The 60948-nt window shown below is 42.3% G+C and overlaps 2 protein-coding genes across 2 annotated transcripts; both read right to left on the bottom strand.

Moving 5' to 3' along the window:
• Positions 1-7812: 7812 nt before the first annotated feature.
• On the bottom strand, positions 7813-32278 carry SMC3 (structural maintenance of chromosomes 3). The gene is made up of 29 exons (XM_005520730.3): positions 32094-32278; positions 28148-28223; positions 26967-27005; positions 26083-26150; positions 25646-25717; positions 25381-25460; positions 24755-24833; positions 23293-23410; positions 22548-22723; positions 21844-21924; positions 21416-21580; positions 21137-21258; positions 20581-20794; positions 18868-18971; positions 18552-18651; positions 17935-18095; positions 15806-15947; positions 15352-15502; positions 14195-14347; positions 13149-13300; positions 12781-12939; positions 11973-12080; positions 11471-11579; positions 10718-10965; positions 10384-10596; positions 9515-9706; positions 9175-9352; positions 8615-8721; positions 7813-8303 (listed from the first exon to the last, which is right to left on the bottom strand). The coding sequence occupies exons 1-29, from the start codon at positions 32106-32108 to the stop codon at positions 8232-8234; spliced, it is 3654 nt and encodes a 1217-aa protein (XP_005520787.1). The 5' UTR covers positions 32109-32278; the 3' UTR covers positions 7813-8231.
• A 12662-nt stretch (positions 32279-44940) lies between these two features.
• On the bottom strand, positions 44941-54852 carry DUSP5 (dual specificity phosphatase 5). The gene is made up of 4 exons (XM_005520729.3): positions 54320-54852; positions 50038-50180; positions 48382-48601; positions 44941-46562 (listed from the first exon to the last, which is right to left on the bottom strand). Exons 1-4 carry the CDS (start codon positions 54711-54713, stop codon positions 46162-46164), a joined length of 1158 nt encoding a protein of 385 aa, XP_005520786.2. The 5' UTR covers positions 54714-54852; the 3' UTR covers positions 44941-46161.
• Between the last annotated feature and the right edge of the window lie 6096 nt (positions 54853-60948).

Raw genomic sequence — 60948 nt, 5'->3', positions numbered from 1 at the left:
CCCTAGTGGAAAAACAATATGCAGAAGCTAGGAACTGATGTGATATTACAGGTTATTTATAAACAATGCACTTATGTAATGTATAAGTTGTCCATGGATGGGATACAATGTATTTTATACCTAATAAGTGTCTTTCAATAATATTTTTTTTTCTATTTTGCTCTTAATAGTTTCCCAATTGGAGCTACTTGATGGCGTGTCCTGCTAAATAAAGTTCTCTTGTCACCAAGCAGAGTACCTCATAGGAACTGGCAAGGCTGGTGATGCCGCTTTGGGAGGATGGAATGCAAACCAGAGCTTTTCCCAGACCATGTATTTTGGTTTCTCTGTAGAAAGAGCAACAGAGCATCCTGGATGCTGCCTTTCAATTTTTGGCATCTAGAAATCCACAGAGAGAAGGAAACAGAGTAATTTTAATGTGTTTGTTGCACAGGCCGAGTGCTCAAAGTGGTTATGTGAGCACAGCTTCCCTACAAAGACAACAGCAGCCATTGAATTACTGAATGTCACAAAGCAAGTGCCAGAGAGCTCGAGCATGGCTTTCATCCAGCTCTTTAGCTCTTTATACACAGGCCAACATCTATGCTCTACACAACAGAGAGTTATTAATACAACCTCCACAATCAGCCAGTGTAAAAACCCACACATAGAACCAAGGGCTCCATTCAGGGGTTCCTTAGGAACACATGGTATGGATAACTCTGCAAATTCTTATCACTAATCTGAAACTGCAACCCACGGAGCAGCCTTTCCTTTTGCTGCCAGGTGACCTTGGAGGGATCAGACAGGAGAAGGAACTCCTTTCTCTAAAAGTAGGTTCAACAAGCAAACACTTTAATTCAAGTATACCTATCTGACTGCCAGTCTCCAAGTTTGTGGCTCTGGATTAGTCTCCTCGAAGCTGGTGCTGGGTAAAAGAACCAGCACAACACACGCCCCTCTACCTCAGAGCCACCACGGACACTTCTGAACTGTTACACAGAGAAAATAAAAACCACCCTGAAAACCTGGCTGTCTCCTTTTATCACATGTGCTGTATGCATCCAAGCTTTTCCCTTGTCTCACTGCACTTTCCAGAAACAAGCCCAAACTGCATCACTCAGCAACTCAAACAGAGGAATTGGACAATGAAGCCTAAGTGTACTGTGCTGAATATCACCAGCTGATTCTGACAAGGGGACATTTTACTCACTGAAGAACTGCTCTACATCCATGAAGTACCCCAGCCTCCTGAGGAAGAGGGAGGAGGAACTACAAAACAGAAAGCAGAAATATTCTCCAGTTTTCCCTCTCACTCCAGCTATCCACCAGATTATTTCATGAAAACAAATCCTCCTCCTCCATTCAGCTTGTGGTCTCTGCTTTATCCTTACACTGGATACTGAAGGAATATTTACATGATCAATCTCGACATCTAATCTAGGAACAGTTCTCTTATGGCTTGGACCCTTCATGTCTTACATAGCAGATGGAGATGTCTTCCCAGGCGATAACACCAAATGGGTCATTTTGGATTCAGGTGCCTCACACTAATACAACCCCAGCTGTTTTATTTCCCCTTCCTCTTTTGAAGGAGCACAATTGTAGGAGTTCTTTTTCACCCTCACATTTGCAAGAGACCTTTTACTAGATTACTTCTACTAGATTTGCAAGACACCTTTCATCTAGATATACAGACCATTGTGCTTGAAAGCTTTGAGATATATTCTGAAAGTACAGTTGAGAACACACCTTTTAGAGTGTCCCTTTTTAAACAAGGGATTTAAATGTTGCCATACTTCCAAGTTGTTCATGCATCTGCCCAGGTGCCCATATGAATATTTTTTTAGCATCAGAGCCATCTTACAAGCTTCAGCATAAATATCTCTGAAAGGGAAGAGAGAATTCATGAAGGCAACAAGACTGAATAATTTAAAACTTGGGCTCACAAGCACTGCCTGGTCCTGCAGAGTATTTTTCTGTTGGAAATTCGTTCTCTGACTGAACTAGAAGACAAATCCAACAATGCTCAGGATCCAGCACCAATCAAAGAAGATCAGCTTGAACCTCAGCCTGTGTCTATGGTTCATGCAAAATTACTAGGGATCAAAAATCCTGGAGCACTGACTGAAAGGTGGTCAAAGAATTGTCATGCATAAAAGAAAGAGGCTTGGCAAAAGACTGTTTGAAAGGGGCTTTAGCCATAATAATGATGAGTTTCTTGGTATCCTTTCAAGATAAATAATCCACACTATAACTCATCAAATATCCCCGAAGTTGTTATATCCAGGGGCAAATATACATGACAGTAATGTAGGCAAGGACAACTGGGAAAGAAATGTTCAAATCCAGAACTGACATGGCACATGCCTTTCTGAGCCTTCTTAAATAAAAAGTGTTTTTTAAAGTAGGTCATAGATACCACCACTGCGCATTGCAAGAACTGTGTGAATGCCTCTTCTACATTACAGTGCTTTTACCATCTAAGCAAGCAAACCCTATGCTGTTCAGTCCCAATTCATACAAAATTTTGGATATAGCTGAAGGTTACTTAAGACTATTTCATTAATTTGTCTTTATATAGTCTAGATGGTTTTATATGTGTTATATATATTTATACCTTTTAATATTACATATTTTATAATATATATATTCTAAAATTTAGAAATCCCTTTTAGCTGTCATGGAAGCAACACAGAGTAACCCCAGCATAGTTTTGGTATCTGTACTGTCAGATTGAATGTAATTACAAAGAAGTGGGAATGCAATTTATTCCCAAGTAACCAGTGCTGCAAACTACAGCTGTACTTGAGATATCCCAACTACTCAATATTTACAAGTGTGAATTCAAAAACTGGCCAGAAGATCATTCACAAGCTGACTTCCCCCAGTTTAAGCAAGGGGGTGTTTTCCTCTGCACTATGAGGGCCTGCATCCAGCTGGCCAGATGCTGTTAGAGTGATCTGAACATTGAAGGTCACGGATGCATTTTTATCCTTCAAAATGTAAGCAGAAAAACCTGTGAAGGAACAGAGGCAGATTTTCATTGTGCTCAAAGCTCCAGCAGCATCTGCCTACAACCTTTAATGATATCAACAGCAATTAGATGTACTTCTGACTCAAACACATGCTCTGTCTGGAATGCCTCCTATTTAAAGCCCAGTACACGTAGATTCTATATCATTGACATCCCGTAACCCAACAAACATCTAATAGACATAGCTGCACAAGTGAGGTCTAAATGCTCATCCCACCCGATGTAAATCTCATCTCTAGAATGGTGGGAACTGTCAGGCATCAGAACCTGAGAACCTGCATGTCATTTCTCATCATTACATTTCCCCACAGAGGAATTAAGCCATCCCAAATGCAAGCCATGACTACAGTAAGAAATTACAAGTTCTTATCTGCATTAACAAACAGAAGTTTGAGGTACTTAATAAACAAATAAATAAATAAATAAAAATAATGTCAAAGACGACTGAACAATTATTTTTGTCCATCACTATTGCTCTATTATGTAAGAAACATTTGCCTGAGACAAAATACATAGGCAGAAAACTAAAAGCAAAAAGCTGAACTCAAGGCAGTCAAGGTGACCAAACCCAAGAACTGTCCTCTTGTGGCGGCAGACAAAAGATGGGGAACTAAAGAGACGGAGAAGAGTAAAAATTACACTAAAGGAGGAAACAAACAGAGTAACTAGAAATAAGGCTCTCAGCCTAACTGGCTTCCCTCTACACACTGCAGCTGACCGTAAGAGGGAGAAGAGGGATGCAATGCCAGGACTGAGGTGAGAAATACCTTCAACTAAAATAGTCCCCAAATACATTTATAATTGCACAAGAAGGAAGTGGCTACATATTTACTTTTCTATAAAACCGAATTCCCTCTTACATAACCCTCCTAGAAGTTAAAATGCTATCACTGGTGAAGTGAACTTTAGCACACACGTGAGATTTTTCATTTTGTTACTGGGGTGCTTTTATTGGCTATTAGGGAGACTGTAAAAGCGTCCATTGTGTCCAAGGAAGAAAGCAAGCAGATGCTAGAAATAAAGAGCAATGTCTGAAGACTCTCAGCTTACAAAATCAGCAGCTTTTTCCCCCCAAATGAAGAACTGTTATCCACCAGAACCTGGTGCTCCAAGAACAGAGCAGCTGTTCTTTGGCAGTGCTCTTGTCTGCCTATGGAAAAATACACTCAAATAGGAGCAGCTGAGAGGATCTCAGCAGTTACTAACTTCAACAGTCAGGGTAACTCACTTCATACCATCAATTTGATGGAAGAACTTTAACAGGAGTAGCCCACCCCCTCTGATCATCACTGCCTTGGGAATCATCACCTCCCACACCCACGAGTTCATCTGCACAAAGAGAACAAGGATCTCATTCACTAGAAAGAGTTATTAGTAATTTCTCATAGAGGAACCAGAATCATATTTTTTTGTGATATTTTTTTCAATTTTTTACTTTACTTGACCAATGTTTATTTTTACATAAATTTATTTATACATTTTTCTAGACTGGCAAAGTTCTATTCAATAAGAACATTTTAGCAAATTATTAAATTCTTAAAGGCTTTTTATAAATTTCTAAAGCAAAAAAACGTGAATTATTTCCATTTATTTACATTCACATTTGTGTAAAACTATCTATAACCAGCATTTCTCCATTTGTTCAGGATACTCATAACTAAGAGTCTCTGGAACTCCAAAAAATCTCACAGAAAAGCTTTGATTTAACCCTCAACTTTAGCAATAAAGCAAACTTCCATTTTGCATTTAGTCCAGTTTGGCTCCATCTCCTGCTCAAAGTTACAAACTACATATTGTAACATTTAGATAAGCTTAAAAATATGAACCTCAAAGGTGTTAATCTTACAAAGTACTTGAAGAATGTTTGCTAGAGATGAAAACTATCCTAAGATATTAGAAGTGATCAGTGCCTCAGATGTTAAGCTTTGCATATCGATAATTAAGAAAGAGAACAACTGAATGCCTATATTGGTGAAACCAGTGGCACTCCAGATATCTTCAGTTTCTGGGTTGTCCTACATTTCGAAGCAAGTGTGTAGTTTCACTGAATTCTGCCTTAAAAATTACAGGTGGAAAAAACGGAGACTGAAGAAACTCATGGATGCAGTTAACTCTCAACAAACCTTATTTTTAAAACTCTAGGAAGAATTTAAAGCACTAACAGACTGTAAAGGCAGTTTGTAAATTTTGATGTTGTATGGAGCAGTTATGAACCATCACAAAGAGAACACAAGACCATCCACCTTGGAAATACTACTCCAATCACTGCATTCCGTAGCAATCTGAAACAAACAGCAAGGAAAACTCTGCTACTCCTGACCTTAACAGGCTAAGGAAAAAAAACCTCCTTTAGGTTATGAGTACTCATACTTTTTTTCATAACAATACTTTCATCTTCATATAAGGACTTTCCTTGAAGAAATTCAGCAACAAATAAGGTTCTTCTTTTCCTACTTTCATCCAGTTCTCCCCCATGCAATTAATTTTTCAAGACAGTGGGTTGGTATAGATTTTGCTACATAATCTGCCTAACTTCATCCCTGTTTGAGGCCCTCTTTTAATTCTAACCATAGTTTCTAACTTAGCAACCCCAGCTCACTACAGGGCATTCACAGCACTTCAGAGGCTGTACTTTGACATCTGAAAGAGTGCTGTTATTTCAGCCTTTCCCATTCCAGTCCCATGTGTACCAACGTTACTGCAACACACTCAGTACACCAGATGCAACAACTGGTGCCATTACGTTTTTTTATACTGGCTATACAACAGAGAGGCAGCACAGCATTAGGAAGGAGCATGTGTGAAGGAGTATGCTCACAGGGCAACAGTGTCAACTTAGAAAGTAGCCTCTCTAAAAATGCCTTTTCAAGGACAGAATGAAGTTCAGCATCAATTAAAACAAAAAACTATCACCCCCCTCCAAACTCACCTTGAAGAGAGATTCTGAAAATCCTGAGAAATCTCCCAACTTTTGTGCAAGTAGTTCTAAACCTTATTCTTTAGCAGATAAGAAACTGAATGATAGCTAAAGTTCTGCTTACTCTTCCTCTGTGCTGTTACCAAGAGTGTTCAGCTGTTCAGTGTCCACCAGATTGCTGGCTACCCATTTTCCTATTGTGCTTGTTAACCCAACTTAATGCTACACTCAACCCAGAGATTTCCTAATACAGCTGAAGTTGTTCAAGTTATTCAGCTGTATTTAGGCTTCACTATGCTGAGCATCGTAGGAAAAAAATCACCAAAACAAAACCCCTGGCTCTAATCTACTTCTACTTTAATGAGACGATGTGATAGAATTCATGATCAGTCTTTAGACGGATTTAGTATGACACTTCTGAATAAGCACAGTAATTAGCTTCATGGCCTGTGAACTACTTCTCTCTTCCAAAATTCAAAATAACAACTGTCATGCTGATATCCTAGCACTAGCAAGCCTAATGAGTTAGCTGAGAGCAGAGCCTGCTACTACCACAGCAAGTTATGTATCTGGTGGTCATGGATTACAAACACCTCAAGTGTATCCTTACACACACTGGACCAAATGCCACCAAATCAGTAACCTGAGGCGTTAACCTGTGGCCACATTCTTTGGGTCCTTCTCTGAACTCACTGGCTTCACCTGTAATTCAGGAACACTCTGGTCTGCAGCAGCCACCCTAAGTGCATACTGAGAGCTCTGTATGAAGACAAATTTCAAATTCTTCAAGGTTCTCAAACATAGTCTATTCCCACGCTAGAAAGTTTGAGGGCATTTATGACACTTTGTTTCACATTTTGTACTTCTCTCTTCACTCAGAGAAGTCTTTTCTGCAGCTAGTGAGTTCCTGGAATTATAGAAAGCTTTAGGTCACAATATCCTTCTCATCCTAGCTTAAGACTTACTGCAGGTAGTCATTTCCCACATGTCTATCACTACCTGAGGAAGTTGCTCCATATCAGCTCCAGTACTCTTCTCTCGCCCTGCCTTGTGATGCATGGATAAGCACTTCTGAGCCCAGCCATCAGCTGATGCTCTTCTTTACCACACTTCCTGAAGTTCTCAGTGGGGAGCAAGGGTGTGTGCAGATCAAAACCTATCAGGTTATTCTTCTGCTTTGTTGAGCACGCCCTACACAGAATAAATGCAACATACAAATCCACTGTTTCTCACTGTACTACTGGAAGTCACATAAGGTATTCTTTAAGGTTATTATGTTTTTATAAATGTACTATTTTAACATATATGGATTCTCTTTTTACAATTGCTTTGCTACCTATGAAATCTGTGATTTGTGGTAAATCCTTAATGTGTTCCAGGAGAACCCATCTGTCCTGGGGTGACTTTATGATACCGGTATCCCCAATCGTCATCAAACTATACCATATCCCATTGCCAAAACCCTGGGCAGCAGGAAAAGATTTCACTGACTGGGGACTATCACTTGGCTCAAGTTGTGCTGAAGTTAGTCTGAAAGACTGAAGGGATGTAATGGAGGAGTTGTAACACAGAACAATGTGCAGGAAAAAGAAGGGGATGTGATTCATTTTGACGCAGTTCTAGGGTCTTCTCAGACTTCTCAGGATTCTCTGATACTTGCCTTTTTTCAGTTCAATAACCAGAACAATAAGGATTTGGACAACCATAGAATTGGGGCAGTTTTCTTCTGGGACTGGCAATGTGCAGAAGAGGGAAAAAAGAATAGTGGTTTGGGAGAATTGCTTTGTCTCATATTCCGAAATATGCCACTCCAATATGACTCAAGTGTTTACTCCATCTCAGTGGATTCCTCTTTAAAAAGACAATATAACCCAAAAACTTAATATATACAAGTTACAGCCATAAAACCAACCATTTTAATTGAAGCCATTAAAAAAAAAGCATGTGAGGCAATATAAATGATAAAACTATACTTAAGAAGAAATAGCTAGCACTTTCTGAAAAGCTTTAAAACAGCAACAAACACTTTACAAAAGATTTAAAGGAAGAGAATAAAATTTCCAAACTACAGGTATTGTATAAAGGTAACATTAACAATTATCTTATAAAATACAGCAACAGAGACAAAATGGATACTCAAGCTCATTTGAAACTAAGTCTTCTGGGGTCTTGGTTAAAACATGTGTTCAAAAACTATTTTAAACAAGGACTAAATACTTCATATTTTAAATGTACAGGTCCCTGACATAAACATAGCACTATACACATCTTCCAAATAAGCAGTAATTACAAGTTCCTTTAACCATGCGTAGTGTCATCTTCTACAAAGTCTTTGGCCATTTCTGCTGTGATCACATCAATATGACTGACCTGGTGGAACAAAGAAGCATTCAGTTATTACAGTACCTCCTGCAGAATAAGGCAGACATTTCTGAAGGCTTCAGGACACAGCAACAAGTCTATGATCAATTTATAATTCCCCTGAAAGAATGTGACACAGGACTTCTGAAGGTATTTTAAATTCTCTTTCAAGAACAAGATAACTTTTTATAGAAGACTGTGACATAACTAGAAATTTATCAGCTGAAGTGAGTCTGATTCACTCTGAACTCTTGCTAAGTCTCAAATGCACAACTTATTTTAATTATGGTGTTCGACAAGAAGCCTATCATACTACTTACCTTGTTTCTGAATTTTACACCATAGAACTTGTCAGCTGATTCAAGCAGTTCTGGCCTGAAAGTTGTTGTAATAAACTGAGCATGTTCAGCTAGTTCCATAATCATATCTAAAAAAGAAGACAAAAATTCTTTATTAATGTAATATTTTCAATAAAGTGAGAGGAACAAGAATAGCGAACTCTATGCCTTATTCAAAATGAGGTTTTGGTTAACGAAGCAAAAACCCCACAAATCAAGAAAGTATCTATACCAGTTTTATTTCCTACATTATATATATATATGAAAAACAGCGTACGTGCTTTTCCATTAATTTTTAAAATCAAACTAGACTTCAAAACAGGACTGCTTTTCAACACACTTAAGTGCAGTAAGGAGACTCCTTAGAAGCAGTAACAGAATAGAATTTTTACATAAAAACAAGTTCATGAAAACTTCCCCAGATACATACTGGGCTTCTCAAAAATGTGCTTTTAGGATTAAAAGCTTTATTCTTAAACATCAGGGATGAGAAAAACTATTACCTTCAACCACAATGAAGACTATAAAAGGCAGACAAGTACCTGACACAGCTTTTCTATGCTGGGCATCCAAGGCTTGGTCAATTTCATCAAACAAGTAAAACGGAGCTGGATCACATTTCTGGATGGCAAATATTAGGGCCAGGGCCACTAAAGATTTCTGTCCACCTGAAAGTTGCTGCATTTCTCTCATTTCACCCTGCTTCCCTGTGAATGATACCTAAGAAAATAATGCAACAGCAAGATTATGTCAAAATACTAAACCATAGCATCAGTTGCTATTAAACAAACAGGATCAACCAAGTGCTGCCTTTTAAAAATATAGTTAAAAGACAACCTAAACAAACATTCAAAAGACTAAAAACCAAATATTTTTCTTTACCCTTATGCCAACTCCAGTGAACTGATCTACAGATGGAACACTGCTCTGAGATCCAGATCCCCTTTCACTCTCGGTGCTGCCTTCACCTTCATCCTGGGACTGACTGCCCTCCACATCTCCTTTCTTCATCACTAATGTGGCCTTGCCACCAGGTACTAACTTTTGGAATACTTCACTGAAATTTTTTGACACCTGAAAAAGAAACGGTCAATAAACCTACTCATTTGTACAGAGTGAAATCAAATGCAAACAACTGATTTTTTGCATGAACATAAAAAGTATCTGCTTCAAAGAAGAGATCCAGGTTCTTACGCGGAAGCGAGAAATGTATGCTGTACAAAGCTTGGCTTCAAAGAAGAACCAAAACAATTGTTTTTGTAGTATGAGCATTTTCAAAATTTTTTTCCAAGAAAATGGTACAATTAAAACATAGAACTGTAGCAAAAAAAAAAAATTATTTAGTAACATTCAGTTGAGCAAAAAACCTTTAAAGAGAACAATTCTCACATTTTGCAGTTAAGATTCTTTGTTAACATTAGAATTACTTTCACTAAATCTGGAGAAGGGATTTGGTGCAGTTTTTTCACAGTTCCCAGAAAGGATTGCACATAGTACATAGGAGCTCACTTGACAGGAGTATTTAAGAAGTTTAAAGCAAAGCTAGAGTTGCCTTGAAGTTGGGCACATATTGAACATGGTAGCCTTATTTATTTTTCAGTATTTAAAAAGCCAACAAGCCTCAAGTTACATGACACTGCCTTCTATTAGTATAATTTATTTAGTATCCTCTTCTCATATTGCGGCTATACCATGGGACAACTTGATTGATTTGAGTACCAGGGTCTTTACAACTGTTCCCATTTTGTTACCTGTTTGAAAGTCAGCTGAATAGCCTCGTATTTCCTGAGCTCCAGGACATTCATCAGCTCCATGATGGATTTGTAGCCCCTGTCCAGTTCCTCTTGTCTTTTTATCAATTTTTCCTTCTGCTCTGAGAAATTCACAAACTGATCTAAAGCTTTTTTATTAACGTGACTGTATTTCTTCAGCTCAGTATTGCACTGCTCCAGCTTGCGGAATAACTGTAAAGGGAAAACATTAATACATCAAAGCGACTTGCAATTCGAGCCACATTTGACACTCAAGGTGCAGGTGACACTAATGTTTCAGGTCGTAAAACATGAACCCAAGTACACTATTTACCTGCTTTAAACTTAAAGTCTGATACTTTTCAAAAGCCTCCTGTGGAAGTGAACCCAACTCTCGTATTTTCTTCATGCATTCCTCTTTCTTCTTGAGAAGCATGCCTTGCCTGTTTGTCATTTTTTCAAGTTCTTTTGTATCATGGTTAATGGCATCCATATGCTCCTTTTCCATGTTCTTCCAGCGTTCCATGCTCTTCTGAAGTTCTTTAATTCCTGCTTCTGTTTTGTCAATAGAGTTATCCAGATCTACAATATTGAACAAGAGTACAAAACCCAAAGCTGTAAGTTTTACACGCCTGCAGAAGATCAGAAATTATCCAATAAAGTATTTATGAAACCAAAAGATTGACTAAAGAAGATCTACTAGGGAAGGTTAAATTTCAGGCAAAAGGCTGACAATCCCTCTCTTTTCTCCATGAGTATACAGCTTAAGAAAATCCCAAACAAATAAATGTACTACAGTCATATTGTTCAAGTCTAGATAGAAAAGCAAAAGAAGTTTCAAGCCATACAGATGTGATAGCCTGTTGACAGCAGCTGAGTTTTAAATGGGTCAGACAAAATTCAGAAACAATGGTACATGATTTTGCTTGTAAGGACAGTTGCCTCACAAGTACTACACCCTCAAGATGAAAGCCCATTACCACCAACACAAGTTAATTACATTATGGTCTATTTCTAAATTAAATACGGTATGTGTGAATTTTCAAAACGCTGGAGAGTTTTCTTTCCAAAGCATGATGTTACCAACCATCTGACCGTGCCAGTGTATCCTTCACTCGTTTGTTGATAGCCTCAAGTTCTGATGTTGTGGCAGTAAGAACTGTGCCACCTTCTGTTTCTCGAAGCTCATTCAGTTCCTATGGGATAAATAAATGCCACTGAGCTTCAGCATGAATGGGAACATAAGCCAGACAAACAAGCTATCTTCTGCTACTCTACACATAACTTCATATAACTACATATAACTATTATATACATATACTAGTCAATATTTTCATAAAGTTCTAGAGAATAGTTAGATTTTCAAAAATATCTGTCATTATGATAGTCCTATTGATACGCAGGCCATGTATTCACAGTTGTTTAGGTCAAAACTTACTGTGCTGAAATTCAAATGAACATTTAATTCAGTTTATATATACAGGGAAGCAAATGCCACCACAGATAATGAGCATTTATGATTTAATATGTTAGCCCTATAAATAAACCAAACCCAGAATGCAAAAGTACATTTAAAAAATAATCCTTACTTGTTCCACTTGGTCTAAGCGTTTTCTCAGATTCTCATTGAGATATGTTTCAACTCTTGTGATAATGCCTTCTAATTTAATCCTCTCATTCAAAAGCTGTCTGTTTTCCTGAAGAAAGTAGAAAAGTATATTAGCTGCCTTACCTCACTAGAACTAGTTTTCCCTTGGTATAAAAAAGAAAATTAATACAACAATAACAACAACAAGAAATAAACCCTCTTCACACAATTCTGTGCATTAAAATATCACAATTCTCTGGACTGTTCCTCTAATTTTAACTGACAGAAAAAACAAAAGGTGTCTAGTGCAAAACTAGACAGATCAGTGAGATTTTTAATCTCTATTTGTATCTGAACCCAAATCTTAAACTAGAAATGCTTTAGAGAGTATATTTAAGAAGCAGTATTTTTCCAGCAACATGTGTATCAACCAACAGCTTAGTTTTGTCTCACCTATCATGCACTTAAAGGGATTGTCTTCCTTTCTAATACTGTGCATTCTCCCTTCAGATATTATCTATTTGTAGGTATTGTTGGAAAGTCAATAGCAAGAGCAAGAAAATTGTGATGATTCCAACACAGATAGCCTTAATTCTCACACAATCAACTGGCAAAAAATTCACCTAGTGTTTGAATAAAATTTGCAAATACACTTTGCAAATGAGAGAACTTTAAACACACCAACCTACTACTGATGAAGCACTAATTTAATCACACTATATCCGTAAGTGACTCTTCATACAAAAGGACAAAAGTTTATTGCTAAGAAAGGAATCACATTTAATGGCAAGATATTTTAATTTCCTTACCTGCTGTAGTTGTCGAATTTCATCATTTAGAGCATCCACACGTTTCTGATCTTCAAGACTGAGCTGAGACAACAAATCTGTCCCTAGTTCTGCTTTTAATGATTCTCTAGTTGATTCCATAGCATGTAAACTTGCCTCTAGGCTCTGCAAGCTACGTTGCTGTGGGACAGATATTAGAGAGAATCACTCCTCAAAGCAATCTGTAGATTATATACATTTAACCTGTTCATATCATCATATTTATGTGACATGTCTCTAGTTATCTCTTCATATTTCATATTAACCAGAAAGGAATGAAAGTTTTTCACTAACATTAATGAAACAATTAAAATAAACTAAGTAACAGCTTTCAATATCCCCATACCAACCTTAGGCATAAATGTCTTTTCAGACTGCTGCCTTTTCTCCTTCAGCATTTTCATCTCTGACAAAATACTGTCTCGAGAGGCTTTAAACTTTCTCTGCTGTGTTTCAATTTGCTGCATTTGGTTCATTAGCTGGTCAATCTCATTATTAATCCATACTGTGGGCTAAGGAAAATTCTGTCCTTGTTTTAAAAACCATTTTATTCCTACTAGTACCTTCATTTTTTCTATCTGACATATTCATCTTTCATCAAAATAGGAAATAAGCCAAAACTCCACCAAATCATAATACTGACAGAGGAAAAATCAAGAATCATCAACAAAAGTAACTTGAGCAGCTTATCAACTTATCAAGTAACTTATCAATACCAGGAACTAAGCCAAATGAAGCTTTCCTTGCTTCTTTCACAACATGACATTCAGAAGAACACAGGACTACATTTAAAAATGCAGGTCTTACAAAATATGGAATAGATGTCTCTAATGCACTGATGCAAGGCAAAAGCAAAGGAGTTCAGTTTGAAGGACAGAATGATGTGGGTGATGTGTAAGAAAAATGTATAAACCTCCCTTACCCCTAAATTGTAGATACTGGAGCTCAAAAGGACACTGTGCAAAAAGACTGGAAAGACCAAACTGTCAAGCAACTCAGAGCTTATTAAAACACAATGCTCTCCCACCTCCTCCCCATAGCGTAAGTGGACTGTGTAACACATCAATTCAGGACATGTGTACTAAAAATATAGCCTGAGTCAGGAGAAGCAGTGAAGATTATCACAGATAACAAGAATATCTGGTTATGACAGTTACCACAACAGACTCTAAAAGGAATAGAAAGCCTCATAATTTAGAATTTAACTTTCCCTCCAAGGTTTAAAGATCAATATCAAATACAGTAACACAGAGAACCAGGCTGCACACAAAACAGTCAAAAGAAATGCTACAGATAATATGTAACAAGTCAGTCTCCTGTTTTCCATCTCTTACTGTAACCACAAACCAAAAGCTTTGTCATCAGACAACCTTCCCCATTAACAACAAAAGGATATTTTCAATGTTTCTACGTAAGTTTTCATTGAGCTTTGCTTCGAGTTCACCAAGTTCTTCTTCTGCTTTTCTAACATCTTTTTGCAATTCAAGCCGAGACTTCCTGGTGTCATAATAACCTCCAGTCAAAGCACCCCGATGGCTGACTTGATCACCTAAGAGCACAACAGAATGAGATACCAACTGCACGCTACATTCTTGCCATAAGGTCCAGCACAGTTTCTACAGCACAACTTAGCAGCTTAACCAGAACATTTTGACTAAGCTACAAAAGCACTGAATGTATCAGCAATCATTTATGTTTACAGTAATTAAGGAAATGTTTATTTCTGTATTCAATTTAAGTGCTATTCCCTTTCTCAAGATCATCACAGACTGCTAGGATCTCCTTCAAGCATTGTCTTACTTTTGTTTGTTTTTAATCAACTTCTAAAATCATGCAGCTTGAAGGAAAAAAATACTTATATTAAGGAAAAAATGCAAATGCCTAGCACTACCAGTTTGAAAAAAAAAATCTCAAGTCTTCTATGAGGAAATAAAGAGATGAAGTAGCTAGCAGCATCTGTGGCTTGTAGAGTATACTGATACTGAAAAATTAGTAATTTCCTCCTGAGACACCCTTAGGAATATTTTCTGATTGACTTTAAGACACAAAAAGACTATAATCCTGCAGGGAATCTACCCTCTTTAAAACAGGCAATTAACAAGAGATATAGATTATTTCAGAGAACGTAAGATGTAAACATATCTGCTGCACAAAATAATTCACATTGCCTTTTTAAGGAAATAAGACCATTGATTCACACCCTGAACACTGGTCTGAGCTTGGGGGAAACACCATAAACACTCCAGGAAAACAAACGCCTGTTAAATTGGATAAAAAACCTGTGTGAATGCAAACCTAACGTGCTTTGTAATTCTCAGGATGGAGATACATTGCTACTAACATTTAGATCACAAGAAAATTCCATACCTTGTCATGAAATCCTGTATTTTTAAGTACTTAACCAAGTGCAACCTTGTACATACATCTCAGTAAAGTATACTATTATTTTAATAATCTTATTTCAACAGCACTGAACAGATCATGTTTAATGAGCCCCATGTTCCCAGGAAACCTATTTTTACAATAAATAACTTATAAAATTGCAGTATTTACCTTCCAGAGTGATACAATCCATTGTGAAAGCTCTGGCCAGCTGGGTAGACACTTCCATGCTACGACAAATTAAAGTCTTCCCAAAAACATGTTTGAAAGCTTTATCAAATCTTGGATTGTATCTCAGTTTACTGATCATAGGAATAGCATCCTGAAGTGATAGAATTACAATTCAGCAATTAAAATAATTCTTGACTATTGCATTACAGTAAAACTCTACTTATTAGTATTGCCTTTTTATTTGTAAAGTGCAATTAATAAAGAACAGATACCCTGTAGGAAAGTGCTTTTCTATAACATAGGTTTTTTTATGTTCAGAAGTATACATCAGAAGTAGTATTTAACCGCAGACAAACAGTAAAGCAAGTGGTGGGCAATAAGCAATGTACACAGTTCAAAAGTGAGGCTTAATACTTATGAAGCAGAGGTAGGTTCAAAAGTAATTCTAACTCACATTAGTCTCAGGATAAGCAGTGTCTCTAACATCCAGCTTGTTTAGAGGGAGGAAAGTAACTTCTCCAGGAAGGTTCATTTTGTTAAATTCCATTAGGATCTTTGTACTGACCTCATCAGAATCCACAATGTGATAAAACAACCTGTTTAACAAGCCAAACAAGAGGCAAAACATTACCATGCTAAAAGGTCAAACATATTTGTATACAGACAGTAATTCATGCACATACCATTAAATAACACGTCACTATAAAGCTGCATTACGTTTCCAATTCCATGCCTTAGAAAAGGCAAGTGGATACGTTTTCACTTTGATTAAAATACAATTAGCCAACAACTTTACATTCTACCATCCAGCCAGGAGCAGCTCAATATGTGTACAGTGCCACTGTGTACACACCCCTGTCCTTCCTTTCCATTACACAACATTCAGCCCCCTGTTTCTACATGGATGTCCAGACTTTGCCTCTGCTGCCTCTTTACACCATACACAAAGACCACACCCACCCTCTTCCCTGTGCACCAAGAGGACTGCCACCAGGAGGACTGAAATAAGTGATTTTTCCTTTGCAAGTGGAACTATAGCTTGCTTGTTACAGCTTTATCCAAACTATGGGGATTCAGAGAGAACTGCGTAGTGCTTCAAAGAGACACCCTTGTTCACACTTAGACAAGTTTCAGAAGAGACTGCATTTCCAATCGTAATAGCATCAACATTTCTATGTGACACTTTGCAAGATCATGTCATTTCTGTCCTCTTTCCTGCTCTTACGCTACTATCTACCCTTCATTAGAACAATAACTTTTATGACTACTTGTTGGAATCCAAAATAAAAGCCTCTCTGAGCTCCTCAGAGAGAGAAAATAATTAAAATATATTAAACCATAGATATAGAGTAAAAGCGTAAGTTTTAGTTCTAAGTAAGTAAAAAATATAGCTTAAGTGCCCTATGAGTCTGTGTTAGCTAGTGAAAAGCCTTATTACCCAGTTTAAACTTGAGTGATAACACCCTTCACGGATTCAACTTAGCTCTAGACATAATGAAAATATAGTTTGCATTCTTAGGTAAGAACAGATAGGATTATTCACGTAAACAGATAATACCTTATATGTAAAATTTAGGTAAAAAGAACATTTCTTTCGCATGTTAGAATTAAATTCAGACTGGTGTAGAAAGTATTGTTTTAGAAGGGTGTTTTTAGCTGATTGGATGATTTATGAATTTAATCCCATGTACTGGGGGTGAAAAAAACACATCCGAACAAGAACAGCAGCACCATCATCATCATCAACTGCTTTTGTGGCCCAGGACAACAGAACTCCACACCTTATACCAGAGAGCTGCTGCTCTAAACTCGGGACTTTATGCCAAAAGCTTTTAGCAAAGACTTTAACTCTCTGAATTCTTTGCCTTTGAGACTGATGCCTTTATACAATAAATACCTTTCTAGCAACCATCAACTGATCATATCTCTTTGAGACCTAGAAATATTTCCGTAATCCCCACTGAAGCTGAAAGAACTACTCAAAAGTTGGAACAGTGACTGATCACACAGAAAGATTATTTTAGTTAATTTGAAGTTAGATATTATAGCAAGTGGTGGATTGCCCAACAGGCACTTCTTCTAGAAAACATTTTACACAGACTCATTAACACTCAACATCTTTTCAGACAATTTTTAAACAGCAGTTTTTGACAATTTAGAGAATATTCTCAACCATGAGATTTTCTAGTGCAAGTGAAATAATTCTTGCAATTATTGAAACATCAGCCTTTCTTACTGTTGAATTCTCCACACTGGAAGGTGCTGTCCATTTTATTCAATATAATTCTGTCTCACCACCAATCCCCCTGGCAAGTGTCAGGAGGGTGGGTCTGGGGCCTTTTTTGTTGTTTTTTTCTTTCTGGTTTTGTTTTAGGTTCTTTTAGACAAAGTCAGGAGCAGCTAGGATTAATATTTAAATAGGCAGAAATCTTCTTCGTTCCTTCACAAAGGAACAGTTTGATCACGCTATATAGAAGGCACTTGGACAAAAAAAGCAAGATATTAAGTTCAAAAAAACAGAATTACAGCAGCAGTCTGCAACAACTAAATTATGACACTGCACTAAATAGCACATAACATTACCTGTTCCCTGCAGTGACTTCAACACAGGTGTAGAATGCTGGTTCACATTCAAAGTTATTCATCACAATTCCATGATAGCCATTTAGAACATGCTGGTTTATGCCTTTTCGACGGAAGTGCTCCAAAACTTTGTTTATGCTGTCTATACCATTCAATATGGCCTGTTAAAATACAGCTAATTACTGTATTGCAGTTAAAATGTGTGGGCATAACATTCATTCTAGCTTTAACTTTGTGACAGGTGTAACCTTCCTTTTTGCCAAATTCCTGTTAACTAACCTACAGCTCTAAGAGAAGATAGCTAAATAAGAGTCCAACACTTCTCAGTTTTGTATGTGTTTTATTTTTAATCAAAAAGGGATAAGAGGAAATTTTAAAAATATTTCATTTCTGCCTAGTCTCCTCACATCCACTACCTTGAGCTTACAAAACTCATTTTCAAGTAGTTCTAGAGCTATAAATATTTTAAAAATTCAGCCCAGAATATGATTTGTCCATCTTAATTATGACAGAAAGACCATAATTTAAAAAATAATTATCATATCCTTCAGATAAAACTGACTTGTCCTTTAAGAATGAGATTTCACAAGGAATTATCAAGAGTGAGATTATCTTACCTTTCCTGTTGCTGCTCTGAGAAGCTGCTGTTTCTTTTCTAGATCCTCCCTCTTTGCAGCAAGAGCTTGTTGTTCTGCATTTTCTTCTCTCCATAGGTAACTACAGAACAAAACCAATAAAATTTTGTAAGTGTGAATGCAATCTGAAGGTTTTATTATTATTTTCTTAAAGACTGCTAATCTAATAGGAAGGCAAAGTGCAGAAGTTAATACATGGCCATATTTAAAAAACATACCTACATGCCATGTTAACAACTACACAGTTGGGGTCCTTCACATTAAGTGAGATTGAGACATATTTCAATTAATTACTAACTTTCTTTCACTCTGTAGTTCATCCTTTTTATTTTTCACTTCATAGTATTTTCTGTCCAATTCTTCAACACGAGCCTTCACTTCATTAAGATCCTGGTCCAGTTTCTAATACAAAGAAAAGAACGGTATGAAACTACAGCTCTCTATATTTAAAAAAAAAAAAATATTTATTTATTCTTTATACTGAACTACTAAAAATTCAGAAAATTCCTACAAACATTTTAACCACCTTAACAACAAACTAAAAAGCACTAAGAATAAAGACAGCATTCTAAAGAAGCAGTAACAAGGTGTAGGTGCTATACAGATGGCAAGGCAGGCAATGTTCAACTGTGACTCTGGGCATTAAAGTGAAATGGATCCCTGTAAGTCACAGTAAGAACTGGAATCAAAACAGTAACTAACATACATATAACTTCTGTGTAATCATGCTCTGAAATGACATTTGTGGTAAGTACAACTAATCTTGTGTACCACATCAACCTACTATTAGTCAAAAGCCTTAGCCTGCTCTCCAGCAGTACTAGACTTTCAAGACAGCTGCTGTCAACAGTGTGCTCTTTAAGCCAATGCACAGACACCCCCCCCTTTGCTCACTTAACACCTGCCATTTTCAAAGCAGTTCAGGGCTAGCACTCGATAGTGTTTACATATTTATATGTGTACAAGTTCTAAAAACACAGCCAGCTCATTCCAAACTAACCTTGCAAGCTCTCAATCACATTCACCCAAGACGCCTTCTCTTTGAACAACAAAAACTATACAACTCTTCGCCTAAGCATAAATCAACCTTCCTTGAGGAGGAAAAGGAAACCAAGACATGCTTATAGAAAGGAATCAAAATCCACAACAAATTTAACCCCTTCAATTCTACAGAATTACCACTGAGCAGCGTAGTACAATTGCAGTCAGCCAGTGGTAAATGCTACTTTCTTTATTCACTAACTCAGAGAATCGCAACTTTGCTAATGTGGGTCCCAATCAAGCAGTATTTTAGCAGAACACCATCATCTTTGTACAACTACACTCTCACATAGTGTCAGACTGAACCTCACTTTCAGTAGGTATATTACACAAAGACTAGAAAGAGCATCAGCACTGGCACTATATGCTCTCTCAATGTAAAGCAGGGTTTTCATGCCTGGAGCTCCTATAAGGAGTGCTATCTTTGGATTATTTTGCTGTATTTGCACTGCAAGAGCTGTTTCTGAATGGAAATTAAAATCTAAGTTATGCAGGTAACAGATTCATCTTCTAATATGCCTAGGGATGTAACTTCCAACCAGCTGCAACAATGGTACAAGGGTGCAGTGCCTGCTGCTTCAGTCAAAAAGACCCTGTTGCTTAGGAAAAATGAGCAAAGTGAAAACAACCAACACAGACTTCTTTCTGTAAGAATGTAGCAAACTGTTTTCTATGATATGGCTACGTTTGACATAGACAAGATCAAGGCAGACAGAAACCTCTGCCTGATAACTCAGGCCAAACACACTGGGGGAAGTACCAGAAGGCAAAGCCAACATATAGACCAAAGACAGTGAAATGCTAAAGGAGTTTAAAGTTTATCTGCAGATGTTTTCAATAAGCATTTCTCAAAGACTACATCCAAAAAGTAAGTCACATCTTCCATAAAAATAGGCATTGAAGTCTGACTGTCCAAGATTGAGTATTTAACCCTTCTCTCAAAAAGACTGACAATAAGCTGAAAACTTACACTGTACTGTTCCAAGTTTTTCTCCTTGTTTGCCTCTGTATCCTCTAAATCCTTGTGTATAGCTGCAATCTGACGCTTCTTGTCATTGATGGCTTGATCTAAAGACTTCAATTCTTTCTTTATCCACTTATCCCTTTCCTCTTTGGAAGTAAACTGGCTCCCTCGACCTTGCTTTGCATAAAGATCTGTTCTTTCTTGTGTAGCCTGTGCAAGTCTGTTTTGAGAAGAGAAAGATACGCTGTATTATAAAGAAATCTTGAATTTATTAAGAAAAAGCATTAAGAATTACTGTTAGAATTTTCAAGAAGTGTCAAACGAGGCTCTAAAATTCGAGCACCAAATTAGTAACGAAAAGGATCATGTCATAACCAACAAAATCATCCACGAGAAGCGGTGAAGCTTAGAAAATAATTTTGCCAAATACTGTTCCCATCCCAACAATATAGCAGGCTCTTTACAGACCATCTCCAAGTGCATGTAGCTACCCCACTGTGAAGCAACAAGTACAAGTTTTTGGTTAACTGCATTGATAAAATTTACACAGAACGCCACAGACCTAGCAATTCCCCTCTCTTCTTTTTCTTTTACGCTGTTAAATTTTGGCTCTGTTTCTGCCAATTCTTTCTGCTTCTCCTCGATTTTCTCAAGCAGTTTTTGCCTCTCTTTAAGCAATCTTTTCTGAAAGTCAAACAAAGCAGTATTTAAAGTTAGTATTTAAACTAATCTAACAAACCTTAGAAAATAGTGACAGACTCCAGTCTAAAACCAAAATGTCAGTGTACATGAATACTTCCTCGTGCCAATGACATTTAAAGACTTCACTGGTGTGACGTACCCTTTGCTCACTGTTGCCAGCTAATTCATCCTGTAGATCTTTAGCCTTCAGCTCTAATTTAGTCCTCTGCTTAATCTGCTCCTGTCTTTCAGCACTAAGTTGCTCCTTCTCCTCTTTCATTGCAGAAATCTTTGTCTTCAGTTCTCGAACTTGCCGTTCTATTTCCTACACAAATTTAAGTATGCAGTATCTTAAACACTGAACGAACATTTCACTATTTGTCGAAACTCAGACGATCATTATTCTGTACATCACAATACAGTAGATGTGTGAAAAACCCCAAGTTTCCAAACAGGATGAAAGCACGCAACAGAATTTAATACAGATACCACCAGCCCTCATCCTCTCCCTCCCCACCTCCTCCAAAAATTCCCCAAAACCACAAAGCAAAACACACCTCTGGAGAGCCCCTTTAAAAGTATTTTTACCTCCATTTTGTCTCTAGCATCTTGCTGTGCATCTCTCAGCTGCCTCGATTTTTCGCCACTTGTCTCTCGTTTAGCAGAAAGCTGTACGGAAATATCACCAATAGCTTAAGTAGCCAGGCTCTGCTTTAGTAGTGGTTCCAAAAAGAAAGTAATTTATTTAGTGAAGAACAGTGATGCTGAGGAGTACATACAGTGCAGGTGGTTCAGTGTACATCTGTAGATTGCTGCAGATTAAGCTCTGGGTGGTGGAAGCCACAGGCAAGAGAACTAATGTCCCTTTGCATAACAAAGGGTACCTGTGGCACTCAGAGACACAGCAGGAACCCCCACACTTCTGCTGTGATGGGATAAAAACTCAGTTTCCTTTGCTGAGGTCCCTCCTTGGAGGCACCAGCTTGAGCTCTTCCGTTGTTATTTAGTTATTGTACCAATACTAAATTATTTTAAGGATCAAGACGTCAGAGACTGAGGCTATGAGAAACCAGGATTGACTGTGAGTGTGGTGCAGGGAGTCAAGCACCTGCGCTGGAAAGGGGTTTCAGTCCTAGCTCAGGTGGTGCGGTTCTGACTGACAGAATGGCTCCTGGATGGCTGGACAGGAAAGTTTCTTTAACACTGTCAGGATTCTATTAAGGATCACAAGGACATGGTAGCAAAAACAAACCAACAGCTCATTACATTTTGTACTAGCCAAGATATTTTACCTCATCAAGCTTAGCTCGGGTTTCATTAAGTTCCTGATTATAAATGGTGTATTCTAATGCTCTCCTCATTTTATCCCATTTCTGGTACTGTGCCAGCTCTTCTTTCTCTTCCTCTAAAGTATGCAGACGCTCCTCAATGTATTTCAACAACTCATTGATCTTCTCTCGCTTGCCCTCTTTAGAAAACATGACAAGATTGAAATTCAGTTAAACACTGTTATATAATTCCCCATCTTTACAGCCACTGAATCTATGCCAGTGATTCACAATTTGTCAACATACATGTAAAATGCATGAAATGTAAGAACACTCCATGTCCAGAAGTTCTCCAAAAAAACATCCCAACAGCAGAACTGTTGATACTTATGATGTAAGGCAACACAGGCATGTACTCTCTTGGCTCACGCACAGATACAGATACTTAATACAGACTGTACAACATGAACTTTAGTGTTTGCACAGCAGTAGGGATCTTGATTTCTGGATCACTGCCAGCTGGCATCATTCATATGTTTTGAACAGTAAATTTATCTGTATTAGCTAAACTAAAAGGTTTTATTACTAAAAGCACACAGAAAACTTTATTAAACTTTTTGAGATATTGGAAATTCAAGGAAGAAAGATGACAAGCTCTCCATTGTTTAACATAACACAAATAACATTATCTCGCTTTGCTGAAAAAGCCTGAAGTTTTAGAGTTACTTGAATTATTGTGATATAAAGCATTAATTTCTTAAAGTTTTACCTGTTTCTTTCATTAGTGAAATACTCTCCTCTTTACGTTCATCATACACTCTGGTACCAGCTACTTCTCTCAGCAACTTCAGTCTTTGAGAGTCAGGAGCAGTGGCCATCTGGTTGATCTGAAAATTCAAGCTCTATGATTTCAATAACTTGCTCTGGATGTATGGCTAACCACAACAGAGCAAAGATTCCACTCTTTTGCTCTGCCTGCTTCCCTGAGAATTTTGGCAGGAAGATTCAGATACATAGCATGCACCACACTGCTTTTCTTTTGAGAGAACTTACTTCAGGACAGCAAGTATTCTGCTTACAATGAAGTTTGTTGCTTTTCAAATGTTACCATTTGTTGCTAAAACTCAGGATACCAGTATTATGTACCCTGAAAAAATCATAAACCACTCAAAATTATGTTTAGAGAAACTCAAGCTTGGGCTTTTAAGTCCTGGTTCTAAATCAAATAGATTAAATGCCTCCATAAAACCACACTAAAATGCAGGGGTTATAAATCTTAGAATAATTCACATCATGAAGCACTCATTAATATGACATTAAATCAGTCAAACAATTACACCCAACATAAAACTCACTTCCTTTCAATAGAATTTCAGTGGCTACATGCTTTTCTAAGAAGGTAACTGTTTCTAATTTGTCTTCTATTAAAACCAGTATGTGTATTTTGGCTGTTAAGTAGCATGCACCAATCCCCACTATGAGTGACTTCCCAGCTCAAGCTGTTTCTTTCAAATACACACATTCAACTGTATATGAAAATTTATCCTGATACACATCTATGGGTTAGCATTCCTGACATCAAATACTCCTCAAGTCTTCTCCTCCTGCATTCCTATCCAAGTATGTCTTCCAGTCACCTTTGGAGGTGACCGTTCCCAGTCTTCTTGATGATCCAGCCATTACAAGTAGTATGGGCTTTGTCTGCAGATATGGGTGTCCTTAGAAAGCTCTAGAAAGCTTCTTGGGTCTTGAAGACCAGTTAAGACAGCCCATGCCATGAGCCCTTTTCCTGATGTGTGTTCACTTTTGCTACTTCTGCATTTTCCATTCATTCTCCATTGACAGTATTTTCAACCTCTTAAAATTCTCTACTATTACTTTGCTGCCTCATCTATAGGCCCAGAAATCTTTGAATTTACACTGAAATAGTCACAGGAATCAAGTTTGCTTTGTATTTAAATATATGGAAAAAAACCTGATTGTAAATATTACCATGATAAAAACCTTCAGCTAAATATCAAGCTTTATAGACATTAATTTTTTTTCTTAAAATCAACAAACTACTAAAAGAGTAATACCTGCAAAGAAGCATCTACATACAAGAACTATTGCAAACTGAGGTAGATTTAGGCTCTGGTTTACTTCTGAAATAATTGAACTAAGTTTGGCATCCAGGAAACATGATACCCTTGTGACAATGATTCCTTCTACTTTGTGAAAGAGAATCTTACCTTCCCCTGTTTGACAATATAGTAGGGATTACTGCGAGAAAATCCAGCACTTTCAAGAAGATTCATGACATCATTTTTCCTGAAATGTTATTATGAATTCATTAAAAACTTAACAGTAAAAGTGAGAGCTGTAAAAATGCAGTAAAGTATCTCAGCTATACACCACATAATATAACCACTGTGTGCAATGTATGCTCTGTTTCAACAAGCTTCCTTATTTGAAAATGGCTAATTCTAAAATGAAATGAGAGAACAGAAATGGAAAATATAGAATTGGAAAGAGATTAAGAAATAAGCCTCACGAAGCACAGAGGAGGAAAATACAGGCAAACATATCACAAGGAAGGATATAAAACCACTGAGAGTGTGGTAACTCCTCTATTTCAAAAAAAACCTCAACGAAATACTATGCAAGCAGTTAAAAACCACATCAGTGGATGGATTAAACTGCAAATTCAAAGTCTGCTGTCTATTGCACAAGGACTGATGTTCCAGCTGTCATACTGACACTCAGTATTACACAACAGAAATAAAATGTCATGTATGGGATGCAAGTGTTGGGCTTGCTTACAGAGTTTTACAGAAATACTACTGTTCTCATTCAGATAAGAAAAAGAAGTACCTACGTCACCATTTTCTTGTCTAAGAAATACTGGTCCTTCTTGGCTCCAATGACTCTGCGAAGTGAGACTTCTTCTTTATCAATCTTCAGAAAACAAAACACAGTAAATACACATATCTACTGCAAGCAGCTGTAACTAACCCAGAAAGTCCATGGCACATTTTACCAGAAACTACTCAAAAGCAGGTACCTTCTGAAGCCTTCCACAAGACTGAAATCACTTGAGTCTGAAATTATAAGCTATGTCCAAAGCAGTTCACTGAACTTACCGGTAACCTGTTGTCGGAATTGTCAAATATAATCTCCACAAATGCTGAAATAACACGAGGACCTGTACCTTCCTAAAAGAAAAGATGTTTTGGTTAGACAGCTGCCACCTTAGAAAACATTTTGAACTCATTCTCCTCCTCTATTCCCTGACCCCACTTACCCTTTCCTTTCAAGGACTAGAGATGCAAGAGCATCTACATGAGATCCAGCACACATATTTTTATTTCTGATAATCTTGGCTATAAATTCACTGGTGTGCATTATTAACATAATGTACTACTGTGTAATAAATTCCCTTCTGACAATGGAAACAAAGAAAGTTACATTCAAAATAATTGGCTTAGAATATCCACAGCCCAGCAATTTATCATTTCTGTTGGACCATTCAAATGCATTAGCTTATTCTTTAGTTTTGTTACTATACACCTTCACTTACATGCAACAAAGCCAGTCTTTGCTCTGGGCGAAGATGACTAAACTCATCACTGAGGACAAACTGAATTGCTGTAATAAAATAGTAAAGAAACAGAAAATTTATTGTTTCCTTCAGGGAGATATGAAACAGTTTCATTAACTGAAAACACACTGGTTTACTGTTGTAATACAATCGTGCTGTTGCTAAAATCTTACAGTATTTCTTCATTAAAAACCTTAAGCTGATGGATCTTTATCACTCAACCTGCTGTACACAGCAGGATTTATCTGAAGAAGTCGTTGTTGCCAGATTACTGGTTCACTGCATAATCATTAACAATGCTGAACAATTAGGGATTCATGAGCTTCCTTCTATATATATACAGCACACAGGCTAGGCTAAAAATATTGCTAGAATTCTTAGCATTAGACAATTTATAAACACAACTGTCACAAAGCCTACTAACACCTTTAATTAGAAACTTTGCTCCTCCAATAATGCTCCACCCCACAAAATCTCCCTCCTAACCTTATAATAAAAGGATGTCTAAGCTCTGTCAAACTGCTATTTAGTAGAATTTAGCCACTAAGGACATCAAAAACAACAGCAAATATCAGAAATATCTTTCACGGAGGACAACTTTGAGAATTGAGTTTCCTCCTGTAAATATTTTTGCTAGCTGAAAGTCTTATGAGGTCCTTAGAAAGAGAAGCTGAATTCTAGAGAAAAACCTGGACTAAGTATTAAACAAGTGCATTGAGATCTGCCTTTCATCAGTGTCAAGTAATTTACAATCTGCCACTCCTTATTGAGGAGGATCATTTGTTAAACCAAGTTCTAGCAAAAACAAGCAAAGAAACCTGGTATTTTCAGCATCCCTCGGCTAATAAGAAATCAATGCTTACCATAAAAAAAGTTGCTTTTTCCAGATCCATTTCTTCCCACTGAAAATTAAAACACAAAGTATGATATAAGTTACAGTTGACATAGGTTAACAGAGCAATGTACCTTAAATGCTACACAAAAATACTAAAGACCAGAACCCAAATATAACATAGCCAAATGAAATCTCAAGGGAATTAGGTGAACTTGGTAGATGGATCACTTAGTCACTGAGTACAAGACGGTAGCCCTTTGCCCACCCAAACACATTGCCTTGACTTCCACACTTCAAAACTATTCCACAATGAGAATAATACTTCAAACAATCCAATTTACTGCCATCTTTTTGGTTCTTACACTGATATTCTGATGGATAAGAACAGTAAACCAAAGTCAAATTCTGCTACTTGGGATTACTATGAAGTCTTATAAAAAAAAGCAAAAAACTCTCAGTGAAAGAGATTTTTTAGTGTATTTCCTGTAGAAATAACATTACTAAGCAAGACATCTATTCATGTCATATGCATGGGTTTTTTCCTAGAGTTAAATCTTGGGTACTAAGATTTTATGCCCAAAATTCACTGTTTGCTGTTGGGTCAGCAATCTCAAAAGTTGCTGCACAAACACTAGAATTAATGCAAACAAAAAGCAGGGTCGGGTATCCATAGGCAGAAATAAAGGAAGTATGAGAATGGTGGATAAAAACATGCTATTAAAATAGGAATTATTCATGAAACTGCACTTTTGACAGTCTACAGTCCAGAAATTCCTTCCTTTAAAACTGCAAGAAAGACGATCTTCTTTCTCTGCAGGAGTTTATAATTGCTGGCATTCTTATTTATAAAAATGATGACACATGCACAGACAAAAAAACCAAATTCTCTGCTGTTCCTGCAAGGAACACCCTTTAAAGGAGGTCTGGCTGATACAGAGATGTGCACCTAGGAAGGAGTGCATGAACCTCACTCAGTTTCTGAAGACTCAGCTCCTGTCCCAACAAAATAGAGCCTTAATAGTTGTCTGCTGTAAGTGGAACACACCCTGTGGTACATTACAGACAACTGTACAGAAGTTTCTAAAATATCAAATATAATCATCAAATATAACCAGAATATTAAAAACTATAAAGGAGACTAACATGAATATCATTTGAAACAGAAGTGCAATCTTTAACTAGTGATTAAAGGCAAGTATCAGGACTTACCAATGACATTGTGTTTGGAGCTGAATGGGTCCACAATGGTTTGGTCCCTGTAGCTTCGAAAGCCCTGAATGATTACCTGGTGAGAACAGGGAGTTATTTTAACAAAGTTCTTTCTGTTCTTGAACAGATTTCCTAGTATAAGGTTTGACAGAATATTAAATCAATTATAATTCAATTTGCCTGCCCTTCCTGCACACAACTCACACACTCAACTTTCCAGCTCAAGATCAGAAGCTTGCATCAAACTTGCCCCCACCCAAGCATCAATTTAGGGACAGATTTCTCCCCTGGCAAGAGATGCTGTGCAGGCCAAAGCATGGCAAGCAAGAGACTTCCAAGAGGCTTTTTGTAACAAACTAGACAAAAACATGTATTTGCCTAAAGTATCATATACAGGAAAGAAAACTCAGTATAACAAGCACTTATATTTAATTTTTATCATGCAATCTACTTACAGAATGAGAATTTTATTAGCAAATTCTCCAAGAGGTGCAATTGCAGGCTGCAAAAACTGTACTAGACTGTCTATTACGCGTGCACTAGTCTCATTTTACTGTTCAATCTAAACAGAAACACAAAAAGCAAGCTTTTCACAGCCTAACAAGACAAATAAAAATGTACACAAATAATTTCAAGAGCTATGCAGCAAAGAGTCATCTGGAAGCAGCATATCAAACTTCAACTATTTCATTTCAGCAGCATTTTGAGGTTTGCCAGGCCTAGCAATACAAAACATACGGAGTTACAATATTCTAAAACTTCATCTCTGCACAGCAACAAAACCGATCCAACTTCTAGCACCAAGCAACCTGTTCCATACATCAAAGCTGTGCTGAAAGCACAGCAGCTTTGCTCTGCTCAGTATGACACCAGAAAGACAGCAGCCACCTGAAGGTTTGACATTTGCAGATCTTTCAGCAAGAATACTTGAAACAGGACTACAGTTACCATTTAATAGCTCTGTTCTTTGCCAAGCTCTTCCCCAACAGAAACAGGATACCGTTAAAAGAGTGGCAGTTTTTCACTATGATAGCTACAATAAACTAAAAATTACCTCTTAAGAAGACACAAAACCAGCTTGCAAGATACTTCTCAATATTATTACTGCTGAAGATTAAGATATGAAATTACTCAGATTTTTTGTCTATAAGGTCTATGGTCCCATCATCTTTGTCTATTTCTCTGAACATGTCATTCCTTCTCTCACACCTTCAAGTGTTAAAGTAGTCCATATTCCAGAAAATGAGCTTAATACTTTTTATTCAAGAAGCACATACAAAACTTCAGCAAAAAGTCTAGAAGTAGTACTGCAGACGTTTACGCAAGTCTTTCCTCACTATTACAAAAGCCTCTATTAAGTGTACACCCCAGCACTTCAAGAAACAACTACCTGCAGAATTGCATTCATATTCTGTCATATGCTGGTAGCATTAAACAGTGAGGAAAAAAATCCTGCCCAAAAAAAGTACTGAAGAAAATACTGGGAGAAGAAAATGCCCCTATTTATTCATGTCAAGTGCGATCTTCAGTCTTTCTCCCATTATGTGACACGCCACTATTAAGCACTGTTGTGGAAAACTCCTCATCACCTGTTTGTACTAATGGATGAATTCCATCTCACTAATATTGAATGAAAATGCTGTGTCAGACAGCAAATCAAACACTGGAATTTATAAAAATCAAAATTAAATAAAACTTTAAGGCATTAACTAACTTTCAGTCAGAATTCAAGAAAGCTCTTCTCTTCCCAGGCACTATGGCTTTCTTGTCAAATTCTCTTTGCAAAATTATTTCATTACTGGAATCTGAAGCTAAGAATACAGGTAACCAGCAAATTACTAATCCTTGGCCATCAAACATCAGATTGAAGCAGAGGCTATTTTGGAAAAGGAATAGTGTTCCAATACAGCTTCCTTCAATACTCTGCCTACCTAAATCTCTTCTGAACTACAATTGACTGTGCTCCCTATCCTTAAGCCAGACAGTTTTCTTTAACCACCTGCACTGTATTCAGATCAACTGCACGGGAAGCAATCAAGGATTACAGAATTTAATAAACCAAACTACAGAAAGCAAGTTTAAGACAGTGTATGGACTGAAGACTACCCAGGCACTGTGAACACAAACACCTGACCTCCCCTAAAAAAACCAGACTGCCTCATCTGCCAGATGGAGACTTTTGCAGCAAGCTCAGTGCCAGCAGCTTTCAAAGGAAAAGCAGGAACAGAATATCTTACTCAGGGCTTGCCACTTACTCTAGGCCACAGCAGATATGTTCATTTACTTTGATTTAACATATTTAATAAAAAATATTTTTTAAAACCTGAACATTTTGAGACAGTGCTACTTCCAAACTCACTACATTTCAAGGGGAAGGAGAGAAACTAAAGAAGTTGGTCTCTACTACTTTTCATTTTTTCACATAATACATAAAGAACATCGGAATTGGAATAATTAGTTTACTTGATTCTCGTAAGAACCTGAAAGTCTCTACAGAATGATAAAACCAACCAATTATTATTTCTTGAATATTGCTATAGAAGCACAAACTTTTACCACCCACACACAGGCATCAGGGGACTGTGATACAGGCAGGCTCTGAACGCCATCATCTTCTCCCCAGAGCTTTTCTCTAGATGGTTTATCACTTCATCCATCCTACATACTCTGAAATCTCATGACTTCTTCATTGCCTTGTATTGACTCAGATTAAGACTTAAACATTCTTAATATTCAAACTCCAGGAGTAACTTTTGGAAAGCAACAAAATAGGGGATACTAATGTAATCAAACCCATTCTCATTCTTTTAATTCTCACATCCACACATTGTTACACTTTCTTTTATAGCTCCTGTAATAGTATTGGTTACTGACCAGCCAAATTTCCTTCTTTTTGTTTTCTTCAAAATGAATCGTTTCCCCTGTTCCGAGTTAATTTGGACTTATTCCATGTATCTCCACTACTGTTTGCTTTTGAGCAATTCAAATCTGGAGAACAAAAACTCTTATTCAAAGTCTTTAAAGCAATGTGCCCACCTATTATGATTAAGAGTGATTTACAAAAGCACGATGAAAAGGCTTTTGAATCTGCCCAGTCAGCCAAACAGTAGATGAAAACCTGTTACCTATGTAGAACATGCACTTTCAAAGTTAATAAAGTATTCTTCTTAAGAAAGACACCCGCAGGGTGACAGAAAGGTCAATTTTGAGTCCACCAGAAAATGAGAATCCCGGTAGGCTTTGTATGAACACATAAGCAGCAACACGAAAGCAGTAATAAATAACTGCTGCTAAAGCAGCTGCAGGGAAACTGCACAAGTAACATGATGACCTCAAGAACTGTTTGAAAAAAGTGAACACCAGGATCTTTTTAACTGAGCACCGGCCGAAGATCGTTTGGCAAGGGTGAAGCATTAACAGGTGAAATGGTTCATGCCCGGGGGCCTAAGACAGCACCCCAAAGCAGAAACCCCACAACTTGAACAGCTGAAAGATGCCTCTGACAGCTGAACAGAACCCTTTGTTTGGGAACGAGCCTTCCGCAGCCGGGACACCGGGGCTGGCGTACAAAGGAGCCCAGCGAAAGTCTCGGGTCCATGAAAGAGAGCCCCCAGCGCCACTTCGCACCTGCAATGAATGAAAGAGGAGCAGAGAAGAGGGAGCGCCGCCAGCCCAGCCGGCGGTAGGACCTGACCCGTGGCCGGGCCGGGGGCGGCCCCCTCAGCCCAGACCTCGATTCGTCTCCAGGGACAGGAAAAACTGAAGCAAAGGCCTCCGAGCCCGCCGCAAAGCCCGCGGACCGCCTGCTGCGGGCCGGGCAGACGGGAAAGTACAAAGTACAGAGCCCCGAGCCGCCAGCCCCGGGGTGGGGCGGGCTGCGCCAACCCCCTCGGCCAGGCCCAGGCCGCACCACACACTGCGGGCGGCGCGAATCCCGCCGGCTCACCTGCTTGATGTACATGTTTGCCGAGAATGGGGTAGGCCCGCCACGCTGTCGTTCAGCCCGCTCTCGCCGTTTCTCTTCGGTCCGAGCGCTCGGCTTGACCGCGGGTCTCCGCCGCCGCTTCCCGCCCCCTCAGCCGCCCCCCGCTTCCCGCACAGGGCCCGCTTACCCCTCACGCAAACAAAATGGCGGCGGATCCTCCCCATCCTGTCCTGGCTCGAACCACCCACCTCCACTTGGAGGGAGAACTGCGGAGTAGAGAGAACGCGCTTCTGTACAGCCGAAGATGCGACACCACGTGGAACAGCGGGAATTTTCTTTTTCCAATCTTCTAAAGTGTCTCGGTGGTCTCGTGGAAGGCGCTGTTTAGCGGGGAAGGCAGGCCACTCTACCTCCCGGGCGCCGACGTCGCCCCGGAGACTTGGGAGAAGTGGTTTCTCCCGTCGAGGGGCGGATTGGGCGCCAAAGGCAAGTTGAGGCGAGCGGAGAGAGAGGCGGCGCGCACCTCTAGGCGGCGCTGTCGGGGACGCCCTGAGGGGCCGCTTGCGCGGGAGATCAAATAGAGGCTCGGTCTGAAGGCTTCTCTTCAAGGATCTAAAAATAATTTTTAAAAATAAGAATGATAATTAAAAATAGGCATTAGCAGCCTTAGGGCCTGAACTGACTCGCCCCTTTCTCCAGCGCACCCGCTCCCTCAGCCACCTCCTCCTGGCTGTGTTGGGCTGGGAGCCGAGCTCCGCATCCACAGGGAAAAGGTCTGGGAGAAGCCGAAGAGTCGCCCAGGGCTAGCTGGGCAAACAAAGATAGTGCGAAACATTCTCAGGAAAACAGCTTGGCTGGCGTCCGTTACTTCTCCTTTACCTCGCAGAGCCACTATCCAGCTTCCCGGAGGAGCTGTCAAACACGCAAAAATAAGAAAAATGGTGGGAGAGAAATATTAATTTTCACCTAGTCTCTTCTACTTATAGTGATTTCAGGTGTTGTGACAACAGTCGGGGTGTGACATCTCAGAGAAAATGCAATTTTCAATTTAACAGTGCTCCTTCAATACTACATCTGTAGCCAGCACTTCTAGTCAGGCAGTAGAATTCCTCCGCTGAGCCTCTTAACACTAATAAAAACTATTTCAACAGAAAGGTCTAGTTTCTACCTCTCCTAGGATAATAGATGGACGAATTACTTCTCTTTCCTAATGGGAGAATTTCCCCAGTACCAGACGTTCTCAAGTGCCTTGAGTAATTAAATGGTTTTACTAACAACCCTTCAAGAAGCTATTGTAACAGATTTTACCAGCACCTATAAAGAAGTGGTACATTGTTTCTTCAGAAAACATGGGGCTTAAAAAACTAAAGCGTTTAATGGCTGCTCGACAAACAAATTTAAAACGAAAATTTCCTGCCTGTCATATTTGGCTTTTAAATAACTTTATTCAATGGGACTGAGGCAAAAATATTTTCTCTATTTGCATGTTCAATATCCCTTTCATCTTAGGATTTCAGGGAATTTTAAATCCTCAAATAAGTCTCACAGCATCTTTGTGGGATTAGTTTGTGATACTGAACTTACTCTTTCGCTTTTTCTGGGGTAAAGTGAGGTAGAAATGCTGGTAGTTCAGGTCCCAGATGCCTGGCCGATCCAAGGAGACTCTTGGCAGGGGGGAGGAGAGAGTTTAAGAAAAGAAAGAAAAGTCAGATTCCCCACTTTACAACACAATCGAGCTATCTTGTACCTGGTTAAAAGAATTATTTACATCCAATTTTGTGTTAACATTATCACATAAATGAATTATATCCATTTACACAACCTAGATTACATATATTTACAGGATCTAAATAAATTTGGAATTTTCAAAACCACCTGAAAGCACTCAGACGGGAGTAAACAGAAATATGTTTTGCATATGCATTTGAAACTGTTGGCACTCCACAGAAGGCAGTGCAGTCCAGCCTCTGCTGAGATATGGCACCTAGGGTTTTGTCTCAACAAACAGCCAGGATATCTCCTCACTAACAATCTACTCCTGCTAAAGACACAAGTGGATGTGGACAGACCATCTGTGTTTCTCAGGGCAGTAATAGGCATAGAAATGTTTTCAAATTGGAAGGTTCTAAAGTTCATTCCTCTTTGCTTTCTGCTTTTAGAGGTACAGGATGCCTTGAGTCACATTTTAGAGATTTCCTTTGTAGTTCAGAAGCTTATTTTCACTTAATCATAGACTCCCAGAGCAAGGAATTAATCTTCCTGCCCTAAAGAGGTACAGAGAAACCAGCTGAGGAAAATTTGCCTTTTCCCTTGACTGATGCAATGACATTGTTGTGCCTGAATGCACCAAGTCTTCTGTGTCAAGCCAAACAATCCACATCTGGTGCTCCAGACAGCTTCCTGTTGAGGTGCACCAAGAAGTGCATCACTATTATGAGCAAGCACAAACAAGGACCTGGGATCTCTTTTATCCCCAGGTGTTCATTCTCTCTCAAGGACTTTGGATATACAGCACACTCCAACAGTATGGAGAGGGCTCATGTGCATACAAACGTGCACAGACACCACATTATATTTATTCACAGCAATAAAATCACATCCTACTGATATTCCATCATCAAGCGCTCTCACCAGTGTGACGTGCTTGCAAAAATAGCAACTGTATTCATTAAGGATTAAGTGGCAAATGATTGTCTGGTTCAAAGAGTGTTTCAAATACTCAAATAAGGTCCCTGCACACAGGTTTTCCACAGAGCTTTTAGAGATTGTACTTGAGGGAGTGGAGTGGTAGGGCAGGTATTACATTTCCTGTTATTATTTCAGTTTTGTAGTACTTGCTGAAAATATGCTTCCAACCCAAGTGTGATGTATGTCATTTTTATTCTGTCAAGCTGCTGTGGCTGTAGGAGTGCAGAAAGCTGACAGCTCGTAAAACAGCGCTCTATATTCAGAGCCTGCAAACATATAATCAGTGCTTGCTAAGCGAGGAGTTCACCTTGCTTCAGTAGGTGCTGCAAAGATTCTTTTCCATGGCCCTGCTTTATAAGCAGTGTTTTTGTATAAATATGCTAGAATTAGACATTAGCATCAGAAAGGAGGAAGTGGGAACACTGCTTTAATTCATCTAGGCTTCATCAGCATAAAAATACGTCAAGCATTTCTTTCATTAAACTTAATGGGAACATATAGATGGGATTTCAGTTCTGTAGGATTTTTTTCTCTCTTCTCAAATAGTAGAATTTCTCTCAGAAAAAAATGTTAAACCTATTGTAGGGAGGGACAAAGCACTTTAAGTGTTATTAACCTCTTCTATTACCACTTTCAGTTGTGAAGTAGCACGTGTATAGACGGCTTTCATTCATGAATGGCTGCAATCACTGAGGTATTTACTGCCTTTTTCAAATGCCTGTAGAAATCAGTAGGTTCACTGCAACGTCAATCCCTTGTGCTCCATCGCTTGAAATCATTAGGGGAGGCAGAACTTCTGGAGGCAGTTCTTGTTAGTGCTGGTGTTGCAGCAGCAGGAGCTAACCGGGGAACTTGGATTTTGGTTGACGCTTTGATTAGACCCTGCAGAAACCAGAGTCCAATGGCACTTTGAACTCACAAACAAATATTCTGATGTTCTATTTCTGGGCTGGGAATCAAAGGCAGCGAGAAAGTATCTTGCCCAAGGTCAAGCAGGGCAACAGTGGGACAGCCAATAATACCTCTCCTCCTAGACCACCCAAATCTGAATCCTAAGGCAGCAGGGCCATAATGCATCTTTCTCTCACCTTTGAACTCACTGGAGATTCTAGCAGGCAAAGTGAGAGAAACCGGTGCTTTTTTGACAGACCCTGGCACACACATCCAGCTCAATGCAGACAACCCACCAAGCTTTTGAGGGACAAGGAACATTTACAGTAAAAAAATGCAAGCAAACCACACATGGGCTTCCTTTCCAACAATTTCTTTTCGCGCTGAACAAATTACTGAGCTCTGCTGCTCTCCAACCGTGTAGTGATCCAAGCCTTGCAACGTACAGTGTGACCCCTCACCAGAACCTTCAGGAATGTCTGTAATTTTGACAGTGAGCAACTGCCTGACACAAAACTTAGAAGAGGGAACACTAAGCCTACAAGAGCCTTAAAGGAATCTCAGTTTGATAAGGGGTGGATGTAATTACAGGTTCAGATGTTGGCTGCACAGCATTAGCCAGTGACATCTCTGTTCCATAGGGGGTACCTGTTTCTAGCACCTACAAACCATTTTCTTGCTCTTTTTTATCTCCTGCTTCCTGCCCCTACCACAGTGTGCCCCGAGGGGTGCCAGGGTGATGGCTGTTCAGGGGAATTTGCTGGGAGGCAGCTATATGATAAATATTCATGAAAAGCACTGGAGGGGGTTTTTTTGCTTCTCTTTTTCTGGCTCAGTTTCCAGTCACTTTAAACAGCTCAAAACAGTCAGACAGCCTCTTTTGAAAAATAAAAAAGAATGTTTCTCTTGATCACTATGATCCTTTGAATGTGTAAAGTTAATCTTTGTTGACTGTTAATTCATTCATAAACCTTTAAATGCAACAACATTTTAAGAAAGCTAACATGTTTATCAAGAAGAGAGTGGCCAGGTGAAACATCGGCATAAGATGAACAACAGAGAAAGGCTCCTTTTTCTAAAAGAGCGTAGGTTATTATGAATAAATCTGCTGCAGGTTTACTAAGGAAAACAGTTGTTTTGCTCATCATCTTTCAGACAAGCCTCTCTGTGAATGAGATGTAGTTGTGGTTGAATGAATTTCCCTCGCTTCACCGATTTCATAAATGCAGGCATTGTGCAGACGCGGAGCGAGCGCCATGCCCGGGGCCGGCAGGTGGCGTGGGCCAGGCTGGTTCTGCTCGAGGGCGGCCTGGGTCACATCCTGCCCCAGCGGGGAAACCAGCCATGCTTTCCCTAGCTGTGATGCAACAAAAACCTTTGTTGCATTTGGAAATTTTGTGGAAGAAAAGCATTGCTCTCTGCTTTTTCTATTTTAAGCTCTGGAGAAGGGATATGTGCTGAGTGGTTTACGGGGTCAGCTGTACTGGAGGGTACCCATAGATGCAACTCCAGACCTGCTTCTGGATGGATCAAATATGGAGGAGAAGCAAATCAGGGATGCTGGATCCCACAGATCTGTTGCACCCGGTAGCTATTCTAGCAGTGAGGGTGGCAGCCCACAGCGTCCCTTGGCTTCAGTAGGGGCTGCCCTGAAAAGAGACTGGGTCAGCACCTGCTCACAGGCCTCAGAGCAAGGGGGTGTCTTTCATGACATTCCTGAGGCCAGCAGCTGCCCATCCATCAGTCGGGATCAGGGACAGCCCACAGAGGACAGGATCAACTGGTTCTCTTCAAAATAAATCATAAACAAAGGTAGAAATCTGAAGACCTGTTTAATCCCAAGATCCAGGTGAAAGATTGCCAGCTCAGACAACAGTGCAAGACTAGAAAATCAGGAGGTGAATTAAAAGCAATCAATTTTACTTCCAAAAAAATCTCCTAATGTTCAAGCGAGCAGTAAATGCAATCCCAACAGCAGGAGAGCCACACAGACATAAATACATGTCCCCCACCTGCAGGAATGGCTGCTTGCTCTGCAGGTGTTGCTCTTACACAAGATGGGGTGAGGAACCAAGGGGAAGCAGCGGTGCCTGACTCGGCCCTGGAGGTGTTGCTTGTTTGATGACATACTTGACCAAAGGGATATTTTGCAATCAGTTCCCAGCACAGGCAGGACACAGACTGACAGAGAGCAATGGAGACTCCTTGGGGAAACTGGGGGATGGATACAGAGGAATCTCTGAATGTCTGTACTCAGCACATGTGATGAGCCAGACAGTGGGGCAGAGGCAGAAAGAATCTGTGTAGGTCTGTCACCCAGACTGCCTCATTTTGGGGCAGCTTTTTCAGTCTTTGTGGCCAGTACAAACAAAATTACATTTGACAGAGATGCCAGACTGGATATCTGACTTCCACAGAGCATCCTGAAGTTCTGAAAAAAAAACCTTTCCCGTTGCCTCTGCTCCTAATTAGCACCCTGGAAAGAGGTGTCTGCAGTAAATTTGTTATTAGATCAGAACAAAAATAGTTCAGGCTGGCCACATAAATTCAAGAAAGTAATACATATCTAAACTGATCAGGATCACACTGCCTGGGCTTTACTCCCTCTTTAAGCTATCTGTCTACAGCCTCGGGATCCACAAACAAATGTGATTTTTTAACCAGAGAACCAAAACGAGCCTCTCGAAAAGGCAAGGTATTTTCACACTAAGGCAGGTGAGTTGCTGACCTTATGGCATCTGACTGATTGTAACAAGCTGCAGCAACTTCACCTTACACCAGGTGGCCTCCCATAAGTGTGAAATTTCCCTCTGTGGTTTGAAGATCAAAGGAAAGCAAAGATAACTTCCAGTTTTGCCATGGAAACTAAAACCACTGCCCCAGGAACTATCTTGGGTCTCACTCCCTATTAGCACTCAGCATTTCTCAGGCTCTTCCCAAGCAGAGCCCAGGGACAGCAGGACATTGTCCTATCACACCCAAGCTGGCAGGCTTCACCGCTGCAATTTTCACCATTCAGTCCGAATAACAGGCATCTTTATTATCTTTTCCAGCCCTCTAAAGAAGTGTCTTGCTGTTTATTCTACATGGTCTCTCCTAGCCCTGGCCTGCTGTGCCGGCTGCCTCTTCTTGCACCCCCAGCTCCCTCATAGAGGGAGGATGAAGAAGGAAATGAGAAGAGAAACCAACATGGGAGCACTGTCTGAAGCCTCTTGGTGGCTTCCCCTGCTGTCTGCAGACATTTCCCATGTGTCCCGACAACCTTTCCCCAGGATCCCACAAGCCACAGCACTGAGTGTGGCAATAGCTGGCTATGCAGAAGTCTTCTGCTTCCCCCTTCTTCGTGGCTGAAGCTTATCCCCATGAGATCTCACAGACAAGTCCAGAAAAACTCCTCTTAGCTGAGTTCAGTCATCAGAGCTGCCAGGAGCCACTTTAACACTTAGTAGCACGGGGAACAACTTACCCTCCCCTCCTCTCCACTGGTGGTCCCTGATCAATTCTCTCGAGCATATCCGCCTGCATCTGTCATGCTGACTGCCAGAAAACCGGCTGCTCTTCACAGCTGGATTCAGTAAACTGAACCATGTCAATGCTTTAGCACTCAGTAGCACACAGATTTCTTGCCACCCACCCAGGGCTCCCATTGCCTGGCAGAATGGCTGTGGTGGCTGTCTGAAAGTGCTCCTCAATTGGTTTTGTTTTTAACTAAGTAATACATTATATCCTGAGGGAAAAGAACAAAAAAACCCACAAAAATAAAAGAAAAAATCAAAACTGCACAACAAACTCTCTCTTCTAATAAGGAACATATGGACTCACAAGCACTCTACAATAAATACATCGTGGTAACAAGATTTTGTGCTTAGGGTAGTCTTTGTCATGGGTCTAATAAGCATTGCAAACATATGAAAAAAGCTTTATGCCTTTCTCAGAATGAGATTGATATCATTATCCCTGATGCAAGACAGGGTGCAGAGACATACAGATAAGACTCTGAGAAACATTTAGAGAGAAATTCAGGCTCGCTCTAGCACCAAAATGCTTCTTGCATGAGCAAAGCCACAGCAGCAAAGCTCTGTTCTACCAATAGAGCAGAAATACTCTCTGCAGAAGTGAGCAGTCCTTTGGAAAACACAGTTTTGCTGCCATAGTCCTTTTCTATATACTCAAGGGACCCATCTGGTCAGCTTGGTCAGTCCAGGTCTCACTCACTTCCTTTATGCTTTTGACAAATGTGGCTGTGCCAGCAGGATCAGCTGCATCACTTGCCCCGGAAATCCACAGGCAGAGCCCACAATTGATCCCAGACTGCCTGACCCCCGGGCTCTCTGTTAGCCACAGTAATTACTTGGGGCAATGCAGGAATTGCTTTGGAGACCTCAGGCTGAAAGCATATCTAGGAGATGAGCACAGTTCTGCTCCATCCCTGTTAGGAATCTGCTTCAGCCGCTGGGGCCCAGCCGGATGGAAGTTAATGGTCATGCTGGAATTTGTTAATGGTCATGCTGGAATTTGTGTCAATTGATTTTCCATTTTTGACTTAATGTGATTGGAGGCATTAGAGCAGAGAGGATATACCCGTTGTTCCAATTGAGCCCTGTAGACCTCAAATGCCATTTCGATGCAGAAGCAAGTCTTAGTTCCAATTAGAACAAATGGTTCCTTAAAATAAAGATTTAACGGAAAGATTCATCCCGGGCCTGATCTGAATCCCATTGTGTTCAGGGGCCCTTCTTCCCACCAAGGCAATAGGCTTTGGTTCAGGGCCTGGAGGCAGCTCACAATGTATGGGCAATTTAATAACGAGAGATGACTCACTCACTGTCTGCTTTACAAAGGAATCTCAGAAATGGAGTATCACTGTGACAGAAATAAACCACTATTCACACACAGACAAACCCCCCCCCCACCCCCCCCAAAAAAAAGAGAGAGCCCATAAAAACTACATTATCATTTCATTTGTAAGACGTAAACCTGGTCCGATTAACACTTACTCAAGTGTTTAACTTAACTAATATGATTAGCTCAGAAAACCAAATCTGGAAAAATGGTTATGTCAAAGGGGTTTGAAATTTTACTTGAGGCCTTTATCAGTTTGCTTTTCATTTCCAAGCCTCTGACAGTCCCAGCAGATCAGAAACCTTTACGTGGTGCTTGTTCTGAAGTCCTAGCCATGACTGCAGTGAGCATGGGCTGAGGCTGGAGCAGGATTTATATTAAAAGTCTTTCCCACTTCTCCTCATGCATAGCATGTCTTATGGGTCCCATGGATCCCATGCAAGCTTGTGTCCTTGAGATGCTTTCCATCCATGATCTCCCCAGCACAGGTCATATTCTGGTATATGAGAACAATCCCTGAGAGGAATACGAGAGTCCTCAGGCAATGCTGTCCCTGAGGCCCTTTAAGGTTCTTTCCCCCTTTCTATCTACCATGGTCCCTCCTGATCTTGAGTTACTGCCTTTGTGGGATTGTTTGGTGTCCTGCTAGGATCCCCAGAAGTTACAAATAACAGCCAGTGACTTCAATGGGATAAGCTAGTACATGAAAGGGATATCTAGGGGCCATACTCTTCAATAGCTAATCAAGGCTGGAAGAAGTGCTGAGCTTTTCAGCTATTACTGCAGAAGTCATTTGTCTTGGTAACCTTTACATTCCCTGCAAGTGTTCATAGGCAGGACACATAGGGATGTATCACCACTGCTGATGGAAAACATGAACGGATTTGGTAAGCTTTACTGAGATGTCAGAGTACCTTGAATTTTGAAGCTGAAATAAAAAGATTGAAATGACCCCAAAATTTCTAATGCAATGGTAAAATAAAGTAGGACTTTACAACCGAGGCCCTGGTGTCAGAACTCCATTTGATTTTCTCTGATGACTCAACCTATTTCACAAGCTATTTTCATATTCCTTATTTAGCAAACTTACTCATGTCTCAGTAAAAGCCTACGATGTGATAAAGCCAAGAAACCGTAATGTGTGGTACTGGTAACACCTCCCACGTAAAAAAAAATCCTACTTCCATATTTATGTGGCTTTGCAAATTGGTTCCTGCCTTTTTCTCCCCAGAGAGTGAGCTGGCAGTGTGTCTACTCTCCAATTAACATGAAGCTGTGAAAAGTGGAGATGGAGGGTCAAACTCACCATACCTGGGGAGTCACACTTTTTTTTTTCCATGTTAAAGGCACATTTGGACCTTTGACTTCCCTGCAAGGCAAGTGTTGTTTTTAGTATACAAATGACAATGCCTGCAGAATACCTTCTTCCTTCATGCTTTGTCTCCTAAAAAGAGAAGCTCCCACCAAAAGGCAAGAAGCTAAGAAGAGCTGCTCAGGGACTGGGGATGGGCACCTCAGGACCAACTCCCCATGGAGCAGGTCAATTTTACCTGGGTTTTACTGGTAAGGATGCAATTTCTACCTACTGGAAAGCTCTCTAGGCAGGAAGAAGAAGCTGCAGAAAGCCTGTGCTTTGTAACCAGAATAGACTTCAAATCACACCAGCAAATGCATGGACTAAAAAGACACTTAGGAACACTTAAGGACAGCACCCACTCATCCAACTCCACCCTAGATTTCCTCACAATCTGATTTGCAATGATGTAAAGATATGTATTTTCTGTAGCAGTTTCTTGAATGCTTGTTTCTCTTGGAGACAGAAAGGAAAGGCAGCATGTGCAAGGCAGAGCAAGAGGCTGAGCAGATGCTCTCATGCTTGCAACATAACTGCTCCTTGCAAGCCTAAAGGCAAGGGACCAAAAGCTACATGGCACAAGCCCCTGTTCAGTCCCCCAGGATCTGAAACAGGTCCCAGGAAGCACCAGGACACAAGGGTGCACCATCAGGAGTGTGAATGGAGAGAAGTCACATCCCAGCACAGCTCTGAACTAGCACTTCCATAGGCAACAGAACTTGAAAAATCCTCTTTTTTCTGACATTTCCTCTCATCTTCTGTGGATTCTGGTATCATAATGGGTAAGCTCTAATTAAAACTTTGTCTCAGAGTATACCAGTCCTGCCATCTTTCCCTCATTTGCCTCTTCTGAAGTCTGAAAGCATCCTGATAACCGTCTTCCCCTTGCTGCTATAGCTACAGAGGTCTCTACTTTCCATCAGAATTTTGTTTTTGAGGCCCCTATTCTTCTGCAAAGCTTAGCTGCCAGATGGACACAGGCACATTGAACCAGCTAATTCAGCCTTTCACCCTTCAGCTCTGACATTCCTCACACACCTGCTTGATCTGAACTCCCATCAACAATGAACATCCCATTAGCAATGAGCCACTCAAACCCAAGCTCATTTGGACTATAAAAGCCTCCTAAATCTTCCCTCCTACCAAATCCAGTGAATTTCCTCATGAATGTGAGGAATGCATGTGAATGCACAAACCACAAAACACAGTGGAACTGTTCCTTTCCCTAAGGATGAAGGTACCTATTGGGTGCTGCTGTCTGGAAGCAGAGAACCAGGGGCCCTGCCCTGCATAAGTGAGTTCAAACACTTATTGTCTTTTCCCAGGTGGGTGCTATCCCAATTTGACACACTCACCTTGATATATATGAGTGCTCAGATCCTAGGTTCGTTCTTTCCCGTGGGAGCAGCATGGCCAGGGAGGGAGGAGGGCACAAAGTCTCAGCCCAGAGCCTTGTAGTCAGACAGCTGTGATGTCTTCTCAGAGAGATGGGGTCTGCCAAATTGGCCAAGGGCCAGAGGTCTCACACTAGCACTGAAGTAGCAGAACAGGCACCAGCATGAGCAAGGGAACACAACCCTCTGGGAGGCAGCACTTGCATCCCACTCTGACTTGGATGTTAGGACTTCCTTCTGCCAGAAGGAGAGGTGAATTGAGACCAGCTAAGAAGAGGGGACCCCTACCCTGAGCAGGAGCATACATTGGTCTCCTGTGTCCAGGCATGACAACAGCTCCTCTTCAGGCTCCCACAGAGCTGTGGCCTTCTATCCTTGCTGGATCCCAGCCCAGCATCTCCCCCTGCTAACACTATCCATGGATGCGCTGTGCTTAGAGCCCAGGATAAATGCTCCCTTCCCTCTCTGCCAAATACCTGGCTCCTTCACCTGGCCTGTGATCTTTTCCAGATGCCTTGGTCAAATCTGTCAAGATCAGCAGTCCCTCTGTTAACCACTTCAGCCCACTGCCTTGTGCCCTGCAAATATTCCATCATTGACTCTGCAGAGGGTTTCAGCTTTCCCATCCTTAAGAAACAAAGCCAGTTGTCCACCCAGAAGGGTTTAGTGCAGTTTTAATGAGGACTGTTGGCTGCTCTGTTTCTGTCCAGGTTGTGGGTCTCAGTACTCTGGACATGGCCACTCTCACTAAGCCCAGCAGCCTTTCTGCTTGGGTACTTGTGGGGGCTGGGAGGCAGAAAGCCCTTTGCAGAGTTCTCCAAGGAGATCAATCAGGTCTTTCAGAAAATTAATTGACCTGCTCTTACTAGATCATCTGCCTTATCTCCCTGGTTGCTAGTTCCCATGTTCAGGTTTCCCAGAGCACAGGCAGGGCTGCTGACACATCCCTCTGACACTGGGGAGGAAATCCAAGGCACATCTCCAATAAGACCTTCTCATCTGCCAGATTTGCTTCCCTGGGGGTAAGAAGTTACAAACTGATGCATATGTGCACATATGCTGTGTAACCAAGATATTTGCCATAAATTTTTCAACTTGATAATTTCGAAGTGCAGATCATAAACGTGCTGCAGTGATGAGCCAGAAAAAGCCTAGAAAATTCAAGATGAAAAGGGGTATCAAATGCATCAGACATGCTGGAACTTCTAACTTAATTTTTTTTTTCATTTAAAAAGGTGAAAAGATGAGTATAACCCACATGGCCTGGTTCCTGGCACCCAGAGACACTGCATGTCACACACAAGCTTCGCTCTAAGGACCAGGGCATGTAGCATCCCTTGCCATGGGTTGGAAGGAAGTGGGGGCTGTGCCTAATTCAGATTTTCATCTTCAGCAAGATGGTAAATCTTATATAAAACATGCATGAATCAAAACAGAAGTGCCTGCCCGGCTGCTGGGAAGTGACGCCACCGTGACTCATGTCATTCTGTTTAAAACAATCCTCCCCCTCACCTTCTCCCCTCTGTAGTGATGCACCTTGGTGGCTTTTCAGCACACAGCACAGTGACACTTTCCCATCTCTTCTGCCTCCTTACACTCCTTTTACACCATGGTGTTTTTCTCAGCTGACCTCTCCTGCCACCAAACTCTCCCAAAGCACTCTCACAGATCAAAGTACAACATCTTTATTTTCCTCGCATTTTTTTCCTTTATTATTTTTTACACACCATAAAACCATTTCAGGTTTTCTTTCACATTCACGAGATCTCCTGGAAATTATTGCCATTTCCCATACATATTACATATTAAAAAATAATAAAAAGGTTAACAGACACACTCATTCTGAACTCCCTGTGGACACAGAAGCCAATGTGAGCAAGACGGAAATATTTTTTTCTGGACAAAAGCTGACTAGAGGTGACCACACACTCTAAGTAAGTCACATAACACTGAAAAAGACCACTTGACCACACAGGATACACAATGGGAACACTTGGGAAGGGATGGAGAAAAAGCTGTCTTGAAGCTGAAAGCTTGTCAGGTTTTTTTGGTGTGAAGTCCAGCAATTACAGTGTTTTACAGTGTTATCTGATGGGAAGTGGATGTGATGAGAATTGTGGAGACATTCAAGTATTCTAGGGCTGTTCTTAAATAACAGATGGGAGGATAATAGCTCAGCAGGGTAGCTGATAGACGTTAAGTCCCTGCTTTACTTAAAAGCACATCCAGTACAAAGGCAAATACAGAAGTACAGGAAATGCCACACCTGAATGGACCCTCTGGTCGGAGTTGGTATCCAGTTACACTGTGGACAATACCTGACACTTCAGAGGCTGGAGCATGAGAGGGGATTTTCACCTGGTTGTGCAACAGTGTCCTGGGAAAGGCACTCCCTCTCCCCACTCCAGCGCTTTGCTACCTGAAACATGACACAGGAGAGGGAGGAGGAAAGCCAGAGAAAGATTTGAACAAATTATCACTCCCACCACCTCTGTGGTTGCAAAGGTAGTGCTTTTCGTTTTGCTTGCTTCCCTGCTGCTGCTGTTTATTGCTTGAAACTTTAAATAAGGGTCTTTTCAAAAATAAGACTGGAAGGAGATGGGAACTGAGAACATACTAAATGGATTTCTCATCGTTCCCCAGGAACTGGAAATGCAGTAGTGGGTGCACGTTGTGTGGTTAAAACCCTAAAAAAGCACTTTGTATTTTTTTTTAAAAAAGGAGAGTAAAAGTTCAGAAAACCTGCCATGCTTAGACCATTTCCATCTTACAGTCACAGCATATGGGAAGTATGACCCATGACAACCACTCCATCTCAGAGTAAGTGGATGAAGTTTCTCTATTGCACATTCATGAAATGTTCTTGTCGGAAATCACAGTTTGGATCAGGACCACACCAGCTCCGGGCTCCCCACGGTGTTCAGCAGGACGAAGATGCCGTCATTGGGCTGAGCTTCAGCTGGTGGACAGGAGAGTGGATGGGCACAGAGCTCAGCACTGAGGTAGGAAAGGCAAAGCACGAGCCCTCAAAGTTTTTGCCTAAAGTCAGTTCCTCTGCAAAGAAAGATGCAGCTTCTCTTTTGCATGAGGCGACAGGAGGGCTGGGGGTGGAAGACAAGATCTCTGACTCGTACTGTAGCAACTGGCCCATGAAACCGAAGTTTGGTGAGATCAGGCTCCGGCGCTGCTTGATGTAATCGAAGGCTTCATCCAGGCGCAGCTTCTTTGTCTTCATGAGATAAGCCATGCAGATGGTGGGGGAGCGCGAGATCCCCGCCTCACAGTGCACCAGGATCTTGCCGCCCGCTCGCCTGACGTAATCTGGGGGGAAAAGCCATTGCAGACATCAGCTGTTGTTGGGGATGGAGGGGACACCGTGACACACCCAGTGCTGGGGGGACACAGCCAGTCTACCAGCACGAGAGACTTGCTCTTCTGTTGGGTACTAGGGATGACATAGAGATTAAAAGACAAGGAGGACAAAACCCAGCTTGTGACAAACCTGAGCTTGGTTTCAGAATCTGTGGATCCTGATTTGGTTATTTTTGCATTTCTTAGGAAAGTCCATCCCTGCCTCTTTCCTTGTGCCCACTTCTCTTTTGGAACAACTGACATTGAAGAACACTGTGATGCAAGCAATGCTGTACCTGCATTTCGCTGCCCGCAGCTCAAAATGTGTAAAGACCAGCCTGGCCAGCCCTCCCACTACCTGGTCACTCAAAACCTGCAGGGGCTCACATCATCTTCCCTAGAAAAACAGGATTTTTCTTCAAAATCCTAACTCCCTGCTTGGCCAGTTGGCAGCAAACAGCAGTACCAGGAGGTACCCTTGGGTGGAGAGGCTGAGCTCAGTCCCTGGGGCCTCATCACAAAGCACACAAGCACTGATAGGCAGTTGCTAATTACAGCCTGGTCAAAGGATGCTTGGACTTAAGTCAGGATATAAAAGGCTTATGCAAAGCACCCATTTTGCACAACAGGAGCCACTGTGGTTACTCACACAACACAATGATTGTTATTAGATTAAAGACAATGTGCTTAAAATAAGCCCTTTCCACTCAAAAACACTGTTCAAAAAATAGACTTTTCTCTGCTCTATTGCCTTGAGCAACGTGTTCAAGCTCAAATTTATGGATAACTGTGAGTGTAGTGCTCAGAGAAACACAAAGAGCTAAGGAAGTTATCATTTGCCTGCCTTCAATTGTCTGTCAGGGGACTGCCACCATGACCAGTTATATTTAGCTGCTGAACAAAATAAAGAAGACATGGATTTGAGTCATCCTCAGAATCTACACCACATGCCCAGTTTTAAAAGAAAGTGAAAATTAAAGTTGTCTCCAAAATCTGGGAGATTTCCAAGTGACCTGGCATCTATCAGAAGAGGTTGAAGACAGGACGGAAAGGTGCCATAAATTATTATTTCCCTGAAAGGTATGAGATGTCCCTTTCTGGGAAGGGCAAGGACTCAGAGCACCCTCAGGTCAGGTTTTTATAATTCTGCCTGCACTGTTGAAGGACTCAAACTCAACAATGAACAATGAGTCCAGTGAGTCTATAACTGTGTTTTATTCTCTTTCTCTCTTGAATATTCCTGGAGGACAACAGCACAGTTTTCAACACGATCTCCATCCAGGCTCAGGCTTCTCCACCCCACCAAACCATCTCGTGCTTCTCAGGGAGAATCCTCTCTCCTGTGCTCCCTGGCACAGCTTCTGTTCACTCAACCACCCTGCTGAAGGCAGGAAGTTTTGAAACTGAATAGCACAAACTTTTCTAAAGGCCTCCTCATTTTGTTGTTTTGGGGTATTTGATTAAAGGGTGAGATATCAGTGTGATCAAAAGAAGGAATGGAAAGAGCTCTATGATAAGGGGGTGATGGGACACAATGGATTTCTAGGACCCCACCTTTGGGATATCTCAGCACAGTAAGGCAATAAGCTGACTCTGCTTCACCTGGTTGTTACTGAGTCTGGTATGAAAGTCCAAGGAACTGGTGTTTTTTCCTTCACAAAATTCAGTAGACTTCAATGTGTATTTTATTTTAAAATTAATTAAATGAATAAAAATTCATTTATTGATTTTACATTTTAAATGAGTTTAAAATACATGTAGATCTGAAAATTTGTTAATTTGTACCTACCAATGAAGTCTATGGCTTCCTGGAAGTGAGAGCTGATGTCTGCTGTGTGACTGTCCTCCACTGGGATCCATTTGTAGCAATACTGGTCTTTGAAGGAGTCTGAGCTTTTCCTGGAGACATTTAGCAGGGCTGTGATGTGCAGGTTGGCGAGAAACTCACACTTGGAAGCATGATAGGCACTACCAAGGTAGAGAAAAGGCAAGATTTCGACTGGACCACCCTGGAAGAGAAGGAGCAGAAACATGTAATTCTTTTTTGATTTAATTTCATTTTTTCTTTTCATTCTTGGGTCCTGAGACCCAAGAGCAACCAAGGGAGCCCATGTGGATGCCTGCTTCCTCCCTCTCTGGCGTTTTTGGACCCCAATGCTGGTGGCCAATGAATCAGTCCCATGGCAAAGCCCATGCAGGAAAAATGTTTTCATTTTCTTGTCCACATCTGCAAGGTCCAAAGTCAGACCCAAGCTATTAATGTGCAGGATATTTGTGGCTTTCTTTAAAGTGCTGCCCCTCACAGTGCACCCAAAGTGCTTTCACGTGTGGCACCCATTCCCACTGAGCCTTTACCAAATTAGGGGCAAGGCAGAGAGCCACATCCAGAAGGGAGGAAGATTAGGTAGGACAGAGGAAGAGGCTGCTTTGGCTCAGACAGGGCTTAGCTCCTCTGGTCACATCTCCAAAAGTGAAACAAAGCAAAAAAACTAGACATAGGCTTTCCATCCCCCTTCACCCCACACCTCTCTGGAGCACAGCACCTTCTGCGTCACCCACCCTGAGATGCCATCTCAGTTCCTCCTTCCTCAGCACAAGCAAAGGCTGGATGACGAGACGGCAAAGAAAAGCCACCATCTGACACAGCTTTCTGAGCTGGCAGGTAACTTTCCATGATGCACAGGAGCTACTGCCACCCCCCAGCTGCAAGAAACTGCCTTTCCACTCCCCCTGAACTGTCCCCACGGTGGGTTCCCATGCATCAGGGACAGCTGGCAGCCGGCCAAGGTGGCAGGAGGAGGACGCCTGGTGTGGGAGGTACTCAGAAGAGCAGAGAGGCAACACAAGGGGACTCCCCCTGAGCAGCAGGAAATACACGCCCTGGCGGAAGCGTCCTGACCGCAGGGTGACATCTCGAGCACACATAATCCCCAGGCAGGGTGGGCACACAATGACTTCCTCTGTGGAAACCCCACTTCCCCAGTCCAATGGTGGGTCTCTCTTCTCAGATGCACTGGCCCCTCGCCAGCCTCAAATTCCTCCTGGGATCTCAGAGGAGTTGTGGACAAAATGTGTTCCTTTGCCTGCTGGAAAAGTGACACTCCTGGCAGCCCTCTCCCCTGCCCATTTCTCAGTCTCCTGGGGAGGTGTGAGCTGCTGATGGCTGATGCTGTCTGGGTGTGCCATAAGACAGTTCATAAATATGGTTTTGGGGCTCGATATAGTGTTTTGCCTCCTTTTAATTTTGAAGCCAGGCTGAGGTGATGCTGACCAGCAGCACAGAAGGACAACCTATCCAGCACACAGGCTGTCAGCCTGGACTGTGGCAATTTACTGACAGCCCATGGCAGCAGCAGGGCCACTGCCACCCTGCCTCGAACAGAGCCCAGTGGCAGCAGGGAGAAGTCCCAAGGGAAGGGTCACCCACCACAGCCATGACACACACCTGGTCATAAGCAGGTTTGTGGTTGGCACTCTGCTTCTCACAGTGGCTGGCAACGTTCCTCTCTGCCTCCGTCCTCTCTGGGGAAATGAGTTTTCCATTCACGCAGCACTCAGGATATTGAGAGTTAAAGGTTTCATATCCCCCTAGGGAAACATCGAAAAGAAGAAGAAGATATGAATATTTGCCCTCCCAAGGACTGGTTTAATTCAAGTGAAGGACAAACAAAGCTCCAGTGCTTGCAGTGCAGTGGGATAAGCAGTGTCCAGCAATGAGCTCCAGGGGAGGGTCAATGAAGGATAGTGCTCCTCTGGGAAAATGGGTTTGCTTAAAATACTTTGGACACCCAAGGAAAAACCTCTGATACCACTGACAATTATTAATTTGCCAAAACTCGGTGAATCCAGCCTAAGGTTGTTAGCAAATGTAATTCTGTTGAGTCTAGCAACCATTAACTGACTAAAAACCATCCCCCCAGGTTTCATACATGAGCACTAATTCCAGAATTTGAAGAAGAGATTTCTGTACTCAGGAGTCATCTTTTCTAAACCTGTCATTAATATATACACTGTGACAACAGACAAAATATTTTATTTGCATTTTTAAATGGACATAATCACGAGGGGGATGCTTGCATCTGTCTCATTAATCACCACAATGCAGAAGACAGTGAAGTAATGAAGATGGTCCCACTGAAACCAATCTATTAAATAACAGCTATAAAACTTAATGAAATCCTGTGACAGCATTTGACAACTGAATAGCCCCATATGAGCTATTCTACACGGTTAAGTACTGCGCTCATTTCATTCAATGTGCTGCTAATGAGAAGGAATTAATCCTGTTATTACATTGTTACTCAAAGTTTGTCGTCAGCTAAATTGTTGCCTGTTTCCAGGCTGGGAATATTCTGCATAGAAGCACATAATCTCAAAAATGAACCTGAGTAAATCAGGTAGCAGAAGCAGCCTGGAAACGTCAGTGGTGTGCCACATGTCTGCCACCTGTGCTTTCTCAGAGCAGAAATGAATGGCCCATGAACAGCTACATTCAATAATCCCTCAGTGTGGCCCTCAAGTAAACAAGGCTTGGAAGGCAAAGCCTCCCGTTGTGATTCATTCATCTGCAAGTGTTTCACCCTGATAAGCTGTGCTGGTGCGGGTGCCCGGGTGCAAGGAAGGATTTTGAAACAGGGGAAGTGCTGAAGATAGAGCAGCCGCAGACCCCCACCAGCCTCACTGCCAGGGCAGCCTGGTACAGCCACCTCTGACAGTTCAGCCCCAAAATGCCAGTGTCTCATCTGTTTGCAATGTTTTAGCAGATGTGTGCTCAAATTCATGACGTGCTACTGTCGCCTACTCATTCCCGCAGTGAGGTCCTCGTGTTGCAAGTGGCCAGCATGATCCAAAGCCTGGTGAATGTGATGAAAGTCTGTTTTCCATGACAGAGGGCAGGAGAGTGACTTTAGCACTCAGCACCTGCACCTTTCCTCCTACCCCCAGCCACATGCTGCCAGCTCGTCCCAGAGCTCACAGCATGAGGCAGTGGTCTAAGCAGTCAAGTGACCATGGAGACCATAGTGGTGGTGGGAGGTGTTTGATAAAATGATATCCACAATAACTGGGTTGAATAAAAGATATCCCTAGCAACTCACAGTGTGAAAAAACAACAAACACAAGAAGCTCTCCAGAGTTCCCTGATCTCCAGCTGCCCTTCATGGGGTGAACTTTTAAATCCTCTTGTTTTGCATAGCTGACCTTATCTTCCCCCAACCCCCCAGTCACTGCCATTGCATAGGAAAAATATGTGCGGTTTATATAAATAGCCATGATCCGTATTTATGCCCTATGCTGTTGCTTTTACTCTTGAATGAACATAGAAATCTGCCCAAGCCAAACCTGCATGTATGTTTGAACAGACACGAATGTCTAGTGTCTCGTGGGGCAGCTGGTGAATGGTTAATTACAAGCCTTGGGGATCAGGATATTTGCAGGCCATTCTTACAGTGAGTCATCTGCTCATCCCATCCTCCAGCAGTCTCCTCTCTTCCCCCTCCCCACTCAACCTACCTTCCCTGAGGTCATTTCTGCAAATACTCGGTTGCTCATCATGGAGAGCTGAGCTGCACTTCCGTTTTAATCAATAAGTAATAGAATCGTTATCAGCGCCGAGGGAGGACCTGTTATTTTATCTTTCTTTTTCTCTGACACACAACCACTCTCACCATGCTGGGGCTGAGCTCACCCAGAGTGAAACTGCACCTACACAGATGAAAGATGTGACCCTGCAAGCCAGAAAGCAACAGAGGGAACAGGGCCCTATGTAATAACCCGCTTCCAGTTGCTCTCTCTGGGACCAGATCCTCAGGATCTTGATGACCTCCTCATATCTTATGGCCACGAGACCCTCCCTTAGCACTTAAGGAGCCGCAGACACATCCTCCCAGCTCTCCATGCCTAGGGAGAACAGGAATATAAGGGGAAACCTCAAGGAGGATTTTTCCTGGTGGTTTTATAGCCTATTATTTGCAAAGTTAGTAGCAGAGGCCTCCAAAGGACCCTTTCTCCTGATCAGAACCCAGTGTTCCAGGGTGATTTATATCCCCACTGTGCAAAGGATCTTCCCCCAGGCCACAACAGCTTCCTGGGGGTCTGTCACCCCAGTGAATCACCAGTGCTGCCTACTGAGTCATGGGCCTGAACCCACAGCCCTGAGCACTTCCAGCAAAGCAAAAGGAAACTGCAGCAGGAAAAGCAGGAAACTTTCTCATCTACTGAAAGGAAATGTCTTTAGCCTCAAATCGACAGGCTTTCAAGATACAACACTTCACAACTCAAGATGTACAAAGCAGAGCCTACACTAACCCCTCACCCTGGATAAACTGCCTACAACCGAAGTCACCACTTCAAAGTGTGGGGCTGGTACATGAGGAGGGAAGGGATGATTGTGTGGCCAAACAAGTAGTTTGAGAGTCAGCAGAGCTTAATTCCCTAGTTTACCACAGACTTCCCATCTTGACCCTGAAGATATTTCTTCATCTCTAGTTTAGTGTGGTCCCTAAGGATTTGAATGACACAGTGCCAGTATCTCTACTCTCCAGTAGCAGAATATGTGCTATTGGGGTGACTGTCAGATCCAGCAAAGGCTGATAGCGGCTGGACAGAACCAGGATGGTGGCAAACAGCCGGGGAGCATCCCCCTACCTCGGTACCAGGCTGAACATGCCTCTGCCCCAGCGCGAGGTTGTTACAGAAGGCAAAAACTGGGTACATCAGGACAAAAACTAGCGATAAAAGGCTTATTAAAAGTGAATTAACCCTGGCCCATTAGAACACAGGGGCAGGCTTTATTCAAGAAACATTGCTTGGTTTTCTCCTAATTTTTATGGCCTCACTGTATGGCAAGGGGGCTTTTGGGAACTCCTGCCTCGGCCTGGTGCCGCTGCGGGAGCCCCGAGGCCGCCGCGTGTGCGGAGCTTGGGGCGGGAGCGGCCCCGGCCGGACACGGCCGCGCTCCCCGAGCAGGTGGGGGCTGCGCTGGGAGAACCGAGAGGGCACAAGGACAAAGGCACTGCCAGAAGTGGGGGGAGGCAGGGGCGGGAGGACAGGGAAAGGGCGGGCTGCTATGCTCGCTATGTTGTTTATCTTTTTATTAGCCAGGTTTACACGGAGGGAAAACAAAGAACCGCAGTCGAAGGGCCGTAATACACGTGAGGGGAGGAAGTATTTCTGTCCCCCGACGAGCCCCGGAGTTTCGGCTTTAGTTTCCCCTGCCAGAGTCGATATGCCCGACGGAGAGAAACCTCTCCGCCCTCGGTGGAGGGGCGGGCATCGCTCCCAGAGTTTTCGGGTACCAAACATGGGCGTCCCTGTGTCACCGGGCAGAGAGCGAATAGCGGTGGCCTCGTCTCTCCTCATATCCTCAGGGCTGATTTTGTTTCCCAAGCAGAGCCGATGTCTCTTCCCCTTTGATAATCTGCAACTTTTGCTGTTCTTTATTGATATTCTCTGCTTTCCCCTCAGCCTCTTAAAAGCGTGGCGGGGGTGAACGGAAAGGCATTTCGGCTCAGCCCGCTGAGTCTATCCGGGATTTATTTCCAGTAGGTGGAAAAGAAACACAATCCCCGCGTTACCTCCCTGCCCTCCACCAATAATCAGGTTCACTGCAGGGCGAAGGAGAGGGAAGGGGAGCACCTCGGGGCGGCCGCCAACCAGGGGAGCTTTGAGGGTCGATCGCGCCGCTCTCCCCCAGCCCCTGTCCCTCAGGTCCCCGCTACCCCTCTCACCTTTCAGGAAGCAGACCCTGGCCCCGGCCTCCGGCAGGCTGGAGAGCAGGGCGTTGAGGACAATCTGGGCTGTGCTCTCCTTTTTCAGCTTCTGCCAGTGGCTCGTGTCCTGGTCCAGCACCACCACAGCCGCCAGGCGGGCAGCCCCCGCCGCCCCCTCGCCGCCCAGCAGCAGCCGGGCTCGGGCAGCCGCGTCGGGCACCACGAAGTGGAGCGGCACGGCCCCACCGCGGGCCCGCCTCATCACCACCGAGTTGAGGTTGACGTTGAGCGAGCCCCGGAGCCAGGAGGCCGAGTAGGACAGGTAGGGTCGGCAGTCCAGCACCAGGCAGCGGGAGGGCTCCTTCCGCAGCAGCTTCCGCAGCTGGCGGCAGTCGAGGGACGTGACTTTCATGCCGGCCGAGGGTCGCGCCCCGTCGCAGCCGGGGCAGGAGCGGAGAAAACGGCAGGAGGGTGCTCGGTGCTAGCGCGGAGCCGGCGGCGATGGGACGGGACGGGACGGGACGGGAGGGACGAAGGCACCGCGGGGCCGCACCGAGCCCGGGCAGGGAATCCCGGCCGGCGCCGCCGGGCATTTATATGAATGGGAGGCCGGGCCGTGACGACACTGCCCAAATAAGGGGAGTGACGCGCCCGCCTCCCAAACATGGACATCCCCCGCCCCGCGCACCGCCCCCTGGCGGGGATCCCCTCCCTCCCCAACGGCGGCAGGTCAGCATCGGAGGCAGAGGAAGCTGAAAAACGCTGCAAAAATTCTCCACTCATCCGCTGAGGCTCATCCCGACATCACCCCCGCCCCCTCCCCAGCGCGTCAGGAGAGTAGAGAAGCGTGCTGGGGGGGCGGAGGAGAGGGAGGGAAGGGAGGAAGGAAGGAAGGGCAGAGCTGGGGTAGGTTTCTCTCACCAGGTTGCGAATGGAGTTTCAGTTCCCTTTATTCCCCTTCTCACTCTATAGCCTCACCCCCAGAAAAGCCTGAGCCCAGGCAGACCTGCCTGCGAGAGCTCTGCTGTTCGCGGGATGGGAGCTGCCCTCTCCTACATCCCCTCGGAAAGAGCTGGGTCCCCTGCTCAGGCCGTGGTTTGTATTAAGGCATTTTCGGCAACCGAGACTGCCTGGGGAACAACCCCGAGGATGCCACTACTTAGTTTACAGTCTAAGGAACAAACAAAGAGTAACCGACTGGGACAAAGCAAGATGTGCCATTTCTGCAAAAATTAGTGAATGCTCTGAAACAATAGGGACAAGCATGAGAGGCCCACCTGCAACACAAAGATTGCCGGTATGGCTGTTTGAGGGGAGGGCCCCTTTCCCTGTAGCTGCAAGATTGTTTCTCAAGGACTTGCAAGACTTACACCACTGACCATGCCAGTGCACAGAAGTCATGACACTAAGATGCACAGGAATCAGGAAATTTGGCTCTTGCCCTTTCATTGTAAATAGTTTCGTAAAGAGACCAAAATGATAAGTGGAAATTCCTAGAAGAAGTTAAGCAAAAGGATGAACTCCTGTCAAGCTCATTACAGCCTGGGCAGATGACAGTGGAGCTATCTAAGAGCAGGGTGTCATTTATTCTGATGGTGCCCTGAAAGAATGCTCACCTCAACAGCAGGCAGGAAGTGCCATCCCTGCCTCAAATTGCCTGCAGCTGAAACAGAAAAGCATGAAAGACTGTGTGAAGAAAACGTTCAAGTTGATTGAAAGAATGGCAACTACTGGTTTTGAAGCAACTCCTTCTCTTCCTCTTTCAATCTCCCTGTAGTCCTCCCATCTGGCTCCTTCTAACCTGACCCCCCCACTCCCCCCCTCTGAGTCAGCCAGGGTATGAAATGGAACAGAAATAGAAGTAGCTTGTGGGTAGGGGCAGATGTTCACAGCGCATCTCAGCGTGGGTGTTGTCCTCACCTGGCCACTGCCATCACGGCAGCCTGGCTCCTTCCCTTTCCCTGCACCCACCCTGGGAGGTAGCTGGGCACTGTCAGAGCCACATGGCTGGGTGAGAGCCACGTGCCAGCACGGTTCCTGTCAGAACTGGGTCACCACAGCTGTGCCAAAAACCTTCACATGGACTAGATGGGAAATCTGGCATAGACAGGGGTGCTGTGACCTAGTCCTGCTCACACCAGGAAACCTCCACACCACCTGAACACAACTTTCCTGCCTCTCAGCCCTCAGCTTCAGGGGCCACCACTTACTCTGTGAGAAGCAGCCTGCTTCCCTTGGGACTCAGACCCCAGTAGCAGCTCAGCTGGCAAACTGGTCCCAGTGGGGCATAGGGAGGGGAAGAGGTACTGTGAGCAGATGCTGGCGTGCTCCTCCCTCCTGAGAGGAAGGAGGAGGCCAGTGCAGTCACAGTATCATTTCCTCTAAGGAAACCCAACTGAAATGTGGAGGGGTGAGAAAGAGAGCTTTTCTCCCTCCACACTCCTGCCTGAAGTGATACCTCTGAAGCCGGGGCAAATTACTCCAGTCCAGAAAATCAATTCTCTGTGGAGCACCTGAAGTTTGGCCCGTGCTGGTGGCAGGGTGTCTATCACCAGACCTGACCTGCAGCTGACCTTCCTCCTTTTACACGCCTAATGCTGAGCATCCAAACAACTGCCTTTCAGTAGATTACAGCTCTGCTTTTGTTTCTTAATGGAGTGAGTCATGACCACCTTTTTATTAGGAGAAAATAACAAGGCTAACAACAGCAGTACTAATGCTTCCTCCGCTGCAGGGTGCTGGATGCAGTGTCCCTGACTTCTCTGCCCACCAGCAAAATGTCTCAGTTGTACTTGGAAACAGATGAGCAATCGGGGCTGATGCTGTCAGGGCTGTGGGATGGACATGGATAATCTTTCCTGCTGGAGCAGCTCCTTCGTTTGTCGGGTGCTCTCAGCCAGAAGAAATAAAGGGCCTCGATTCCAGTAAGTGGAAGTGGTTGAGTAAATTAAACCACTCTCTGCTTTAGGTAGGAAACTCCCCTCCTCCCTGCAGCATTTTACATCATTCCCACTTAGGTTCTGCTGCATCTCTCTGCTCCTCCTCCTGCTTCCCCCGATAGTCTCCCAGGCTCTTTCGGCCTTTGTCTTGGGCTTTTATCGGGAGTTTCAGATCAGCTGGTCCTTTCCTTTATTTCCAGGCTGTGTTTCCCCTAACCTAGCTCATTCTTCCCTTCTCCCCTCCCCACCTTCTCCAGGCTCTTTGTTTCTGCCTGTTCTCAGTGCTGCAAAAGGAAACTTTCTCACTGCAGCTGGGGAGTGGCTGCCCCATCTCTCAAGGTGTGCTGCTGGACCTCCATCCAAGGGAACAGCATCCAGAACGTATTGCCCAAGAGTAAAAAACTGCCTTTTGCAGAGAATAAAACTCCAAACAAGCTTTAAAAGGAGCCTTACATAAATAAATGAACACCATTTCTTGGGGAGTAAAAGAGACACACTAAATCAAGTTTCTAGGGCTTGACTTGCCTCAGCTGAGACACGGGATGCCCTGTCCCGGATGTTACAAATGTGCTTGTACAAAGAGTTAAGCCAAACCTCAGCAAGACCAAAGGGGAGAGAAAGCCAACGAGCTCCTGGGAAGGAGACTGAGGAGAAGGCAGACCAAAGATCATACAGGAGATAGGTCAGGGAGGTGTTATAGAGAGTAACCTCAGTGCCATGGAGTCCTAGTCTGGGGCTTGAGCTGCATCGTATCCCTGCTGGGAGCAATCCTGAACCCACATCCTCCTGTTGGTTGTGAAATGCAACAAAATTCCTCAGATGAACAAAGCATAGCACAAGGCAGCAGAGAAGATGGGTTGGCATTTCTTAAATGTTATTAAGTTTTCCATATCATCAGTTTCTAATTTTGGAGTGGCTGATGTCAAAACACTTACAGGACAAGCAGTGAGATAGGTTTGTGCTGGTAAATGGAGAGCTGGAAGATACTTAAATTTATACCCAGGGCTAAGGTCAGCTGAGCAGTAGCAATAGGAGATGGCCAGACTGAGACCTCATTGGTGTCATGACTTGGTCATTCATGAGATAAAGTCTAGGTTCTAAAATCAGATTATGATCATTCATCTCCTTACGAATTTCTCTTAGTCTCAACAGTACACTTGTTGCCAAAAGCTGATTCTGCAGGATGAAAAGCACTATCAGACACAGACAGGAGTTGCCTGCACTCAGCATCTCTGAAAATCAGGCTGAAAGGGAATCTCAGCTTAGTCTGATTTTTACCTGACTCATGCCTACGTGACTGTGACTGCACTGATTGCTGTAAGCTGCTACAGTCAGGAGTGAAAGAGGAATGAAAGAAACCTCCTGCCACCTTTTAGAAGGCTCTGTTCTTTCTGTTCCACTAGTTGGTGGCTTAACCCTGCATACAGATGGAAGATAATTTTTAAAACAGGGAATCCATCTATCTGCACAATCAAGTTCCAATTTCTCTTCTTGCCTGATATGGCCCACAGCACTGTGAGCCATATTAATGGAGCACTTGCCAGACCCAGTTATGAATGTAAAGAACCCGTCTTCCCATTTCCAACCACACACTATCCCTGGGGTAGCTGCAGTAATTGCTTACATGGGAAAATAATTTCTGTTGTTAGCTGCTTTTAATGAGAGACAAAGCCCTTTTGTTCTTTTATCAACTTGCTTGTTCTCATTTGTTCTTTTCTCTTCCTGCCACTGCTTCCCCACATGCATTTCTTGCCTTCTCATCCTGTCTCTTCCCTTTTCCTGGATGTATTTCCCAGGAACCTGCTCCTCTTCTGCACTGGCAGATCTCCCTGCACTAACACAGCTATTACCAGCCTGGCTGGGCTTTCACTCACGTCACCCAGCTATTCCTGCCTTTCTGAACCCAACTAACCTGTCATACTGCAAGTCCTTGTGTGTGGTTATTGCTTCTTTAGACTGTTGTGAGACACCAAGTGACATAAAATATTCCTACATATGCTGTTTAATTGGCTATTAGGACAAGCATATCTTGAAGGAATGCTGTATACTTCAGTCCAGATCTTTTGGAAGCAAATCTTATCATTGAATCATTATCATTATCATCTCACTGAATCTGATTCCCTCTGCCTTGGCCTGACTGACTCATTTCTTAAGCACCAGGTTGTTGCCTAGAGGCTATAATCACTTAAGTATAATCCACTGCACAGTGTGTGTTACTATGCCCACTCCACCGAGAATGAGTACAGCTCCTGGGTACAGAAATGACTTTTTAAGCTCAAAATGGGACAGCTCATGCTTTTAGCTGAGAATGTTTTGGAGCCATTTCAGTAGGCTACACAGATGTAAGCAAACAAACACATTCAGTAAAACCCCATACGCCTCTGTTATCTATAGCACTGTCAGTAACAAGAAAGATTCCCACCCCACAGCCCCTGCTTGCTTTCAGGGGTCCCCAGGCATGACACAGGGCAACTAGTGGGTTAAGGTGCAGACTACAAACCACCTCACTCCAGCATGAGCATGGACAATGCCCAAAAAGCTCTTTATCCCACCTTTGCAAACAAAAAACACACATAAAGCAGATCTTGGCTTTGGTGTGCCCTCTGGACATCACCCTAGATGGTATTTCTGGGTGCTATTTGTGTCTGCTCAGGGTGTCTAGAAGGAGTCAGCTGTGGGGAAAGGGGAAGCAGCTGGAGCCAGTGGGCTGAGGGAGGCTGAGGCCACCGGAGCTGTGGAGGGGAAGCAGATAAAGCAGAGCTTGCCTTTCCCAGCAGTAACATGGATAATGGGCTTACAGGGAAGCTGAGTGCTGGCGCTGGGGTCGCTCCCTGTGGCTGCAGTTCTCCATCACTGAGGGCTCCAGGAACAGGCTCAACAAATCTGTGTCCAGAAAGACTTACACAGAAATGATCCTGCCTTGGGGTACAGGTGGGCTGGATGACCTTTCAAGGAGTATTCCTACAAATCCCTGTTTTACAGGATTATGTGGGTCACATTCAGGCACACATGCCTGTGACTTGGTAACTGTTAAAATTAAATGGCAAAATAACCTGAATTAATAACTTGATAAATTTATTTATTTTTACTGAGTGTCCTCTCTGCTCAAGTTGCTCTGTGGTTACTTCAAGTATTGTCTCCCTCCCCTGACACTGAATCATCCAGAGAACAAAAAAATAATTTGAATGAAATATTTTTTTCCCCAAAATAAACCTAGTGAAATAAACTTGTAAAAGAGAGGAAATAATTTATGTCTTTTATGTTCCTTTCTCCTAGGTTCTTACTTACTTAACCCCATTTAAACTTTGTATCAGCTTATTACATCCGGTGAAAGTACACCACAGCTTATTAAAATTTAAAGCTGTTACTCCAAGGGAAAACACTGAAAGCTCTTTTATGGATTAGCCAAGCTGGCAGGATGTGGCTTCGACTTTGTATCCTTTTGATGGCATAGCTTGCTTGAGCATCTTTATAAAATAAACCTCCCCCATCACTTTGGGCCCATTATAGTTTTCTTTGCACTGAAATGTTTTGGAATGTAAGACTGCATTCCACCCCTGTATTTCACAAGCAGAATAAAAGGTATCATAGTTAAGATAAGGTAAAATGGAACTAAATACCAACAACAGTGCTGTTCATTTAAAAACAAAGAGTTAAAAATAATGGATGCTACCTGCCACGTTTTTGTCCTGTAGGAAGAACAAGATC

The sequence above is a fragment of the Pseudopodoces humilis genome, chromosome 9, assembly GCF_049639895.1.
Source record: "Pseudopodoces humilis isolate 2021_Gansu_Grassland_sample_001 chromosome 9, ASM4963989v1, whole genome shotgun sequence".
NCBI classification, from domain to species: Eukaryota; Metazoa; Chordata; class Aves; order Passeriformes; family Paridae; genus Pseudopodoces; species Pseudopodoces humilis.
The sequence above is the reverse complement of the archived record's forward strand: the minus strand, read 5'-3'. Positions and strand labels throughout refer to the sequence as shown.

What these genes read in the sequence shown, in the direction of transcription:
- SMC3 (XM_005520730.3), bottom strand. An exon ending in TTCACTAATGAAAGAAACAG is followed by an intron (nt 22,724 to 23,292) that starts GTAAAACTTTAA and finishes TGTTTTCTAAAG; the next exon opens with AGGGCAAGCGAGAGAAGATC. An exon ending in AGACTTTAAGTTTAAAGCAG is followed by an intron (nt 10,597 to 10,717) that starts GTAAATAGTGTA and finishes TTCCCTTTACAG; the next exon opens with TTATTCCGCAAGCTGGAGCA.
- DUSP5 (XM_005520729.3), bottom strand. Translation starts at nt 54,713, where the DNA reads ATGAAAGTCACGTCCCTCGACTGCCGCCAGCTGCGGAAGCTGCTGCGG. An exon ending in CAGGGTCTGCTTCCTGAAAG is followed by an intron (nt 50,181 to 54,319) that starts GTGAGAGGGGTA and finishes ATGTTTCCCTAG; the next exon opens with GGGGATATGAAACCTTTAAC. An exon ending in ACAAACCTGCTTATGACCAG is followed by an intron (nt 48,602 to 50,037) that starts GTGTGTGTCATG and finishes CTTCTCTTCCAG; the next exon opens with GGTGGTCCAGTCGAAATCTT.